Raw genomic sequence first — 72,089 nt, 5'->3', positions numbered from 1 at the left:
TTTCTTAAAATAAGCATACACAGATTCTTCGCAAGTATTTCAAGACATTAATCATTGGAAAATAGGGCATAAAGAAAGAAAAAAAGCAAAGCCTTCATAACAAGATACACAAACCTGCCATCGATCTGAGAATGTTAGGCAGGCCAGGGGAGAGTGGATCAGGCAAAGCTTCCAATAATGGTGTTAGAAGTTGCAAGTTTGACCTGCTGAACGAAGTAGCTGCCAAATTGGGTGGTGAAGGTGAGATCAAGTTTGTCCATCTTTACTACTTATACAACGGTGAATTAGTAGTTCATTGCGGCTACTAGAGATTCTATAAAGTTAAAATCATTCTTGAACTCATGTTTATGGTGCTGAAAAATAAAATCCAAGACAATAAACCTTATCTACGTAAATTAAAGCTACCTGGGTTTGCCAAAATTAGTACAAGATCAATATTAGGATTAAGAGCTGCAACAGCCAGCGCAACGCATGCTCCTAAAGATTCTCCAACAAGATATATGGGTCTGTTTGGTGACCGTTGATATTCAGACTTAACTGTTCTCTCAACTATTTTCACAATGTCTGCAAGGGGGGAGTATACAAAACATAAATTATAATACATCATTCAAAGAATTTCTAGAAACATAAGAAACATATTTTCAACACAACCAATATACTCTCAACCATCTTCGGAAAGTAGGACAGAAAGGGCAGAAACAGCAGAAAAAATTTATGGTTAGTGCCAGAGAGTTCAACTTGAGCACGAAATACTATAATGAGGTACAGAGGAAAAAGGTGTACCTGTAAATGATGTTCGATCCGCGACCGGAATATGAAAGCACCATATATCAAAAATCCTTCATTGAAGAAAAAGAAACGAAAAGAGTATTTCTTACATATCAATTAATGACCTTTTACTTCAAATTCATCTTATCACCTAAAAAGTGCATTCCTAAAATGACAATTTGGTGCGTGCAATTAGGCCTTAACATTAAATGAACACAAACCTTCCCAGCTTCTGATGATGTGAAATAAGTCCAAGTCCCACCCCATCGATCCCTGAAAAATTTGGAATGCAAATTATTTACACAAGTTTATGAGTAACCTTGTAAGAAATCATGACATGAACACATGGACCTCATTTATTGCGCCCCTATTTACATCATGATATGAAAACAATGTTTGAAATCATGACACTCTTCAATCCGAGAAATAAGAACTACAATTATAAATTATTAGATGTTATTTGATTGATAAAAATTAAAACATAAAACAGATTATTTCTTTTGAAGCAATAGTAGTGCAATCATTAAATAACTTCTAATATTAAGCACTCGCTTTTGTAACGCATCTTCACATTATGCGTGCACGATAGGTCCAATAAACTTTATTAAACTTTATTGGAATGATTCAAGATGTCGTTTGAGAGGTTAGTAGCTTATTTTCACAACCTCTACTATGGATGACATAAATTCCAATACAGTATTACACCCATAAAGACTTGAAGTGAAAATAAAAGAAACTGTGACATAAGGACTAGAACAAAAGATAATTACACAAGGAAAATAAGAGCTAAATTAGATGTAGAAGCATAGATTGAGAATTGAAAATAAGTTACAATTACTAAAAACCATTAAACTAATTTTTTAAAGTTTTATATTTTAAGTTGAATATAAAAAATGTTTTTGATTTTAGTAATATTTTTAAATATAAAATAGATAGTTCAATAACAATTTTCCAAAACAACTAAAACTTACTGAATAGCTTCATATTATTTTCATAAATTATTAACAGGAGTTTTATAAAAATATAGAAAAATTACATCCTTATATTTTTTTATTACAAGAGCTAATCCAAACTTTTTATACTATGCAAATTCAACTCCCATTTTGTTTCCCTTTTGTTAGAGAACATAGTGAAAAAAATTTGAATAATTTAAGAATAAAATAATTTATATAATTAAGATAAATGAGAAGTGTAATCTACATTTCAAATGACACAGTTAATCTTCCCTTATTATTTGAAAGGAAAAGTTGTAACCAGTATAACTGAAAGAAATCATGTTACAGCAGTAAATTTTATAATTTTGTTGACCACAAGACTTTCAATTAAAAAGAAATAGCCAAAATAAACTATTGGAGCAGACAAAAAAGACGACATGTCATGATTTGCAATCAGGTGGAGATCAAAAGCAGCGCCAGTTTACACAAAATCAGAAATAAATAAATAAACCAGGTCACATGTTGCATCTTCACAAGTATTTTTCATTCTATTTTCTTCTCTTTCATCCTTCCACCTCAGGAGATTTAGGCCTTAATGTGGTCATTTTAGTGAGATAAAAGTAGCTAAAGAGTAATGTCTTTTTACCTTGAAGACAGTTTTTCAAAACATTTAAATAAATTATAAATATAGGTAAGTTGAATTTTAAAACATGATTTTATAATTTTTCAAATATAAATGAGCTCCACCTATATTGTTAGCGGATTGATATGTTCTTTTACTATAAATTATACAGTGTTCTCTCATGTAATCTTTAATCTCTTGGTCAGATCATGTTACCTTTATTTTATATGAACCAGCTGGAATAGCAGCAGCTACTCACAAAAGTAAAACAGTATCACAAATTGAAAGGGGCTATGTTGTCGTTACACTATCTATAAAATGCTTTTTTTCTTTTTTATGGAAAGCAACTCTTGAGGTAAACTTAGTTTGTTTGATACCTATACAAGTTTTACCTGCATCCTCAAAAGATTTGGAATTCCAGTTTTACCCCTCCAATTCTTTTTAAAACGTCTTCCATGGAAGGCATTGTGTTGTGCCAGTGACTGAAAGTTGGAAGGGAATTCTTCCAGCTAGGGTGGTGGAACTTGTGATGATGTTTCGAAGCCACTGAGGTCAGCAGCGGATAGTGGAGCTCGTGGTGGTGTTTTGAAATGGTAAAGTTGAGGTAATAAATATACTTTGGGAAGGGTGTTTCAAAAAGTGTTGGAGGACCGTCCCGTGAAAGGAAAATCTAGAATGGTAGTAGGAAGTACGATCTGTGTTCCGATTCGTGTTTTCCAGGACTATTTTGTACAATAAAAAAAAAACATTTCGGTAGACTATGTTCAATTTGCCAATCTGGAAAAGTATATGTGCTTCAGTGGAAAACCAATCTGAAATACCCATTTCAGACGTTTTAGAAAAAGAAAAATCTTACTCACGGGTAAGAACATTGCGGGTAAGAACATTGCGGGTAAGAACATTGCGTCACAAAGGTTGTCTCTGATGGAGTGAAGGAGAGATAGAGTGAAGAAGGAACAAATAAAGAAGAATGCACCAACAGGAATAGAGGTAGATTGGTTAGTTTAATCCAACTTACACAGCTGATCACGGACCAGGTTATAAAAAGGTTAATTTAATCCGGCTCAGATTTTAATGAGTCAAAAATTTATTCATATTTTCTACCAGAGTCTCCTCTCTCTGTAAAAAAATAGTTAAACTTGCATGTTTTATAAAATCTAAAAACTAAACAATACATATATAATAACCTTAGCTGCACATTCAATCCAAAATCATAGAAATTACATCACAAAATTACATATATAATAACCTAAGAGAATTTCCACCCTCATTAATTGAAATTTAATTTATATAACATCACAAAATTAACTTGAAAAAGAAAATTTCAGAAAATTAAATGTGTATAAGATATACAATCCCAACTATCTAAGTCAACCTAAATATATTTTTATAAATTGGGATTATGAATTTCAAATGATTAAATTCTCATTTCAATTATATAATAAATATATAATATAAATTTTACTTATCAAATAATTTTACTATAAAAATGTCATAATTAATCGTATGAATACTATTAAACAACTTTATGAGTAAATAGTTCATTCTATAAATATTATTAAAGTAAATATTTTATTCTTTAGATGGTTTCTCCAACTTGGATTCAAATAAATTTATAATTATTGTTTTAATATCTAAATATTTTAAGAATTATTGTTTTATTTATATTTAAAAGATTGTACCTTATAAATATTGTAATTACTACAACTTTTGAGTATTTTAATTTTTTGTTAAAAACTAAAATGGTAACAATCTTAGTTTATTTACCCGTTACAAACATTCAACATATCTCCACCCAAATATAATTTAGTTAAATTACTTATAATTGAACTGAGCTCAAAATAAGGCTAGACTCAATCTAATACAATAGGGGAGGTAATTTTGTTTCTCAAATCTTTTTCAATTCATAAAAAGGCAACAATAATAACTTTATTCTTAGGCTTGTTAAAAAATTATATAAAAAATCCTGAGTTAAAGAATCTAAGTATATTTATTCACAGAAAGTTGCATTTCTTTAACTGGATAGAGAATACATAATTTATATTTTCATGAAATATAATATTTATCTTTATTATAGCATTTTCAATAAAATATTTTCATGGACTAAAAAAATATCATAATTTGTTAAATCCCGAGAGTATTCGACGGATATAAATACTAGTATATAATATAATGTATTTCTATCAATTGCATGTCCAAAAGACCGTGACAGTATCACAGGCGTGACAAAATGTGCTATTTAAAAAAGCAACCGTGTAAAGCAAAAGTGGAGCGCAACCAAAAGGTTGAGGGGGCAAAAGGCAAAACACATCTAATTAAACCAAACAGACAAGTAAAAACAATTCAAACACGCAAGAGAAAAAAAATACAAAAATGGAAAATAGTAAAATATTTAAGAGAGAGAAAAATACTGACCTGGCAAAAAGAGCAGAAGAGGAGAATTGTCCAACTGCGAAGCGCATTCCAAAGGCGAGAACCACCGTGGCGGTCCACCATCTGCTCCGATCAATTCCTTCGATTGCTCGAAATATTCGTTCCAACCGCTTATCCACCGCTTCTCCTTCTCTTTCAGAACTTTCTTATCTTTCTCTTTCTCTACCACACCGTGACTTTCTGCCGTGAATGTCAGAATCTGGTCTGCCGACACGGCGAGGCGCGGAGTCACAGTCGAGATCTGGTTAGAGTTGAGTTTTTCAACTGACCGACGACTGAAGAGCACAGTAGGAAAGAGACGGGCTCCGACGGCCGCCATCGTGGCAGGTGATTGCAACGCAGTCGAGGAAAGAGAAAAGACGAATCAGATGCGATGATTAATATTGTTTGGGGAAATGTTTAGGAGCCAATGACTGCAGAAATGAAAGTCTGAATCTGAAAGCCGAATATGCATTAACACACACTCTGGTATTTATAATAATAATACATATTAATAATAAATTAAGATTAAGAATTTTATTTTTATATTTCGGAACAGAGGGAAAAATCAACACTAATATATGGCAAGAGAAGTGAGGAATGGTGCTTACAGATTATGGAGGAAGAGTCTTCTGGATGTGAGACAGTACAGTGTGTGTCTCTCTGCTGCGTGTCAGCTTGTGGGTGACGCCTTATTGTGTTTTCCCAAATCTATGTTGTTTTTTAATAGTTTATTTTGTTTCGGCTTAAATATGCTCTACAATAAATTTTATTTTTTTATGAAAAAAAAACGAAAAAATTACACTTTCTTGGCAGCCAAATCTCAGTCTCGTTCTTTTCTAAATTTAAAATAAACATAAGTCTTTTATTTTTTTTAATAAAATGTATTTACAACCGTTACTGTACTTTATCTTTAACAAATAACAATCACTGTTTTATACTTTAATAAAGTAAAATTTATCTTTTTACTATGTTTAAAAATTAATATGATAAAAGTTCATTAAAAATGTAATATAAAAAATAAATTTTAAAATAAGAAATAAAATATTTTTCATAAACAAAAAAGCAAGTAACTTAACTACATATTAAAAATTTCTTAAAATTTGTTTCATATAAATATAAAATATTATAAATATATTAATTTAAGATAAAAAATATATAAAGATAAAAGTATACCGATTATTAATATATTTACCTATATTGTTAATATAAGTACAAATATAAATAAAAAGAAGTACAATTATTTTAGAATTATTGGAAAATATTAGAATATTTTTATTATAATTTTTTAAAAATTAAAGATTTTATATTTGGAATATTTTAACTTTTAATTTTCATTTTTTTTATTTAAGATTTAGTTATGGTAAGGATCGAGAAAAATAGGAAAGAGTGATGGTAATTTTAAAATCTGACTTTATATTAATTTATTATTTAAAACGTTATATAAATAGAAATTTTATTAATCAAGTTTCCTTTTTATAAAAATCACCATCTTTTGAAAATTGTTTTTTAATGCATTTCTCTGCCTTCTATTTAAATTTTTATCTCATTTTTTATATGTTTGAAGATCAAAGATCGAGGAGAGATCTTACAAAGAACTCTACACATCTAAGCGATAAGAATTCAAAGTAAAGTAAGTTCATTTTTGTTCCTTTTTGAGCTAATGTACTCTTTTGAGTTGCAATGACGGATTTTGACCAATATTGTTGGGGAATCAATACACTCAAAATTTATATATTTAATTACTGACACGAATAAAATAAAAATGAACACATACTTCAATATAACCTTTACTATAAAAGAAATTATACATATATAAAGGATTATCTTTCATTTCTTTAGACTTTTGAACTTATCAATAATTGAATAAAAAGTAAAATTTTCAACATTTGTTTTTAATATACATAATCATATTGTTGGTAAGAAATTCATCTTCCATTTTATTAATATGCATAGATTGATTCAACAAGTCCTCACAAATTACATCATTACGTGGTGAGCAACCATAATATTATGTTTTCATCCTCACAAGTAGCTTCCCTTTCATTCCTCATCAATATACCTAATTTAAAAAAAATTAAGACTAAAAAATAATTTATCACAATCTAAAAAAATGTAATTACTAAAAGAAAATTTTATGATAATTAAAACACAATTAAAAACTGGTTATGAAAAAAATATTTTAAGATGCCAAAATTTGTGTATAGATGTATAAAAAAATTTTGATTGCCCAATATAAAAAATATATTAAAACTATCTCAAAATTTTAAAAATACTAAATTATATACTAATTTATATATGTATATACCTAGTCTCCACTAAGCTTCATCATTGTACAATTGCATATGGCTCTCTGGTCCATGCATGTGACTCCAAATAACTTAAGGTGAATCGTTGTTTGTTTGTGATTATAAGAATGTGTTATGATCTTTGATAGGGGTTTCTTTGTGTAGTTAGAGCATCCTATAAGAATTTGAGTTTTAGGAGAAACCTTTGAGTTAGGGGCTTTAACTCAAGGTAAGGAAGCTAGATATTTAAAATTTATGTGATTGTTGAATGGAATTGATGATGTATTTCTAATTGTGAAGAATTGAATTGTGTGTGTGTTCCTATTTTTTCCTATGATTGATAGTTGTGAATGGTTAACTTTTAGTCGATCTTTAAGGTGAAAGATGTATGCTTGTGATTGATGATATGTATGAGTAAATATATGTTAGTTTGAATCAAGTGGCCTTTAATTAACCATTTTGAACTAATATTGATCTGATTTGGCTTGTGAAAAAGAAGAAAAGTACCTATTAAAGACAATTGGATAGATCGAAATACTTGTTGGGCTAGTGTTTCTCCCTGAACGACAACATAATTTATGAAGTCACAGAGGAAGGGAAGGGCTCACTCATTGGGCGAGTGATATCCTTGCTATGTAAGAGCATTTTAATGAAAGTCAAAGAATTAGGGGTGATCCCACTCATTGAGCAAAGTAAGTCTCGTTGGACAAATTATTAAAATTGCTCCTAATGGTCTTATTCGTTGAGTGAGTGAGAATTCGCAAAGCGAATGATTTTAATAAAGGTTTTCTTAATCCAAGGAAATCATGGTTCTTTGGGCAAGCTTGAGCGAGAAAGATAATGAATTTATTTAAACGAAAGATATGATATATATATATATATATATATATATATATATATATATATGTATGTATATATATATATATATATATATATATATATATAGGATAATGAATTTAAGTCAACTACCTATGTAGGTTTTTGCCACCTTAGGAAGCAAGGTAATGGTGTGATTGGCTCTCCTTTGGTGGAAAGTAATGGCCAAGTGTCCCCCTTCTAATGGAGAGGATTTCCTCGTAGTAGTGGCCATGTGTTCTTCTCCTAATGGAGAAGAGTTTTTCATAGTATTGGCCACATATCCTCCTCCTAATATAGAGGATTTTAGCCTTGTTATCCAAGTTAGTAAAATTGAGGTTTTCAGGGTTTTGCTTCTCCAAATTTAGAGATACTTTAGCCTATAAATAAAGGTGTCTCCACACATGCAAATTCACTTTGAGATTAATATTGCTCTGCTATCAAAATATTATGCCATCATACTTGTCTCTAAAGTCAAGGTTAGAGCATCACATGTGATCTCCTCAAGCCACATTTCTCTGGAGTTGACCTAACTTTTTTGAGAAAATCCTATCATATCAGCATCCAAACACCCAAAGAGAGAGTTATCTCCTCCATTTGCCCATTGCTTTCACACACATCCAACCACCTTCTTAACTTGAAGTGGAAGTCATCATAGGTATAAAATTGTTGTCATTTTATGGTAACAAATAGGGAAGGCCTATATTTAGTTTAAATATAAAAACAATGTTTTATAACTTTACACGATTTCTAAAAAAAATAAGTGTAACTTTTTGATGATCTTTTAAATTTTATAAAATTTAAAATTCTTACATTAACGGGTGTACATGCCTCCCGGTGTATGTGATTATTGTAGAATATGTATTAAAAATTATTAGTGTATGTGATTATTGTAGAATATGTATTAAAAATTATTACATATTAACTAAGAAAGGGCATATTATTAAAAATTGAATTAATGAAAGGGCATATTTTCTAAGAAACATAATCTAGAATATGTATTAAAAATTATTACATGTTGTATTTAGAAGTTGTTCTACTGTTACAAGTAGTTAGAGTAATAGTTATATCATAATGCATTTGATGAATTATATTTATACATGTTCTTATACCATTAATGATATAAAATAAAAATATAAATAAGTTTAAAAAAATGAAAAAATTAATTCCATAATAATAATAATAATTATTATAATTATTATAATTGTTAGAATTATATGTTTGTGGACATAATTTTATGATGATAGTATATTTTAATAAGTTAGAAATTAATATTTATATTAATTCACAAATTTAATACAATTATTTAAATATAATATTTGTATTCTAATTTTTATAGTAACTAACAATTTTTTATCACTATAATTGGTTGTTAATGAGATATTTTCTTGTAGTGATATGATTGTTTCTTTTGGGATGATTGTACTTATTTTGTATGTTAATTGTTGTGTTAATTGTTTTAGATTATTAAACCTGTATTGTCTCATTTTAGTGGTTTTATTCAATTAAAATGGGATGTTACATTTGCGAGCAATTCTCATGGTGGACGAGTGGAGGTTTCTAGCTCTGAGCCATCTCAGTAAAATTAAGATTCCCAGATTGTTAACCATCAGATCGCACTGAAATTTTAACTATCGATTCTAGACACATAGTGCTTTAGTTTTACCGTTTGGTCTTGAATTGAAGGTCTTTAGTAAGAGAAATTTTTCAGAAACCATATAATACTAATCTTTTTTGTAGTGCTTGAAAAGTGATTAGAAAGATCTGCGGTACCTTGAAGTGGGTGTTCCACGCACATGACTGATGATAAAGGAAAATTTGCATAATTAAGCTTAAAGAATGAAGGGTTTGTGACTTATGGAGATAACAACATAGGAGAATTCTTGGAATAGGAACCATAAGCAATGGATCTTCATTCAACATCAAAGATGTTCTCCTAGTTGAGGGTTTAAAGCACAATCTAATAAGTATAAGCCGATTGTGTGAACAAGGATATAAAGTAGTATTTGAACCTAATAATTGTCTCATATTTAATGCATCTAGTAGTTGTTTGATCTGCATCATTCATTAAATAACATACATTGTTTTACAAAGGAATATGATACATGGTTATGGCATAGAAGATTTTGTCAAATACACAAGCATAATTTAAAATAGCTAAATAGAAAACAATTGGTTGAAGACCTATCACAACTCAAGTTTGTAATGGACAAAGTATGTGAAGTATGTAAAATAGAAAAACATACTAGGTTTCTTTTAAGCATAAGAGTTGTGTTTCAACTAACAAACCTTTAGAACTACTTCACATGAACTTACTTAGGCCTTCATAAACTATGAGTCTTGGTGGCAACTTCTATGGATTAGTCATAGTAGACAATTTTTCTAGGTTCACATGGACACTATTTTTAGCATCCAAAAATGATATTTATCATGCTTTCAAAAGACCTGCCAAGGTCTTCGAAAATGAAAAATATTGTAAAATTGTTTTTATTTGAAGTGATCATGGACGAGAGTTTCAAAATGTAAAGTTTGAAAACTTTTGTGAAAAGCAATGCATAAAACACATATACTCCAAGGACTCCTCAAAAAAATAGTGTGATTGAGAGAAATGTTGGTACAAGTAACCTTGGTGCATGGATTTGATGAAGCAAGTGCATAAGATCATATGTGGTTCATGAAGAATTGATGAGATTCGTTGATGATAAAGCTTGTGGTCTGTTGCATCTAGAGTTATCATGAAGATCTCAAAGCTTGAAGTTTGTATTGTATTCATAAACTATATGGCATAGTTTAGATGTGTCTTGTCTTGCAGGTGTCCTTTTCAATAAGTTAAAAAAGGTTTTTAACAGGTTAAAAGGCTTGATGCATATAGTTTTGGTATGAATATTTTCAATCAATTTAATTGTTATTTAATCGATTGATTTCACTTAAGTCAAGTGAAATCAACAGATTGTACGGACAAATCAACTTGTTGAATTCACTTATGACCAAACTATATTAACTGGTTTTTCAAACAGTGGAGTAACAATTGAGATTTATGAGCGCAAAAACACTGGCATGAATTTGGAAAACTCTCTCTAGATTACATAATGTGCAGTTGGTGATTGAAGATCTTTGAATCTTGGAGCAAAGTTTTGCTTGTTTGAAGCATGGAAGAACGTGTTTTGTCAGTTAGGGAGAGCCTCCACCCAAGTTTGGTTGTTCTCTTGCTTTTCTGTGTTTCATGGTCTGATTATGAGTCTATAAGTGGGATTTTTGTAGTGTAGAGGTTAAGGTTCTAGTGGGATTCAAGAATCTTGGTGTTTTGCTTTATCCAAAAGTGTAATCTTTGAGGGATTTTGTAATTCTTTTGATATAGTGCATGATCAAGCCCATGTTGTCCTTATAAACTAGATGTAGCTTAGTTATTGAGTGAACCAGTTTAAAAATCGGTGTGTGATCCTTTCTCCCTCATCTTGTTCTTCCTTTAAATCTCAAGAAAACTCATTAAATCAATCTTTTTAAGGTCTGCATTTGGTTTAACGTAATATGGTAATACAACAAAATTGGATATATTGATTGGAACAAATCTTGAATGATAAAGTATATTTTTTCGAGTGAGTTTGGTGCTTTTCACGTTTCTGCATAACTTCCCAAAATATTGGTTGGTTGATTTTATTTTACAATCTTTTGAATCATACTATATGAAAAAATTAATTTGTTGTTTGTGTGTTCAATCAATTGAAATATGTGGTCCTACAACAATACAACTCTGATTTGTTGGTAAGTTGAATTTGAATTGATAGGGTTTTTAGAAGTTTTAATTGGCCATAATTTTTAGTGCTCAACCAATTCAACATCCTAAGAAAGACATTTTAAACCTAGAATTGGTATCAAAGCGGGTTCTTGAAAGGTATTCAAGTGCAATCCTAAACTATATTTTGAAAAATGGCTGAAAATAAACTTTCTTTGGTTGAAGGTGCTTATATACGTACGCCCCTTATGTTTAGTGGTATAAACTATCAATTTTGGAAAGTACATATGAAACCTTTAATTAATTCAATTGACAAAGGAATTTCGAATACAAATGTGAATGACCCATTCATCCTTAAACATGATGTTCATAATAAGTAGGTTGACAAGCCTTGAAATCTTTGGACAAAGGAAGAAAAGAAGAATGCTCAATATGACTACACAACAAAGAATATTGTAACATCTTCATTGAATATGGATAAAACAAGGAGAACTAAGAAACATGCTTTGATACATGAATATGAGCTATTCAAATGAAACAAGGAGAATCAATTGTTGAAGTACAAAAGAGATTCACACATATTGTTAACCACCTAATAGAATGGGGAAACGAATTTGATAAAGAAGTGTTAAATATCAAAGTGTTAAAGTGCCTTGATAGAAGTTGGCAACCCAAGGTAATTGGCATCTTAGAATTAAGGGATCTATGCACTATGACCACAACTGCAATGTTTGTTAAGTTAAAGGAGCATGAAATTGAGATGCATAGGCTAAATGAGCAAGAATCAAGTGAGAAAAAGGTGCAAACCATAGCCTTGAAGACTAGCACCAAAAAGAGTGATGAAATCGAGGAAAAAGTGGTTGAATCAGGAGACAGTGAGAACTTGAACTTACTAGTTAAAAGGTTTGGGAAGCATATAAAAAGGAAAGGTAACAAAGGTAATAAAAAGGAAAGGTAACAAAGGTAATAAAAACTAAACGCAATGCACTAGTGCAGTAAGGGCTTTTTGCCCCGGTTGTTTTCCTCATTTTGCCTCGGGTTTGGAACCGAGGCATATTGGGTCGAGGCCAAAAGGGGGTGCCTTTTGGCCTCGGTTGTTACCCAAGGCCATAGAGTCGCTTTTATGCCTCGGTTGTAAACAAACCAGATCCATAGGGTTTCTTTTCTGCCTCGGGTCAGCGAGAACCGAAGCCATAGGTTAAAAATAATATTTTTTAATTAAAATTTTCGCATAGTCTTTAGCCTCGGTTATGGTAAGAACCGAGGCCATATAGTTCCGTTTTGCTTCGGTCTTGGTAACAACCGAGGTCTATTCTATTATTTTTTTAAAATAAATTTTCTATTTTATTGTGATTCTCACATTTAAACCTGCATATTTTTTTCACAGAGCAGCACAAACGAGAACATAATATTTTCTCAAACATCCACAATCCAATAACATTTAAAAGATAATTGAAATATACACAATCCAAATACATATATCCTAATCAATACTATTGTACATTTGAATTATGAATTTTGCACATGCTATCCTACCAAACTTTATGGACTTCGCGGGAATTGGCAAAGGACTCTTGAATGTCAGCAAAATAAGACATTAAGTTAAGTTGGTATATAGAAAGACAACTTTAGTATACCAAACTTTAGTATATTGCAAAGTAATTGTTTTAATTCAAATATATATTACCGTTTCCCAATTAGTTATAATACGATCACGCATAATTGTTGTCATCCATTGCATTATATAGTAACCGCACTCATATGAGCTGGTTTGTCTATTACACTACATTATATCAACAACATTAAAGTTAATTAAGGAAGAAAATGAAATCAAAAAATTATAAATATATGGATAGAAATATCAAATCTGGAGGGAACACCATGCAAGACATTTTGCCTTAGTCGTTGATCTCCCTAACAACATGTTATGTCCAATAATTGAACTATGATAAAGGGAATAAGTTAGGATACTTTTATATAACATGTCATTTTCATAAGATTGAGATTGAGGTTTCTTACCAATCTATCACTTGTCTAAGATGGTTGGGGGGAAGGCGGTGCAAAGAGCAAAACCACACAATAAGGTTCTCCTTTAGGGAAACCACAAGTAATTGCCAATGACGTCTGAGAAGAAAATAAATTCATTGTTATGCATTAAAATGATAGATTATATTCATAAGTTAACAAAAATGACTTACCCAGCAACATAAGGGACAAAATAAATTTCTTTTCCGCGTTGAAAGCATCCGGTCACATATGATTGGATGTCATCAAACTTGTTACCTTCATGAGTGAGTTAGGGGTCTACAAACCCATATACATCATTCAGCCCCATAGTTTTAGTGACACCAGACAAATACCTAAACACAAAATTGATTTGATATAAGTAAATAGATAAATATATCAAATAACTATATATAATGACCAAAAGACTTATATCATCAATAACTGAATAATGGTAATATTTAGTTCCTCTTGTCCCCGTGCAAGCTCCAAGACATCTTGGGAATGCAAGTAAAGTGGGATGTTAATGTCTCTCCCAAAAATGTTAGCATCCCAAGGAACCTGCATCGACTTATCAGCAATGATTTCTGCAAGTTGGAGCAATGCACCTAGAGGATCGTCCAAAGAGAGAAAAATCTTCTTTGATTGAGGTTTTTCCTATATTGATGCAATTTCAGTTAAAATGGAATATAATTTAAGTTTGAATATAATGAACATGTAAACTTAAAAATGTAGTATTTTGGTGGGTTTAAGAGTCTGTACCGGGGGGTCAGTAACAACCAAATCTCTAGGCCAGGCGAGGAAACATTGGAATGCCTATGCCATAGTATATACCTCATCTGTTGGCACAGGAACTAAAGCAAACAACATGAGAACCTCCTCTACCGTGACTTTAACCTCATCCTCTGATAACTCCATGTCATGAAGAACTGTGGTTGCCTCAAATACTTTTCCACGAGCCACTAGTGTCTTCTCTGTACCATCCCAAATATATAGCTGACATGGATGAGTGTCATCCATGTCATCCCCAGGTGGAGCTGAACAATTCTCCTTTCCGCTTCTACCTGTTAGAGTCAACGATTTATTAATGTTATTCAATTACTTTATTAAATATCATTTATACAATTCATAACTTATAGAAAAAAAATTTACCCGTGGGAGGCACAAATTGGTCTAGTTCTGGCAGAGGATCCATTGGCGAACGAATGTCGTAATGCTCAAATTGGCGCATAAGTTCTTGTCTCACTTGTGTAGTGACCATTTCCTTCATTCTTTCTTCATAATCAGCACCATGGCTGCATGAAGACTGATGAGAGAAGGAACCAAAAAATTGGCGTATGTCGACTCCTGATCCAACACCACACACACGTCCAGGGTGCTCAGGTCGTCCAATTGCAGCAGCAAATGTGTCATGATGACCTTCTGGAGTGAATCCTCCTTGGGAGCTTTGCTCAACCAACGAATCCTGCAATGTAACATGAACGAGCTATTTAGATAAGAATTGTATCTTACAATTTTCTCAGAGATTTCTCGTGCAGATTCAGAAGTGTAGTTGCCCGATGTGCGTAGACGGGCTAACTTCCATTTTTGATGACGTGATGGTGGTGAAGGAGGCTCAGTATCTTCACCCTCAGAAGGTGGAGGCCTAGATTTTTTCTTTTCTGACATTATCTTCTCTTCAAGTTTTCTATACCCACCACGAGATAATATGTACGGGTTTTTATTTTGAGCACTTATGCTTTGAGCCTTTTTTCTCTTTACCTGTAACATATAAAACCTACTTTATGAATTAGTTAAAATTTTGCATAATTATCAATTGTGCAATTGATAATTTCAAATAAATATACCTGTCATCCCTCAGATGTTCGAAGCTCAAGAAACTGACGCCATGTGTCTTCATCAATCCAAGTGTATTTCAACAATGGATTTTCATCCTTTTTAGATCCAAAGACATACCTAGATGTCAACTTGGTCTTAAAACCACGAAATTTCTCAGCCACCGCTGACAAACATTTTTGTTTAACCGTCACAACATTTGGAATATCAAATGTTAGCTGCAATATAGAAAATGTCATCAATAATATTTATCATATTATCAACAAAATCAAAGTATAACGTTAATAACATTAATATTAGTTACCAATAAATCATGTCATATCATTTACCGATCAACTTTAGTGACATGATCAAAAGATGAAGTAAGGATTGATATTCTCTCTCGTGCCAACATTCCTAAATAGCTTTGAAGACATCTGCATAACGACCACTAGGCATTCCAGTGTCAACGTTAATATCAACATGTGTTCTCTGACCTTTAGCTCTTCTAATTAAGAGTTGTCTCAACCTAGTGGCTCCTCTGGTGGGTCTCGTAGTAGGTGCTTCATCCTCTAATGAAGTATGATGTTCAGCCATGTATCTGTGAAATGAAAACATAAAAAAAACATTAATAAGAAACATATAAAATAAAATATAAAACATTATTTAACAAAACACCTAAATTTTAACAAGAACATGAAATTCATACATAAAGTTATTGATTGGTCATATGTATATTCCTTCATCGTGATCTTCTTGAATTGCATGTACATCATCAACTAGATGGATTTCATCAACATTTATCGTTTTTCTAAATGGGTGGGTGACAATAATTTAACTATCAGCATTATCTATATAACTTTTGCTATGTTGGCTTCTTTGTAACGTCCCATTTAATCAATAATCCTAATTAAAGAGAACGTCACACACGATAACATAGTAACGCGATCTTGGAGCATAAATAATACTCCTTACAATATTCGAGGCACACCACGATGCCAAAAAAAATCAGGATTCAAGGTTCAACAGTAAATCAATTTAAATTTAAAGGATAAACCAATACATGGGCCATAGCCCTATAACATAGCCCAATACAGAAAAATCCAGCCCAGGTCATGGAATTACGTCTCGACCACTGAAGCACCACAATGAGGTCTCACCTAGAGGCTCATGGATTTACGTCCTGACAACATACCAATCATATTCAAAGAACCAAGTTATATTTCTCATGTATATAAACCTCATGCCAACCTCTGTAAACAAATCCTCATTCGTATCACATGTTGAATCCATACCAACTCATTCTTCCCAATCCATGAATATAGAATTTCATCTCATACCAATACCATGCCACCTTAATACCAACCATCTCATTTAAATCACATGCCAAGATAATACCAAATCTATCATTCACAACCCATGAACCAAATCACTCTATTGCTCTGGCGATATCAGGTACATAGCCTTGAGAAGATTGAGAGGTCCTACGATGGGGTGCCAAAATTCACTGGCACATAGAAAAACAAACCATAAGTTAGGCCTGATAAGATAGAGGACTTAACTAAAGACACTAGAAAGACACTACGAAAGCTAAGCGGACACCCAAGTCCACATACCTAAGGAATGACCGCTCTGATACCATAAATGTAACGTCCCATTTAATCAATAATCCTAATTAAAGGGAACGCCACATAGGATAACATAGTAAAGCAGTCTTGGAGCATAAACACTACTCCTTACAATATTCGAGGCACACCACGATGCCAAAACAAAACATGATTCAAGGTTCAACAGTAAATCAATTTAAATTTAAAGGATAAACCAATACAAGGGCCATAGCCCTATAACATAGCCCAATACAGAACAATCCAGCCCAGGTGGGCTACGCAGCGGAACCATCACCTCCCTGTTGACCACAAGTGTTTCTCGCATCTATTCACATTAATAAATTGATGATCATCGCAAAAGGAGAAGAACTACACACAAAGCAATCAAACAAGCAAAAGGGTAAGCTAAGTGTTACAATGTCTCAATCCCCTAACATAAGGTTAGCCCTTAATGAGTTTCAGGCCTCCTGCTACTCTTACCACAAGAGTCAGTCCGCTCTTTGTGAGACTAACTGACTCCTTAGAGTGTCAGGATGCAACCTTACCTTAAATCCTTACTAAATTATATCGATGGGGCACCACCATGAACTCCTACTAACAGGGGTCATGGAATTACGTCTCGCCCACTTAAGCACCACCATGAGGTCTCATCTAGAGGCTCATGGATTTACGTCCAGACCACATACCAATCATATTCAAACAACCAAGTTATATTTATCATGTATATAAACCTCATGCCAACCTTTGTAAATAAATCCTTATTCGTATCACATGTTGAATCCATACCAACTCATTCTTCCCAATCCATGAATATAGAATTTCATCTCATACCATTACCATGCCACATTAATACCAACCATCTCATTTAAATCACATGCCAAGATCATACCAAATTCATCATTCACAACCCATGAACCACATCACTCATGCATAATCATTCATCTCATGATTTTAACATAACAATTAAATTTAAGCAAGTGCTAACCATCCAAGAACAGAGAAACAACCAAAACAGTCAAGCACCCTTGCCCAGCCCCTCGCTCAGGCTGAAAGGCCTCGCTTAGGCGAGAGGGACTCTCGCTAAAGCGAGCTTCTTTCGCCTAGGCGAGAACACGACTTACAGGAATAGTGACCTTACACGCATTCTCGCTTAGGCAAGACCCCTCTCGCCTGAGCGAGACGTTCGCTCGCTCAAAAACAGAGTTGGTCGCCCGAGCGACTACTCGCGTAAAGTAGCTTAGGCGAGCCTCTATTAATCTCGCCTAGGCAAGACATGCTCACTTGGGCAAGAAAACCAGTGCTCACCATTGTTCTCTCATACAACAGTCACACAACAGGATCCAAGCAGTCCAATAATGCATCTCACAAGTTCACATCACCACACAAGGCATACCATAGTGACATAACATTGGCTCAAGCAGAAAAACATAATAAAAGCGTGACCCCTAGCTTCCCTTACCTGGAAATAAGCTAGCACAAGACTTCTAAACCAAAACTAGCGAGCACATCAACTCCGAGGTTAGCTTAGTGAACTTGAGATTAGTGGAACAGAGGGGAAATTGGATCAATAAGGGAAACTTCAGTTGAAACCAAGACAACAGAGCTAGAATAGAGGAAAAACAGTTGGGGGGTTAACTTACGTGGAACAACAGAGTCCTTCTAGATCAACGTAAAAGTGGAAGCCAAACCCTAGTAGAGGTTCGCAGCTGCTCAAGAGAGGAGTAGAGATCTGTTTTTCTGAAATGAGATGGATGAGTGGGGTTAGGTTACATTAGGATGTGTGGCTCCCTATAAGCCAGCCCTAGGCCTAACTCACATGGGGCAGCCCTTTTAGTTTAAGGTAGAATAAAATAGTGGGCTTTACATTCTCCCCAAAAACAAAATTTTCGACCTCGAAAATAAAGACTTACCAAGGAAATAGATATGGATGGGACTTCCTCATATCCTCCTCTAACTCCTAAGTAGAGTCACCTATCCTACAATCCCAGATGACCTTGACTAGACTGACGGATTTTCCTCTACATTCCTCAACTTTGCTATCCTCTAACGCCACTAGTGGTACCTCCATAGTGAGGTCCTCCCTGATCTGTTCATCATCTGCCTCCAACACATGAGACAGATCAAACACGTATTTCCTCAACTGCGACACATGGAATACCAAATGAAGATTTGCCAATTGGGGAGGCAAAGCTATCTCATAAGCCACCGGCCCAATCCTCCTCGAGATCTGATAGGGGCCAAGGACCTTAGGAGAGAGCTTCCTTGAGCGAAGAGCCTTTCCCACCCAAGTGGTTCGAGTGACCCTCAAGAACACATGATCACCAGCTGCAAACTCCAAAGGTCTCCTCTTGCGGTCCGCATAAGCCTTTTGCCTACTCTGAGAAGCCTGCATCCTATCTCTCACCATCCTCACTTTCTTAGTGGTATATTCCAACAACTCCGACCCAACCAACACTGCCTTCCCATCCTGATACCAGCATAAGGTGGTCCTACACTTCCTACCATAAAGAGCCTCATATGGCACCATGCCAATGCTCGCATGAAAACTGTTGTTGTAGGTGAACTCTATCAAAGGCAGTACTTCATCCCAAGCACCCAAATGATCCAGCACGCACGTCCTTAGCAAGTCCTCAAGCGACTGAATCGTCCTCTTAGACTGGCCATCAGTTTGGAGATGGTAGGCTGAACTCATCGTTAGCTTGCTACCTATAACACTCTACAAGATCTACCAAAACCAGGAAGTGAATCGTGGATCCCTATCAGAGACTATACTCGAGGGTACTCCATGCAACCTCACAATTTCCTTGAGGTACAACTAGGCCAACTTAGCCATAGACATCCTCAAGTTCATTGCCAAGAAATGAGCACTCTTGGTCAATCGGTCCACTATAACCCAAATGGTGTCATGCTGATGAGTCATTATTTTCTTCCATTCCACTAGCCTTTGTGTACCCATTAGACAGTTGTTCAGTGCTTAATTGTTCATCTTTAGAGTGTTTTTCATCTGTTGGGCTTTATTGGGCCACTATTCTGAATTTGGACTAATTTCACATTATTTGGCCTAATTTTTGTTTTTAATTATTTTTAGGTATTTGGGTGAAGCAATTTTGGAGCTTGGACATCAATATTTAGTTGAAGAGAGTCGCCACATCATTTCCACATCATTTCCATGTCAGCAGAGTGAATGGATCAACATTTGAGGCCTAGAGTGGCATTTTTGTAAATCTGAGTGGTAGAGTGACAATTTTGTAAATAATGAGTGGAAAAGTGAAATGACCACGAGAATTAGGTCTCATTCCATGCACCAGTCGCACACTTCATCTTCTACCTTTCTCCAAACTCCATTTTCGCTCTCCAAGCTTCCATGGAGGTGCCCCTTGCGGTTTTCCACATTTTTGGCTCATTTTTAACGTTTTTATGCACATTTGACAGCACCCATTGAGGGTTTTGCGTTTTGAATTCGTTTTGTACATTGGGCAGCTCGTTTTGTGATTTCATTGACTTGGAACAATACCTATTCATGGGGTTTTCGGATTTATATATCACAGCATCATTTTTGCATTCCATTGAAGCTTAAAATCTATCTTTTGCTCTTGCATTGCTTTTTTAGAATTCAAAAGTCAAGGTTTTTGGTTCTGTTTTTGTGATTCCATAATTGTGGTGTCTAATTGCTCATTTCCATGTCTAGCTAATTTCTTGTATTGACTCCTTGATGAAAAATGCAATCAAGCTTTGAGGTTGTGCTTGCTTATGAAATTTGCCATGTCTCTTTGTTCTAATTCGGGAATGCATTGTGATGAATCTGTTTGTGCTTAATTTACAGAGTAATTGTATGTGTTTGGGTTAAGTTATGTTCATGCTTAATTTATGTAACTTGGCTATCACAAATTTAAGGATATGTGCAAGGCTTAATTGCATAATGAAGCTAGATTGTAATTTTCGCTTAATGGATTATTATCTAGTGAATTGAGAGAAGGCAGAGGTGTTAATTTGGTGGCCTATGATAAGTGAAATTGTGTTTGAATCAAGGATGTCAAAACGGTTTTAATCACTCTTTGCATTCAATTTAATCTATTGATTAGCATTATGAATTTGTTTACCAAACCCCCCCTTTGTGTTATTGTTGTGTTCATATGAAAATTGTAGCTTTAAATGAAAATATTGGTCGTTGGGAGACGACTTGTTTCAACTTTCATATACTGCATTTAATATATTTTAATTTGGTGGGGTACGGCCTCTATCAAATTTGGCGCCGTTGCCGGGGACCAATCGTTTTGTTCAAAGTAAAATTTTCAGTGTGTTTGAGTTCCGTGTTTTGGTGTGTGTGTAGTTCAAGTGTGGTTGAGTTGGTATATGTTCATTGTGATGTTAATGTTTTGTTAAGTTAAGTGCATATTTCCATTCCTGTTTGTTTATGTGTAGTGTAGTAAATAGTGTCGCTGCGCGCATGAATAATGTCATTTGTAGTGAATAGTGCATGAATAGTGTCTGAATATGGCATTTAACTTCTGGATTTTTGTTCTGGTAGCTACGGTGTTTGTTTTGACTTGAAGTTTTTTTCCCCCACTTCTAAGACATTGAACTTGATGGGAAAAATAGCTGGAGCAGTTGGCATGGTCTGAGTTGAGAGATTCAAAAAAATTTTGGAATGATTTTTAGTGAAACTTCAGAGGACCATAACTTTTGCTCTGGTTATCAGAATCACTATTATTTTATATGCATTTGGGGTGGAATTTGATTTCCTACCTTATCAATACTTGCCTTGCAGGTTTGCAAACTCAGATTCTCCAGAAAATGCCATTTTCTACATTTCAGCAATGTTTTTTGTGATTTTTCTTCATTTGTTTTACATTTGAAAAAGTTTTAAAAATACTTGTGCTTTGTTTTTTCATCTGATTTTTTTTTTGTGCTTCTGTTTTACCACTCAAAGGAATATCCTACCAATTTTCAAGTCATTTGGAGTTCGTTTGAGTATACTTGTAGTTATACCCTATGTTATGCCAATATCACTAGAATTAATGTTTTTTGGTGCATGACTAGGGGAAACCCAAGTGAATTACAACCATTTGACCCTGAGATTGATAGGACATTCCACATAGTACGTAAGCATCTTAGGAATCCATCTTTGCATGCTGAATATTCAGTGACTTTTCCTGACTCTTCTGATTCTTATCACATTCCCGACACTCCTCATTCTTTGCATTCTCAGCATACTATTTTTTTTAGCATTTTAATTTTCATACTGATAACATGGCTCAACCTCCTCCACCTCATGAGAGAACCATGAGTGAGCTCACTGCACCAGAGTTCACTTATAATAGTTTATGCATTCAATACCCTGAGGAGGAAGTTCCATTTGTGCTAAAAACTGGTTTAATACACTTGTTGCCAAAGTTTCATGGTCTTGCAGGTCAGGACCCGTGCAAACACTTGAAGCAGTTTCATGTAGTCTGTTCCACCATGAAGCCTGCAAATGTCCAGGAGGTCCATGTATACTTGAAGGCTTTCCCTCATTCATTGGAGGGGAATGCGAAAGACTAGATGTACTACCTTGCACCCAGGTCCATCACCAGTTGGGATGACCTGAAGAGATTGTTAAGTTCTTCCCTGCAACAACCATAAGGAAGGAAATTTTTGGCATCAAGCAGCAATCTAGGGAGACCCTCTATGAGTACTGGGAGAGGTTCAAGAATCTCCTTTCAAGCTGCCCACACCATCAGATCTCTGAACATCTCCTTCTGCAGTATTTTTATGAAGGCATGCACCATATGGATCAAAATATGATTGATGCCGCAAGTGGTGGTGCTCTTGGTAACATAACCCCAACTGCAGCCAAACAACTAATAGAGAACATGGCTTCAAATTCTCTACAATTTGGCACAAGGAGTGATGCCATAGTTGTTAAAGGTGTTCATGATGTAGGGGCAGCCGAGTACACGAAGAAGTTGGAAAGTAAGATTGATGCTCTTACCTCACTGGTCAATCAACTTGCTTCCAATTAGAGAGCTCCAGCTGCAAGAGTTTGTGGCCTTTGTACATCTGTTGATCATTTTACAGACTCTTGCCTAGCATTGCAACAACAGGTTGCTGCTTCTTCTTCTACACGAGTGGATACCCCTCAGGCCTATGCAACTAATATTTTCAACAACAATAGGCCCCAACATCAATAACAAAACCACCATGATTTGTCAACAAACAGATATAATCCAGGATGGAGGAATCACCCTAATTTGAGATGGGGAAACCATGGCAACCAGCAGCAGCAAAACCAACCATTTCAAAATGTGCAGCCACCTCCACAACAAAGAGTTGCACTTGCACAAGCTGCTCCTGTTCCACCTGTACCCACACCAGCTCCTGCTGCAGCACCTACACCTTCTTCTTCTAGTTCATTGGAGGAGTTAGTCAGGATGATGACCCTTCAAAATATGCAATTCTAGCAAGAGACTAGGGCCTCAATCCAGAGTTTGACAAATTAAATGGGGCAGATGGCCACTCAGTTAAACCAAGCACAGGCTCAGAATTCTGACAAGCTTCCATCATAGACGGTGGAGAACCCAAGAAACGTGAGTGCCATCACATTGAGGTTTGGGAAGAACATTGAAGTTCCCACTCCTGAGACTACACCTCCAAAGGAAGTTGACCCTTGATATCGCTGTCGTTAGGTGATCAAATTACCACTACTTTAGCAACTTCAGTATTGCCAATTTGTAATGAAGAAAATAGTTAGGGTTAAGATAACCCTGAGTCGTCTCACAACGAATACGGAATTGATCTCAAATATTTGATTCTTAAAAATGCAATTAAAACTAGCAACTATAAAAATAGGAGGATTTTGATATGCAAAGAAAATGACACGGAAGATTGTAAACACAGTAATAGTAAATAGGTCAATTCCACTGCTTTTTCTAAATAAGATTCTTCATTGGTTATCTAGAGATTATTGTTAAATTAATTATTGTTGTTGATTTACAAATCAATCAATGTAAAGACTCAATTAATTTGTTGGCGTTCTCACTTTTAACCAAAGTACAGTCTCAATTAAAAGTGAGAACTTTTAGATTATCCATAGTAAATTCAATCAAAGTACAGTCTCAATTAATTTTACTATGCCTAATCATGTCTATTCCTTTGTTTCTTTACCAAATAGAAAACTTAATTAATCAAAGTAAAGTCTTGACTAATTTTAGTTAAAGTAATTACCTCTAATCAAATTAAAGTCTCAATTATTGGCAAAAAACTTATTTAATCAAATGAAAGTTTCTAAACAAAATCAAAGTAAAGTCTCAATTTAATTTAAAAACCTTTTAACTCATATGATTAGCATGCATGTAGATTTAAAATCATTATTTTCTATTCAATTAAGAAGCAAAGGACATAGATAAACAAAAACCACAACAATAATCAAAATAACAAAACATATAAATTCATCTAACCTCAGAATCCATTTAAGAAATTACAGTGGAATCAACCCTAAAAGCTTAGCCCTCCATGGCTTTGATGGAATACATGATGATATGAAGGAAAGAAAATAAAGAAAGAATGAGAGATGTGGTGGAGATGGTATCTACCAAAACCAGAGAGTTCTAAGTGTCTAAGCTGTCAGCTGTAAATTGTCAGTCCCCCGTTTCTGCTCCCTTAAGTCTCTTTATATAGGCTTCCACTGGACTTTGGGCTTTATCTGTCAATTGCTAAAATCTTTTATTTTTATTTAATTAATTAGCAACTTAATTCCTGTCCAGTTTCCAATTCTGCCCCTCTCATTTAGCCATATTTGCAGTTTTGACCAGAGTTGACTGCATACTTTGACCAGTTGACCAGTTGACCAGAGTTGACCAGTTTGACTGTCCTATCAGATGCTGACACGTGGCAGTGCAGATTCTCTCTCCAGAATTAGGGTTTCTACAGATGCAATGGAGATGGAGATGGCAATGACGGCTGACGGCGCGGTGGTTCATGGTGGTCCGACGGTGCGGTGCGTTTCCGGCGAGTTGCTTGCGCAGAATAGTTCGTGATTCCTGTAGGTGCAGGCGCTGGTGGCTCGCGAGAAGAAGATGGTGGCGCGCAGACGTCTCCATGGTTGTGCGCGAGGAAGAAGAACTCGCGGTGGCCGTGGTGGTGGATCGTGTGCGCTGCGCAGGTTCGCGCGACGGAGCTGTGGTGGTGTTGCGCGTGAAGTGGCTGAACGACGTAGCTCTTCCGCTGCTGCAGCGGTGCAGATGGCGCGAGAAGATGAAGAATTCGCGGTGGCCGTGAATGGAGGAAGATGGTGGTGGCGCGCGGAGCTACTGGACGCGAGAAGAAGATGGCGTTGCTGTTCGTGGTGGCCGGAAGACGGAGGCGCGGTTGGCGGCGGCGGCTGCCATGGTGGTGGAAGGAGAGAAGAAAATTAGGGTTAGGTTTTTGGGAGATGAAGATGATGACGTGGCAGAATCTGAGTGGTCAATTTGGTGAGTGGAGGATTATGACACGTGGCGGCTTATGGTTGGCTAATTTTAAAAGGTGGGGATTGCCACATGGCATGATCTGGTTGAATGGAGTTTAAGTGGTAGGAGGGGTGCAACTTAGTGAAAACTGGGGGTGCAGAACAGGTTTTTTTGTGGTCCACTTGAGCAAGGAGTGTGCAAATAAAAACTGGGGGTGCATTTAGCTCCTGATTTATTCTTTTTCAGAATTTCTTGATTTTGGACTTATTTTGTAACTTTGAATACTTCAAAAATCACACTATTAATTGACCAAAAATAAATTCCAGCTGCATTAACAAACGTTAGAATATCCAATAATATTTTATGCAACTAAAATCAATTTTTACGCCACTTTTACCAAACTTACTCAATAAATCCAATAATCACAAATCCTAATTAAATCAATCTTTAAGCACAGAAAATTCAATTAAATCCCCAAATTTAAATATTAAATGAGGGCAAAAATTTGAACTCATCAACCCTGTTGCTACACTTCAGAGAAAGCGTGATGCTCATGCAGCTGGTCCTTCCACATCTGGTGTGACTTCTACGCCTTCCACCTCTACTGCTGCACCTTCCATACCTCTTCCTTTCCCTCCAAGAGCCATTCCAAGCAAAAAGATGGAAGTGGTTGACAGGGAGATCTTAGAAACATTCAAGAAGGTGGAGGTGAACATACCTCTATTGGATGCCATTAAACATATTCCCAGATATGCAAAGTTCTTAAAGTATCTATGCACGCACAAGAGGAGGCTAAAGGGAAACGAAAAGATCAGCATGGGGAGAAATATGTCAGCATTGATAGGTAAATCTGTTCCTCAGATTCCTGAGAAGTGCAAGGACCCAGGTACATTTTGTGTACCTTGCATCATAGGTAATGCAATGCTTGATCTTGGTGCTTCCATAAATGTAATGTCTCTGTCTATTTTTAAATCTCTTTCTCTTGGACCCCTACAACCTACGAGTGTGGTGATTCAGTTGGCAAATAGAAGTGTTGCCCACCCCGCAGGTTTGGTTGATGATGTTTTGGTTCGTGTTGGTGAATTGATTTTCCCTACTGATTTTTACATTCTTGATATGGAAGAGGGATTTTCACATGGTCATGCACCAATCATTTTAGGCAGACCATTTTTGAAAACTGCACGAACCAAGATTGATGTACATGCATGTACTTTATCCATGGAGTTTGATGATATTGTTGTGCGATTTAACATTCTGGATGCCATGAAACATCCTTCTGAGGATCACTCTATTTTTCATGTTGATATTATTGATGATGCTGTTGATGGAATTATTTCTGATTTCCACTCTTTGCATGCATTAAAACATTCATCTGTGTTTGAGTTATTTGAATTTGCATGCATTGATGTTCTTGATTCCGATTCTGATTCTGATGATGCTGAATATGATGTGGATAATGTTGAATCTACTGAGTTTGACTCTATGGATGTTGTACCTATTGACTTTGATGTTAGACAATCAGATTGCACTAACCATGTTGTAGGAAGTACATATGCATCTGATTATTATGCTGAGGTACAGGTTGTGGAACCCATTTCTCCCTCCCCTCTGGTTCCTGATATTCAGCCAGCATCCAGTACTCTAGAGTTGAAACTCCTGCCAGAAAACCTCAAGTACGTCTACTTAGAGGAGGAGGAAAAACTGCTATCATCATTTCCACCTCCCTCACTGCTGAACAAGAGCAGAGGTTATTGCATGTTCTCAAAAAGCATAAGAAGGCAATTAGATGGACATTGGCTGACATCCCTGGTATTAGCCCATCAACATGCATGCACAAGATATTGTTGGAAGATGGAGCAAAGCCAGTGAGACAGCCACAGAGGCGACTCAACCCTGTCATCTCAAATGTTGTCAAGAAGGAAGTGACCAAGCTTCTACAAGTTGGGATCATCTACCCCATTTCTGAAAGTCATGGGGTCAGCCCCATCCATGTTGTCCCCAAAAAGACAGGCCTCATTGTAGTCAAGAATGAGAAAGAAGAGCTGATTCCAACAAGAGTGCAAAACAGTTGGAGGGTTTACATTGACTACAGAAGGTTAAATCAAAAAATTAGGAAAGACCACTTCCCCCTGCCTTTTATTGATCATATGCTTGAGCGCTTGGCAGGTAAGTCTCACTATTGCTTCCTTGATGGTTTTTCTGGTTACTTTCAAATTCACATTGCACCTGAGGACCAAGAGAAAACCACATTCACCTACCCCTTTGGCACTTTTGCCTATAGGAGGATGCCGTTTGGCCTATGCAATGCCCCTAGCACATTCCAGCGGTGCATGCTTAGCATTTTTAGTGATTTTCTTAAAAAATGCATAGAGGTGTTTATGGACGACTTTACTGTGTATGGGTCCTCTTTTGATGCATGTTTGGATAGTTTGGACAGAGTTTTAAAAAGGTGCATCCAATCTAACCTTGTTCTCAATTTTGAGAAATGCCATTTCATGGTAGAACAAGGCATAGTATTGGGGCACATAATTTTAAAAAAGAGCATTGAAGTTGACCCTACCAAGATTTCAATTATTTCACAATTGCCTTAACCCTCTTTTGTGCGAGAGGTTCGTTCTTTTCTTCGCCATGTAGGATTTTACAGGCGCCTCATTCAAGACTTCAGTAAGAAGGCCCTCCCACTGTCTAACCTACTACAAAAGGATGTTGACTTCATCTTTGATGAAGGATGCAAAGAGGCTTTTAATTGCCTCAAGAAGGCCCTGACCACAACTCCAATCATTCAGGCGCCCGACTGGACAACCCCATTTGAGCTTATGTGTGATGCATCCAATTATGCATTGGGGGCTATCCTAGCTCAAAGAATTGACAAGCAGCCGAGGGTAATCTATTACGCCTCCAGGACACTAGATGCTGCCCAAGCAAACTACACCACAACAAAAAAGGAGCTCCTTGCGGTAGTTTTTGCACTTGAAAAGTTTTGATCTTATCTGCTTGGTTCTCCTGTTATTGTGTTTATTGACCATGTAGCTCTTAAGTACCTGTTGAAGAAGGCAAAATCAAAACCTTGGCTGATAAGATGGATGCTCTAGCTCCAAGAATTCGATTTGGAGATCCGTGATAGGAGCGGAGCACAAAACCTGGTTGCAGACCACCTAAGCAGGATTGAGAGGTCTACTGATGATGCTTCACCAATCCGGGATGACTTTCCCAATGAAAGTTTGTTGACACTCTCTACTTCATCCTCACCTTGGTTTGCTAACATCGTTAATTATCTTGCTGCTTCTGTTTTTCCTCCCCTAGCATCCAGAGCTCAATGTGATAAACTCAAGAGCGATGCTAGGTATTACATTTGGGATGACCCCTATCTGTGGAAAATGTGCAATGATCAGGTTACCAGGAGATGCATTCCAGACCATGAGATTGACTCAGTCCTCAAATTTTGTCATTCATCTGCACCTGGTGGTCACCTTGGCACACAGAGGACAACTTGCAAGGTGCTAGATTATGGATTTTATTGTCCCACCATCTTCAAAGATGCGTGGAGGATATGTAGCACATGTGAGGAATGCCAACGAGCAGGAGGAGCCATTTATTGGAGACAACAGATGCCTCAACAACCCATGCTATTTTGTGAGGTATTTGATGTCTGGGGTATAGATTTCATAGGCTTTTTCCCTATCTCTTTTGGTTTCACTTACATCTTACTTGCTGTTGATTATGTTTCAAAATGGGTGGAAGCCAAAGCCACTAGAACTAATGATGCTCGAGTTGTTGTGGACTTTGTTAGGTCTCACACATTTTGTAGGTTTGGAGTTCCTCGAGCTATTGTTAGTGACCAGGGCACCCATTTTTGCAACAGATCCATGGGGGTTTTGCTTCAAAAGTACGGGGTTGTGCACAAACTTTCTACACCATATCACCTCCAAACTAATGGGCAAGCTGAGATCTCAAACAGAGAAATCAAGAGGATCTTGGAGAAGATTGTGCAACCCAACAGAAAGGATTGGAGCAATAGACTTGAAGATGCTCTATGGGCTCATAGGACTGCTTACAAGGCACCTATAGGGATGTCTCCTTATCGAGTTGTCTTTGGTAAGCCATGCCACCTTCCAGTGGAGATAGAGCACCAAGCCTATTGGGCTGTCAAGTCATGCAACTTCTCTCTTGATCAAGCTGGAGAGGAAAGGAAGCTGCAGCTGAACGAGTTAGACGAGATCCATCTGGAGGCATATCAGAACTCTATATTCTACAAGGAGAAGACCAAGAGATTTCATGATAACTCCATAGCTAGAAAGGAGTTTGTTGTTAGTCAACAAGTTTTACTATATAACTCCAGACTTGGACTCATGGGGGTAAGTTGCGATCAAAGTGGATTGGTCCTTTTGTTGTCACTAATGTTTATCCTTATGGTGCAGTTGAAATCAAAAGCCAGTCCACCGATAAGAGCTTCAAAGTGAATGGGCATCGTCTAAAGCCATTCCTCTGCAATCATGCCTTGGTGGATACTGTTGTAGAGGAGACTTCCCTGCATGACCCCACTGTTGTTTCACCATGATTCAGGGAGTTTTTTTTCCCCTTCTTTACTTTTATTGCACTTGTCCAGGTCTGTCTATCTGTTGTTGTTTCCTTTTATTTGTTTCCTTTTTGTTAATTTGTGTTAGTTAGTGTTATGTTTTATTTTTCTGTTTGGAACACTCACTTCACTCTTGGAGGATGAGTTGTTGGTTATTCTGTGAACTGATATCCTTGCTTTGTCTTTGCATGTCAAGTTGCTTTTGTAATTATTTTACCCTGTGTGAGAATTTGAGCCACTCTCTGTTCTTTGATTGTGTGATATTTGCCTCTTGAATGCTTGCACAATGGCCTTGGCTTGACTCTTTCTGATGCTTTTCTGATTCACATGCACGTTGGGATATGATTTAGGCAATTCTGTTCTGTGAGCCTATAGCCAGATGAGCCTACCTTGAACTGTTTCCGTTGATACCCCTTTTTGAGCCTGCATACCCTTTCATTGTTCTACAGCTCATTGCAAGCCCTTAGCCTGAAAAACCATGATTATTCCTACCTTAGGAAATTTTGAAGTTTTAGAATTGTTTTGAGAATGGGTGCTCAATTAAGTGTGGTCGTGCACAACAAGTGTGGTTGTGCGCACACAACAAGTGTGGTTGTTCGCGCACTTGTTATTGGTTCTTGGAATTGCTCATTGGTATACCCAGGTGGGATTTCAAAATTGTTCTTTCTCTGCATGTTCTTTGTATAGAAAAACAAAAAGAAAAAAAAAGAGAAAAGAAAAAGAAAAGAAAAGAAAACAAAGAAAAGAAATAAAAAGAGTTTGGATTTGATGCATTGTGTGAGAACCGAAGTTGGAAATGTTGGTGTTTGGGATTACTTTCATGCTTGATTGAGACTTATTCCCCATTGCTCCTCTATTTCCTTGGTTGCTTAGCTACTTATCCATATGTTCCACACCTTGTCCTCAACCCCATTACAACCTTGAAAACTCCTTCTGATCTTGACCTGCATGTGTTTTTGGTTTGGTTGTTGGTTCTAGAGGCTTGCCAAGTCTATTTGATGTTTAATTTTCAGGGGTGCTTTGAGAGTAAATAGTAGCCTAGAGATTTGAGTGATAAAGTGCATATTTTGTGAGGTTATGTTGCTTTTAATTCTCTCTTTTAGCTAAACTGAGTACTTGACATGTTTTAAACTGTTTGGATGATGTTCATGGATACCTTGCAGCTTTGAATCCTTTTGTGTTGTATGTGTTTCCCTTTGTCTGTGTTCAGTCTGTTTGTCGTGTGTCTTTTTGTCTCTCTTGTTATGTTTGTGATGTCCTTGCTTTGCTTTACTCTTTAATTTTGCCCAGGAGTGCAAAAGGGTAAGTGTGGTCGATTTTGATGAGTCATTATTTTCTTCCATTCCACTAGCCTTTGTGTACCTATTAGACAGTTGTTCAGTGCTTAATTATTCATCTTTAGAGTGTTTTTCATCTGTTAGGCTTTATTGGGCCACTGTTCCGAATTTGGACTAATTTCACATTATTTGGCCTAATTGTTGTTTTTAATTATTTTTAGGTATTTGGGAGAAGATATTTTGGAGTTTGGACATCAATATTCAGTTGAAAAGAGTCGCCACATCATTTCCATGTCAGCAGAGTGAATGGGTCAACATTTGAGGCCTATAGTGGCATTTTTGTAAATATGAGTGGTAGAGTGGCAATTTTGTAAATAATGAGTGGAAGAGTGAAATGACCACGAGAATTAGGTCTCATTCCATGCACCAGCCGCACACTTCATCTTCTACCTTTCTCCAAACTCCATTTTCGCTCTCCAAGCTTCCATGGAGGTGCCCCTTGCGGTTTTCCACGTTTTTGGCTCATTTTTAACGTTTTTATGCACATTTGACAGCACCCATTGAGGGTTTTGCGTTTTGAATTCGTTTTGTACATTGGGCAGCTCGTTTTGTGATTTCATTGACTTGGAACAATACCTATTCATGGGGTTTTCGGATTTATATATCACAGCATCATTTTTGCATTCCATTGAAGCTTAAAATCTATCTTTTGCTCTTGCTTTGCATTTTTAGAATTCAAAAGTCAGGGTTTTTGGTTCTGTTTTTGTGATTCCAAAATTGTGGTGTCTAATTGCTCATTTCCATGTCTAGCTAATTTTGTGTATTGACTCCTTGATGAAAAATGCAATCAAGCTTTGAGGTTGTGCTTGCTTGTGAAATTTGCCATGTCTCTTTGTTCTAATTCGGGAATGCATTGTGATGAATCTGTTTGTGCTTAATTTACAGAGTAATTGTATGTGTTTAGGTTAAGTTATGCTCATGCTTAATTTATGTAACTTGGCTGTCACAAATTTAAGGATATGTGCATTGCTTAATTGCATAATGAAGCTAGATTGTAATTTTCGCTTAGTGGATTATTATCTAGTGGATTGAGAGAAGGCAGAGGTGTTAATTTGGTGGCCTATGATAAGTGAAATTGTGTTTGAATCAAGGATATCAATATGGTTTTAATCACTCTTTGCATTCAATTTAATGTGTTGATTAGCATTCTGAATTTGTCTGCCAAAGCCTCCCATTTTGTGTTATTGTTGTGTTCATCTGAAAATTGAAGCTTTGAATGAAAATATTGGTCGTTGGGAGACGACTTGGTTCAACTTTCATATACTGCATTTAATATGTTTTAATTTGGTGGGGTACGGCCTCTATCACATGCCCCCGAAAAGTTTGTGGCAAATGGGTCACAAAATCCATGGAGATGCTATCCTATTTCCACACCGATATCTCTAGAGGTTGTAAGATTCCACCGGGCCTCTGATGCTCCACCTTTGCCTTCTAGCATGTTAGAAAGGCTGATACAAACTAAGCTACATCTTTCTTCATACCCTACCACCAGAAGTTCTCCTTGAGATCTTAGTACATCTTAGTCATGCCAGGATGCAAGCTAAGACGGCTTTTGTGCCCTTCCTCAAGGATTAACCTTTTCACTTCTGCGTCATCTGGTACAAACACACACTCTGCCTTGAAATCTCAATATACCATCATTACCCAAGGTAAAATCCCTCGCTTCATCTTATCCGAGTTGTTCTCGCACCTTGTTCAAACTGGCATCTAACAATTGCCTCTCTCAGATTGAGTCCAAGAAGTCACTAGATATAGTCAGAGTACTACACCTAATGAACTCGGATCCCAACTCCAAATGTAGCTTCATGTCTCTAAATTTCTGTAGTATTTCCACCTCCTTGATCATGAGGTGTGCAGTATGTACCGTCTTTCTACTCAAGGCATCAACCACCACATTTGCCTTCCTTGGATGGTATAAGAGCTCGAAGTCATAGTCCTTCAGAAATTCCATCCACCTTCTCTGCCTTATGTTTAGCTCCTTCTGATCAAACATATACTTAAGACTTTTGTGGTCGCTGAACACACGAAACTAGGCACCGTAGAGGTAGTGCCTCCAGATCTTCAAGGCAAACACAATAGCCGCCAACTCCAAGTCATGAGTGGGGTAGTTTCTCTCATGCACTTTGAGTTACCTCGAAGCATAGGCCACCGCCTTCTTTTCTTGCATCAAAACACAGCCGAGTCCAAGGTGAGAGGCATCACAATAAACCTCAAATGGTTTACCAACATCAGGGATAACCAATATGGGAGCACTCGTCAGCCTCCGCTTTAGCTCTTGAAAAATGTCCTCACACTTATCTATCCAAGTGAAGGGTTGATCCTTCCGGGTAAGCTGTGTTAGAGGTGCCACTATCTTGGAGAATCCTTCTATGAATCTCCTGTAGTAGCCAGCTAATCCCACAAAGCTCCTGATCTCGGTTGCTGACTTGGGAGTTTCCCACTTTACCACTGCCTCTACCTTTGCTGGGTCCACTACAATGCCCTGTGCAGATATCACATGTCCCAAAAATTGGACTTCATCCAACCAGAACTTGCACTTGGACAACTTGGCATATAGTTGCTTCTCTCTCAAGACACCAAGCACCAACCTCAAGTGTTCCGCATGTTCCTCCTGAGTCTTGGAATAGATAAGTATGTCGTCTATGAAGACTACTACAAACCTATCCAAGAATAGTCTGAAAATCTTGTTCATATAGTCCATGAACACCGTCGGAGCATTGGTCACACCAAAAGGCATAACCACGTACTCATAGTGCCCATATCGGGACCGGAAGGCTGTCTTCTGCACATCATCCGCCTTCACTAAAATTTGATGGTATCCCGACCGCAAATCAATCTTCGAGAACATGGATGATCCATGCAATTGATCCATCAAGTCATCGATTCTCGGGAGAGGATACTTGTTCTTGATCGTCATCTTGTTCAGTTGCATGTAGTCCGCACATAGGTGCGAACTTCCATCCTTTTTCTTCACCAACAGCACTGGTGTGCCCAAAGGCGAAGTACTGGGTCTTATGAATTGTTTCCCCAATAATTCCTCAATCTGACTCTTTAGCTCTACCAGTTCTGTTGGAGCCATACAGTTTGGGGCCATAGACACTAGACCGGTTCTTGGTACCAAGTCGATAGAGAACTCTACTTCTCTATTCGGAGGCAGCCTTGGCACTTCATCTGGAAACACGTCTTCAAACTCATGCACCACCGGTATGACCGATGTTCCTTCCTTCTCCTCTACCTCCATACGAGTGAAAATTATGAAGCACTGTGCGCCACTCTGAATCTCCTTCATAACTCTCTAAGAAGATACTAACTCAGGCTCCTCTAAGTCGAGAAATAACAACCTCTTCTCTTGGCAATCTATAAGAATGTGATTGGTAGAGAGCCAATCCATCCCTAAGATCACCTCCAACTCTTGTAGAGGTAGGCAAATTAGGTTCCCTTTATACCTGCGTCCTTTTACCTCCATCGGTAAGCTAAAACATAAGGACGACATCCTGACCAAAACTGACGCCGGAGTAGATACCACCAGCTCACACTGTAGCTCACACACCGGCAGGCTTAGACATTTCACACAAGCATCTGACACAAAGAAGTGTGTCGCTCTAGAATCATACAACACACAACATTTCATCCCAGCTATTACACAATAACCCATAACCAGGTTACTTGAGCCTGCAGCCTCTGTTCCCGTCATAGTGTAGATTATGCCCGTCGCTTGAGGCCTGTTGCCTCTGTTTCTCTACTGGTGCTGGGTTAGAGTCTAAACTGGAGGTCGCACTACTGCCCTTGCAAGGGTGGGACAGTCTTTCCCACAGTGGCCCTCCTTGCCATAATTGTTGCATTTGCGATAACCCTCCATGCATGGGCAAACGTTCCTCAGATGAGGGCCTCCACATATGAAGCATTGCACTCGACCTTGCTGGGGAGGAAAGTTCCTAGACCTTTGGGACTGATGGTGGGGTCTATCATATGGTCTCCTCTGCTCTTCCTATCTCGGTTTGGACCCAGATGGTCTACCAATCCATTGTTGTTGTTGTGGCCGCTGGCCTTCTACTTCATGCTTCATCTTCTCCATTACTCTGGCCTTCTCCACCAGAGCAGCAAAATCCTTGATGGACAATGGGGCTACCATCAGTCAGATATCTTCCCGAAGGTCGTTCTTGAATTTCCGGCATCTCCACTCCTCATTGAGTGGCAAGCTGTATAAGCGGCTGAGATGCTTGAACTTCTCAGCATATTCCGTCACTGATTTTCCTCCCTGGGCCAATTGGAGGAATTCCACCTCCTTGGCATATCTCACACTGTCTGGAAAGTATTCAGAGAGGAATTTCCCCCTGAATGCCTCCCAAGTCATTGGATCCTCCCGCTCCTTCATGATGGATTTCATGTTGATCCACCAATGCTCAGCTTCTCTGATGAGCATGTATACTGTGAAGTCCAATCTGTTCTCCGCGGGGCACATTTTTGCATCAAAGATCCTTTCAAGGTTTTTCAGCCATTGGTCTGTTGCATCTGGACTAGTCTTTCCGTTGAATTTCATTGAGTGGTGCTTCAAAAAGTCTTCCAAGCTCCACTCCCTAACTGTAGGTCATGGCTCGGGACCAAATACAGGGGCAGCTACCCTATTCTCCTCCAGCTACCAGAGAGCTTCCATATGTTGCCTGTGGGCATCCTCCACAGCTACCCTAGCAACCTCCATCTACTGCATCACTAACTACTACTACTAAAGCGATGCTACCTGTCGCTGCATTGATGCTTCATGTTGTTGTATCATCGTCGTACTCTGTTGTGTCATAGCAGCCACCATTGCTTCTATTGCTCTAGCGATATTAGGTACATCGCCTTGAGAAGATTGAGAGGTCCTACGATGGGGTGCCATAATTGACTGGCACACAGAAAAAAAAACCATAAGTTAGGCCTGATAAGATAGAGGACTTAACTAAAGACACTAGAAAGACACTACGAAAGCTAAGCGGACGCCCAAGTCCACAAACCTAAGGAATGCCCGCTCTGATACCATAAATGTAACGTCCCATTTAATCAATAATCCTAATTAAAGGGAACGTCACATAGGATAACATAGTAACGCGGTCTTGGAGCATAAACACTACTCCTTATAATTTTCGAGGCACACCACGATGCCAAAACAAAACATGATTCAAGGTTCAATAGTAAATCAATTTAAATTTAAAGGATAAATCAATACATAGGCCATAGCCCTATAACATAGCCCAATACAGAAGAATCGAGCCCAGGTGGGCTACGCAGCGGAACTATCACCTCCCTGTTGACCACGGGTGTTTCTCGCATCTGCTCACATCAATAAATTGATGATCATCGCAAAAGGAGAAGAAACACACACAAAGCAATCAAACAAGCAAAAGGGTAAGCTAGAGGCAAAAATAGTTTTATCATGCAATCATATATATGTTCACAGTCAATTATACATACGTCACCCAAGCATGTTGTGACCTTCCAAACAATACACTAAGACCCGACACGACTCATCCGGATACGTATAATTTAGTCAGATTCAGCGGATGTTTGCACTTGTGGTGGATTTTCCTGCTCACCCCCGAGCTGCCCACCCCCGAGCTAAGTGTTACAATGTCTCAATCCCCCACACACAAGGTTAGCCCTTAATGAGTTTCAGGCCTCCTGCTACTCTCACCACAAGAGTCAGTTCGCTCTGTGTGAGACTAACTGACTCCTTAGAGTGTCAGGATGCAACCTTACCTTGAATCCTTACTAAATTATATCGATGGGGCACCACCATGAACTCCCACTAACAGGGGTCATGGAATTACGTCTCGACCACTTAAGCACCACCATGAGGTCTCATCTAGAGGCTCATGGATTTACGTCCTGACTATATATCAATCATATTCAAACAACCAAGTTATATTTATCATGTATATAAACCTCATGCCAACCTCTGTGAACAAATCCTTATTCGTATCACATGTTGAATCCATACCAACTCATTCTTCTCAATCCATGAATATAGAATTTCATCTCATACCAGTACCATGCCACCTTAATACCAACCATCTCATTTAAATCACATGCCAAGATCATACCAAATCCATCATTCACAACCCATGAACCACATCACTCATGCATAATAATTCATCTCATGATTTTAACATAACAATTAAATTCAAGCAAGTGCCAACCATCCAAGAACAGAGAAACAACCAAAATAGTCAAGCACCCTTGCCCAGCTCCTCGCTTAGGCTGAAAGGCCTCGCTCAAGCGAGAGGGACTCTCGCTCAAGCGAGAGGGACTCTCGCTCAGATGAGCTCCTTTCGTCTAGGCGAGAACTCGACTTACAGGAACAGTGACCTTACGCGCATTCTCGCTTAGGCGAGATCCCTCTTACCTGAGCGAGACGTTCGCTCACTCAAAATTAGAGTTGGTCGCCTGAGCAACTAATTGCGTAAAGTAGCTTGGGCGAGCCTTTGTTAATCTCGCCTTGGCGAGACATGCTCGCTTGGGCGAGAAACCAGTGCTCACCACTGTTCTCTCGTGCAACAGTCACACAACAGGATCCAAGCAGTCCAATAGTGTATCTCACAAGTTCACATCAACATACAAGGCATACCATAATGAGATAACAGTGGCTCAAGCAGAAAAACATAATAAAAGCGTGAACCCTAGCTTCCCTTACTTGGAAATAAGCTAGCACAAGACTTCTAAACCAAAACTAGCGAGCACAACAATTCTGAGGTTAGCTCAGTGAACTGGAGATTAGTGGAACAGAGGGGAAATTGGATCAATAAGGGAAACTTCAGTTGAAACCAAGACAACAGAGCTAGAATGGGGGAAAAACAGTTGGGGGGTTAACTTACGTGGAACAACGAAGTCCTTCTAGCTCAACGTAAAAGTGGAAGCAAAACCCTAGCAGAGGTTTGCAGCTGCTCAAGAAAGGAGTAGGGAGATCTGTTTTTCTGAAATGAGATGGATGAGTGGGGTTAGGTCAGATTAGGGTGTTTGGCTCCCTATGGGCCAGCCCTAGGCCCAACTCACATGGGGTAGCCCTTTTAGTTTAAGACAGAATAAATTAGTGGGCTTTACATTCTTGACACGTCTCCTAATATCTCTAAGACTATTTACAATTAATGATATATAGGAATAGTTTAAACATATTAGTTTATTACTAATAAAAATATTAATAATACTAATAATAATATTAATAAGGCTAATTCTAATTTCAATATTGATAATAATAACAACAATAATCATAATATATTAATAATAATAATAATAAAATATAAATATTGATTATAGTAATAATAAAATATAAATATTGATTAAATGCGTACAAAAATGCCAAATATAATTTTTGTAGTGAACAAAACGACATTGGTGTAGGAAAATCTTGTAAAGTAGATACCTATAATAATCACAATTGAACTGCAATAATCACAATTGAAGAGAGTAAAAATACAAGAAACTTTACTCCATACACATGTTACAAACCAAACATCATAAAATAAATGACAATCAAGATAAGGAAAACAAATATTTAACTAATATGAGACCAATATGGTTGCAACCATAATATAATATAGGCAAAACACATTTTTTCCATTCTTTTTTTCTTGCAACCGCTACAACAATTCAAATAAAGGCAGAAAATATTATTATGTTAGTACAATTATTGAAGATCTAAAATCTCACCAATTTCTTCAAATAAAGGCAAAAAATATTATCATATCTATAAAATTATTGAAGATCGATGATCTTAACACTAATAAAGTATCGTAGGATGCATCAATTTTTTTCTAAAAGACGAATTAGATGATCTTGGTTACTGGATGGAGCTGAATAATATACCATAAAATAAATTAACCAAACAAAATCTCAAACACTAAAAACTTACCTTTTCAGATTTGTGTTTGATGAATAGAACCACACACTGCAAAACAAAAAATTGTAAATATAATTTTTGTAAAAAAAATCCCTAAAACCCAAAAAACAAAGATATACAAAATCAGACATTATTACATTTTCTTCATCCCAAGAATAGGTTTACGAAACACTTAAGAAACCTAAAAAGATTTATGAAAATGAACCCGAAACAATAAAATAAACCTTCAAACAACAACATGGATAACAATACATATGCAAAAAAGAAGAACAAACCAAAAAATACTCGAAAGTTATTACTTTTCTTCAAGGTTAATTAAAAAAAACAAAAAAAAAATGCAAGAAAAGAGTTCTGGAAGTCGTTTTGGAACAAAAATGTTGATATAAAGGAGTGTTTTTAAGGATTGAAAATTTTCGGGTTGAAAATGGAGAAGATCGGAAAAGGGTTGTAATGATTTTTTTTTTTTTTGAATGGGATGTTGATGGGTGAGTAATTATAGAGATGGAAGAGTTGAATGGATGAATGCAGAGGCGAGAGACGCAAAAATAATAATGGACAGCTTTTGATTCAAAAAGCAGCTTTTGATTCCCGTGTTTTTGATTCAAAAAGCAATGAAGGGTATAATAGTAGTATGAAGAATAAAAGCAAAAAGACATAAAAACCTCAATAATTGATAACTGTCAAAATACTAAATTGGGGTATTTGGGGAAATTTCTTAGTAGTTTGTTTTCAATATTTAAGTAGATAACCATGGACTGTTGAAAGCAAAAGCCTCAAATTTTTAAGCGGACTCATTGAATACCAGGAGGGCTTTGATTTTGCTAAGTATATTGAGGTTGTCGGCCTAAACCGGCTACTTTCCTTGGTGGTTTGTGTTGCTCATGTGCTGTCTTAGGTAGGTTGTTCCTCTAGATGTTTAGGTTACCAGTTTAGGCCGGTTAAGCTTAGGTCAGCCCAGCCTAGGCCGGTTACTTGAATGTTTTGGTATATAGGTATGATGATCGTTTTATTATTATTTTGTTAAGTTGGCTTGGTGTGATACACCAGTCCCCCAACCTTGACCGACATAGGTGTCGGTCAAGGATGATATGTATTGATATGCTAGCGGGACCGGCTAGGTGTGGTACAAGCAGTAAACGGAAACCTATGTAGAAAGAATAATAATAATGAGAATTTAGAAAGGTATGAGAAAGTATACTCAGGCAGAATGGTAGAAAAAAGAAAAATTATTATTGAAATAAAAATGTATAACAGGTATATATGAAATCAAAATGTACAGTGGTTCCACATCAGAAGTACAATAAAAAGTGCCTAGACAATATTTCTGAGTGAAATGGTGGATGGATTACGGGTAATCCTCAATCACAAGTCGAATGTCGTGTTGAAAACTTGAATCTTTAACAGTCATTCCTCTGATAGAAGCAACTACGCATCAACTCAATAATATTAAATTGGATATATAAGTTAAATGATAGTTATCATGATGAAAAATTTAGCCAAAAGCTAATAATAGTTTAAGTTTTAAGTTCTTTGAGTGGATGAATAAGCCTTCAAATTTTACTACTACATATGCTTTAGCTAACTGCTAGATGGAATCACACCTTCATTTGCAAGGAGTGTAAACCTTACGACACCATATTGGTCTCCTTCAGAATGTGCAAACTTAACTCAATAGCCAATGACTTTAAAGTTCCATCATACGTCACTATATAACTGGAGTTTATATCCTCCTCAGGTATGGTATTAGTGCATTATGGTGATCTAATATGAATTACTTTTTGTGTCTAGTAGCCTACTGAACCAAATATGAAAGTAACAACAAAATGATACCATCAAAATAAACCGAGAATTAAAAGTTTAACTTTAAATTCTATAGCTTACTTGAAAACTACCTCATCTATTGTGAGCCCATCCATCTAGCTTACTTGTAGGTGGAAATTCCTACGATTTATTTTGGATAATTGTGAGGAAAAACATAATTATCAATTAAGTTTACGAAAATATATATGATAAATTGGAAAAACGTACAATTTTATTTTTTTTAATTCAATACATAATAGCTAAAATCACTGGCTCATAATTAGAGGCGGCGAATAATAACAAGATTTACATCAGGAAATAATAACACTATAATGACTTAAAAAGTTGATTAATTAATGTGATTGTTAAACTGAATTATCTAAAGAAAATAGTACCACAATAACATTGTGTATTCCCTGGTGCCACAAATTTTGGACTAGCTTTCCAATCTGATTGAACTGCATAGTGTTTGGAGCACTTCTCACACTTCCATTTCTTCTCTCCATGGTTCTTGAAAAAGTGCTTCTTGATTCCAGTGAGGTCCCCAAGTGCCCTTGAAGGGTCATGGTGAACATATGTTGCCTCTAGACAAACATACACTTTCTTTCTCACCTCTTTCTTCTTCTTCTTCTTTACCTTCCATGATAGATTGTGCCTTGTTCTACAAAGCCACATATTTTGATCTATTTGAAAACCTTTCTAAGAAATAAATTTTATCATATAAATTCTTTGAATTTTAAGAGCTACAGAAATAAAACAACAATTATTGAAAGCAGTAGAAGAAGAGTGTGATAGTGATATATGGTTTTGCTATGTTCCTTCTCAGATTGATTTTCAATTGTAACATAAACAGAAAGTAGTCAATTGTCTCAACTATGCTAATAATAAGTAGTCAATTGTAACAGAAACAGAAATTAGATACATTTAATGCTTTGAATGTACCATAGCCACTTCCAAAGAGTTCATGGACAATAACCATTCAATATAAATATTAATTGATTGAAGCAGATCTTTATGACATAGACATTGAACTATATTTCTTCTCAAGAAAGAACAGATTCTCTTGAATCAGAGTAGTAAATGTTGAGGCAAATTTTTTGGGGCATTAGTTGGAGTAATTGTAGCAAATGTCACCAGTTAGAACGTCTAGATTGTACTGGTAAACATGTAACTACAAAGAAGATGTTAATCTCTGGACTCATAAACTACCAACCTCTTCTGATAAGATAATCGTATAACAACAAAGTAATAAACAAATTTAAATTGCTCCTTCACAGGGAAAATGTTCTTACAACTCAAGTTTCATATACTCTAAGATAAAATATCAATAATCCATTATAGGAAAAAAGTTTGAATAACGTGAGGCATCAAAAGGGTATAATCTATTCATAGTCCAAAAATAATAAAATCATGCATAAATTTTGATCAAATATAAAAATGTAGATAAATACTAATTAAACATAAAATCTCTAAAAATAGTGAAAGATCTTTAAAATAATAGGAAAACTAAATTCTATGATAATATAATGTTCCCATAAATGTTATAGTCTTTCAATATGCTTATTCCATTCTACATCAGAAGGAGACTCTCAATAAGAGATTAGCCTTTATTATTTTAAGATAACAAAATACTTCCCAAAACATATTAAGTTATCAACAAAGTTTAAGATTTGAAGTAGAATTCAACTTCTGGAGTGATGTTGCAAAAATTCATGGATATCATGATAGTGGAAGGTGGAAGTAATACTTACTACATAACTTAAGAAAGAGAGAAGAAAAAAATTGCTCTAGTCAAACAACATATGACTCCCAAGGAAACAACCAACTTCAAAGAGAATATCAAGTTCTGATATTACAGTACTTGAAATGAATATGTGTTACATTGTTATCCAATTTAAATTCCGCATAAGCAACCAATTCAAAGAGCACAAAATGTTTTAAGGAATTAGAAGGAAACTTTCTTAAGTCATTGTTATCTTCAACTTGTATCCTACTTAAGCAAGTACTAAAAATAGCTAAGAAAATGCTACTTATCCAAAAAGTTTGATAGCAGGGTAACTTCTTTCAGTTCATCTGCTCATATATCAAAATCTCCAATAGTTGAGCTTTAACTGGTGAGTGCCTTGCTTTGTAGTTTCAAACACATGATAATTTCAATCATTCCCTGCATAATTAAATTTATCACAATAACTTTGTAAAAAAATCAGAACAACTTATTGTTAATGATTATTTATCTAGTTACAGAGTGAATAAAAACTATTGACTTAGATGAAGAAGTTTTACTTTTGGTACCTAAATCAAAGTTGTTGACTTCACTCTTGCTAAGAATATGGAACTTCTTTTGTAACCACCTAGCAATGTGCTTGTCATTGCTGATCAAACACCAAGAAGATACTACATGGCTGCACATGCATATCTAACAACACAAATTCCAAAAGTCATTCATGTGCATATCCAATCACAACAAAAATCAAATAAAGTTAACTGCTAAAAACCTTGCCTCTTCTTTTAGCAAAAAGCTTCTTTGAACATTAGTTAGTTCCTCAATTTCATTGAGCAATCTATGTTCTTCATCACCTTCTGCTCATTTTCTGTCTGTTTTGTAGTGGTGGGATCATGCTTTTGAGTTGGTATTGGATAACAACATCAAACCCTTCACATAACATGAAACAATAGTATTGGATCATTTTTATAAATTCAATCAAATATCATAATGAAATTCAAATCATGTACTTACTTTAGAATATACTTGAAATCTTGCATCCCAAATACCTAAAATCATTGTATAGAGATTTGACCTTCAAAACAATTGCATTAAAAGCATTAAACTTAACAATATTGATTTCGTCTAATTCTCCAATGATTACCAATTAACATAATTGTGTGTTAATGGTGACCTTTGCTACAATTTAAAATCTATGATCAGGCTTTTCCAATTAAGATCACCAGATTTAAATTAACTCAATAAAAAATCAATTCTCCCAACCTTGAAACAAACAAACTCCATGTTATTGATTGTTTAAGTTATCCTCATCATTCTATCACTGTCATTCTATCCTTCTCTGCACTTTTTGACTCCTGTAAACCCAAACTTTTATTCCTTAGCCCGATAACTTCTCTTCTTCCAGTCGCTCTGTTTACAAAAAAAATAAAAGAAAATGTATAATTAAACAAAGCTCCCAATAAAAATGTTTACAAAATTTTTTGTTTAACTGGTGTTTGGAACCATAGAATACCAAAACCTAAAATTTTTGCATTCGGTCCTACACCATAAAAAATCCTCATCAGAAGAATAGAAAACCTCGTAAAAGCATAAGTTCAAGAAGAATGAAAAAATCCTAAAAATTGAAGAACAACGTATTAAACCATAAATAAGTCAACTATAAAGAAAATAAAAATAAAAAAAATGTTACATTTTGTTAAACCTACCATAATAATTCGTAAAACTAAACTTTGGAGAAGACCATAGTTGTAGATCATTGCATAGATCAATCTGGAGTACCCAAACGATGCTTCCATAACACAAAAACACGAAAAGAACAAATATTAGAGGAGAAAGGAAAAAAGAATAACGAATGAAAAGGAAGAAAGAAGAACCTAGAGTAGTCAGAGTGTCATAAAAGAAGCTTGAATAATGGAAAAGTGCACTCGTTGAAATCCAAAACCATGTTAACCTAAAGAATAAAACCCTGCCTCATTTATGGTTGGTAAAAAAAAAGTGTGTTTTAGGGTGAAAGATAATGGTCTAGGAGGAGGAAGAGAAATTTAAGAAAGAGAGTGAAGGTTACAGATAAAAAAAAAAAGGGTGAAAGAAACACATCCTTCTGAAAGAGTTTAAAATTCAAAATTTTGGGCACATGTCACTCATATTAGTAGGCCACGTTCTTGCATTTTAGATGGCCACGACACTCCTAAAATTTCCTCTTTTAGTAAAAAAAAACAGATGCTTTTTGTGGTTGTTTAACTTTCTTACACTTTGTGCTACCTTGAATTGTATTATAAATATATATATATATATATATATATATATATATATATATATATATATATATATATATATATATATATATATATATATAAAGAGATTCCTCTTGTGTTTATATTTCAAAATACCAATTTTATCCTTTAAAATATAATTATTTATTAAATTTTTAAAAATTAACTGTTATTCTTAAAAACATTTTTATAAAATCGTCTATTTCTGTTGTTCTCTTTTTTCTATTTATCAACAGTTATTCTTTCATCTTTTTTAATATATTTCACTTTATTTTTAAGAAATATAATTTTATTTTATATATTAACTTAATAACATTATATTATCATCACTTACTAATATAATATCACGTACATTTAAAAATGCAAATACACACAAACACGATAATACATGTATGTATGCTACTTAATATATATATATATATATATATATATATATATATACATATATATATATATGTATATATATATATATATATATACATATATATATATATATGTATATATATATATATATATATATATATATATATATGTATATATATATATATATATATATATATATATGTATATGTACATATATATATATATATATATATATATATATAATATGCTTAGAATTTTTCTTGAACTCCATATTTGTTGCTGGTATAGAATAGTTGGAATGATAGTTTAAAGATCTAACTAATATTATGATATTTATTCTTTGTTCTCTTTTTAAATAAGTTTTGCTGATATTTTTTGTATGTTTAATATATTTTTAAAATAAAGGATTGAAAAGTTTGTTGAAAATTAAATAGTTATTTGATTTGTTAAATTTAAGTCATCACATGATAGAATATTAAATTACTTTAATATAATATTGACTGGAATAATTAAAAATTTTATTTAATAAAAACTTGTAGAATAATTTTCTCTAATCTTACTTTATTGAAATAATTTTGATATTAAAAATTTTATTTAGAAAAAGTTCATAAAAAATGAAAAAGTTTTATCCAATGTTATTTGACAATTTCTAATAACACACAAAAACAAAATTAGGTGTTTCTAAATTGTCTCGTATGCACTAAGTACAACAGAGACTAAGAACAGAAGTAGTAGAACACGCTACGGAAACTTTATTAGTCATAGTTCATGGATCTCGACATCAATTTCAGAAACTAAACTACACCTCCATCCGGTGAACTCAAATCCATTCAACAAAATATATTATTTTTATTCTTTTTAGCAAAATATTCTTCCAACCATACTTTCAAATATATGGGTATGTACCAAAATAAAAAGATAAGTACAAAAAAATTCGGTACTTATCTTCACTTTCTCCACAGTTGCATTTGAAAAAAAAAATGTAAACTATTTTGTCATTAAATACGTTTTTAAGTACAATTCAATTGTAAATAAAAAATTATTATATCATTAAGATATTTTATCATATATTTATTAAAATATAGGGTTAAAAATGTTTTCGGTCCTTAAACTTTGTTATGTTTTAAACTTTGATACATTTGGTTTTCAAATCTTGACAACGAATGAATCTAGTCTTTTTAACCTAATTATATTAATTTTGAGTTTTTTAATCGGAGTTCTCGACTGATATTGAAGTGACAAACTGTCAAATGGTGTAAACTACTTAACTGTCAGCTTGAAACACATTTGACAAGTAAAATACTTTAATATAATTGACTTAAAACTCTATTAATTTTTAAAGCTTGGACTAAAATATATCAAATTTAGAATACGAAAAATTTCAATTTCGCGTCAAAGTGTTGTAGAAAACAAAGAAATATAGGAAGAGGGGGATTGTATATTATTGAGTGTGTATAAAATGTTATAAGAGGTGTGATATATATACACACAAAGCTAATCCTAAGAGCCAAAAGTAAATGGTCTTGTAAGACCCGCGAAATTTAATTAATTAAATAATTAATTAATTAATAAATGTGGTTGGTAGGAGCCTTTATAGCATTAAATATTGGTTGTTATGATGTGAAAAAGGTACTAGCTCAAATGATTGAAAGAATTTAATTGTGTTGAAAGGACTTAGCTTCAAGTTTTATGTATGCCAATTGTTAGTTATTTTAATTGTGTATTGTTTTAAATAAATATGTTGATTGTGGTGTGTGATATTATATTCTTAAATGAGTAAGAATTATCACAAAACATGAATTGGTTAAATGGTTATGCATTGACTTGACATTTGCATGGTTATGAGTTTGAACCTTAGTACATACAAGTTAAGCTTTCTTTTTGCCAAAATTTCCTTTAGGCATGAATGTGAAAGGATCAAGAAACCCTAGCTGCAAGAGGAGCAGATGGAAAGGCTGGACAACCATTTCATAATGGTTTATGAATGACAATTAAAGTCATTTCAATACCAATCTCGTTTTTTTGCCATAAACTACAATTAAGTCTTAGTAAAGTGCCCAATTATGAGTGAGAGAGACTAGGTTTGAGTCTACCATTGTTGAGCATTGTGAGGAGTGAGATTTCAGAGAAAAACCGCGAGTATAGAGTGTAGTAGAGGAACTGAATTGGGGGAGAGCTAAAGGGAGGTCGTTTGTGATCAAGGAGGAACTCTCATATTTCCAATTTTAAGCAAGGAATTCAGGTTAAGGGAGTTGAAACTTAATGTTGTTTCGATATATTGCATTGGTGTATGTTATAAAATCTCATGTTTCCCTCTGAATGAACTCATAATTTTGGGTTTTTGGAAATTTTTCAAAAATCACCTGGCGGGTCTTCAAAGCCACTAGATGATTCATATGTTTTACAATGTAGTTTGGGGTTCCTGTGAGGAATCGCCTATTGGCGTAATCGTACCACCACGCGACGCAAGCGGCGTAACCTAGATTTTAGTTTCCTTATGAACGGTCTGGCAGTGATGAACACCCGCCAGGCGACGCGAGTCAAATTGACTCAATTTTGGTGTTTTAAGGTTTTTGGGATGATTCTGATTGGGAGAAAAGGAAGTTCTAACTGTTTGTGAATGATTAGGTGTTATACATCGTTGAATTATGTGTGTTTGGAGGTTAAATTGGATGAAATAGTATGAACATTGATTTAGGGTCTGAGAATTTGGGGATTTTAGATTCTGGATAAAATTAATGGGGGAATTAATAGGATTTCCGTGTGTTGGAAGTTTATTTATTGAACTATGAGCATAACCATGGGAATGTAGCCTATTAAGTTGAAAAGTTAGAAAAGCTGGAATTCGGGACTTGATGGGGTTTGCAGAGGCAGGGAAAATACTGGGTTTCCCCAGAACTGCATGAATCGCCTAGCGGCACCATAACTATCGCCAAGCGCCAGACTAGAACAGTGGGCAATGTGTGTTTTCACGCGCAGTGCGGGTTGGGAAGTTTAATCTAATTTTATTGGAATATTATAAAGAGATTGAAAAAAAATGCTATATATGGGGTTAAAAAAGGATAAGTAATTCATAAGGTGGGTCAATGAGAAAATGTTAGGTTATGATTTGGTGTACCGATTTGGATGTTATAATAGCTCACAAGTTAATTACACCGGGATTTTGGGTGATGATGAAGGAGAAGATAGTTTTAGGAGTTGGGGACATTAGGTGGATTCGCTTAAGTTGAAAGTGAGGTGTAAATGTTAGTTAAGGTATAATGGTTATGTTATATGAAATAGAGTGGAGGATGAGGTGGTACTACGGATATAAGAGGTATAAATTTAACAGTGGCATATTGTGACTTAGCAATGTTGAACTTAAGCAAGTCTCATTATTGGTAATCTTGGGTCATGAACCTAAATGGTAATAAGAATATTGGTAACCAGTTAAACACATGAGAGTTAATTAATTAACTTGGTGAAGTTCACTGCGGGTTTTTGGTGCCTAGTTAGAGTGTGCAATCAGTTCTGTGGTTCCTAAACCAGTACAATTCGTTGTACTGATGTAGCGTCTGGCAGTGGTGATTGACCCGCCAAGCAATAGCTATGAAAACAGAGGAAACCTGGAATGCGTGGCGCTTGGCGGTAAGGGTTGCCTCGCTAGGCGATACTTGCAGAAACAGTGGCAACAAAGGTGCTTGGCGCCTAACGGCACGTGTCCCCCGCCAGGCGATCTGGAAGTGTGTTTCGCCTAGCGGCTCAAGAGCAGCGCCAATATATGATGAATTATTTCCAATAAAGTGTCATATAGTTTAAGAAAACATGGTTAATGTTACACATTTTCTGTCATGCTATTCAACAAAATACAAATAAAAAACTACACATTTTTGTCATGCTTGTCATGCTAATTAGAAATTTTTTTATAAGATGGTTGCTTAGGTAATTGACTATAAAGATTATAGTTAAAGATTAAAGTATCAATTTATATAACTTGATAATCAAATTAAATGAACATTCAAACTATTCAAATATTATTGAACAACATTCTAGCATTTAAAAATATGAAATTGCGAACATATATAATTAGGAGTAGTAAATAATTATTAAAAAAATGTAAAAAATGTTGGTGGGTTAAGTGGGTTAACCCACCTTTAACCCGACTAAAATGCGTTTAACCTGTGGGTTAAGTGAGTCAAGTTGAGTTCAACCTACTTTTGAAAAAACTAATTTTTTCTCAACCCAACCCCGCTCGAACCCGTGGTGAGCCGGGTTGGCTCACAAGTTGAAACTCATTTTGACAACTCTAACCTTAAAGGTGGTCTTGCTAGAGTGTTCCTTGAGTTATGGCTCAGAACATATCCCTTCAATTGTGGCTTGGGATAGGGGTTAAACACATGGCATTCCTTAAGTTGTGACTTAGAATGACATCTCTTGAGTTGTGGCTTAGGATGACGGATGAATACGAGAAACTCTTGAGTTGTGGCTCGGGTTGGTGAGTGTTGCTAGTGTGAGTGTGCAAGTTGTGGCTCGTACGGATGGGTCCAGATAGATTGCCCTCCTTAGTATTTAGCTAACGAGTTTGGTAGTCTTGGGACGTTACGAACTATGTTCGTATTGAGAACTCCACTTGGCGTTATAGAGTGTGGTCCATAGCAAGTTTCATGCACGTGTTCTACAAGTTGTGGCTTGTAGGTGTGGCAGCAAGACATCTTGAGGTATTCATCTAAAGACGTAGATCATGGAGACATGTTGGTGGCCATATGGTGTGGAATCAAAGGATAGGAGTTCCTTTGATGTGTGTGCATATATTTGAATTGTATGTATATATATGTTTTATACTGTTAGCTCACCCTATCTACTTGTGTTTGGCAATGATCGTGTACTGCGTTACATGTGAGAAAATGATGTTACAGGTAGATCTGGTGAGGCATAGAGCCGCAGCGGGGCTAGACTGGGAGAAAAGTTTTATTAGAGTTTTTATTTACTTATAGTTTGGAATAATTTTGTAAACCTTTGTGTTACCAGACTTTAACATTATATTTGAGTTTTATAAAGGATGGATTTTGGACCATTTTTCGATGAAATAAATGATTTAAATTTCCTGCGCTTTTGGGAAATGGAATTATAATAAATGAAGTTTTATTCTTATTTCTTTATTTATTTATTTAAATTAGTAATATCCGACCGGGATGTTACGGTAAACATTAGCCAAAGACAAAAATGGTGTGGTAATGGTACCAATACCAGATAATGGAAATGAATCACCGTTTGCACTTGCAATTGACATGGATGAGTTAGGTGATAACAAAACAAAAGAAGGAAGATGATGTGACATAAGATTAATGGCATCTGAGTCAATAATCCATTTGGTGTCAATCAGTTTTGCCTTAGCACCTGAAATATAAACCCACATGGACTTTTGACGAAGAAATTTTTTCATAACATAACTTCAGTGGATATAATTTTTACCATCAAAGTGCACACTATTAGACAAAAGATAATCATCTTTAAAAGTCACCATAACAAATTGAATACAAAACAGAAGTGCGAACCATATAGCGGAAGCAACGAACAAAACATAATGCAAACCCGATATTAGAGGATTGTAAATACCTTAAAATGGAATAAAGAACATGGTGCAAAACCTCCAAAAAACGCCTCAAAGAAGAAAACAAAATTGCAATAAGGTGAAACTTGAAAAATTGCGAAAGAGGCTTAAGTCTTAGAGCTTAGAGCTTCGGGCTTAGGAAAGTGGAACTACTGCAAGAATCTCTTCTCAATCATAAAATTTGCTAAATAGGCTTAGGGCTTAGTGCTTAGGGCTTAGGAAAGAGAAACTACTACAAGAATCCATTATCAATCATGGATCGTTTAGGCTCTTGATACCATGTAGAAAACAAAGAAATATAGGAAGAAAGGGATTGTATATTATTGGGTGTGTATAAAAAGTTATAAGATGTGTGATATATATATATATATATATATATATATATATATATATATATACACACACACAAAGCTAAACATAAGATTCAAAAGTAAATGGACCTAAAACATGGGCCTATGCTAACAAGTTCAACACTAAAAACATATTTAATTTAAAAATTTATGTATGAGAGGTAAATTATGTTGGTGATATAGCGTTTGTAGTTTTTGAGTGGTTGAAATGTTAGAACAAATGATGCAGTTGTGCTTCCCCTTTTTCGGTAACAATGCAAAGTCCACGCGGTGTAGTTTTTATCTCCAAAACATTTCCTAGCTTTTTTCGCATGGTGCATACCTCTTCCACAAGGCAAGGTGGACGTTGGGCAGGTGCACTTTTGTTTCTATGTGAGACTACCATCCCTTCTCTATATATAAATACTGGTTTATGCTTCATCCCAAACACAAATCTTCACCCTTTCATTCTTCTCCTTTCTCTCTTTTCCTTTTCTCTCTTATATTTTCTTTAATAATATCCTGGGTATGTTTACTCCTTTTAAGAGTTATCTTACTAGTATCTGAAATCCTCAGAAAATTTTGAGAAGGTCCTATTGTACCCTAGAGGGCTTACGAAACACATTGCGGATAAGTCCTTAAGGATAATGGATCTATACGCCTTAGGAAGTCTATCAAGGTTGTGTTTTTGTCAATTTTACAACAATCTTGAGGATTTAATGGTTGACGATATGGACACCAACAACAACTCTATTACGGAGGAGAAGTCAAACAATGTTTCTGGAACGCAGCCAATCTTTGCGAAACCTTTCCTAGATATTTCAAAAGTCGAAGATACCTCTAAGGAGTGTGTTGCAAGGGCTAGGAAATTATCTGCTAAAGCTCTAAAACTCTATGAGGAAAATCTTGATCACAATAATAAAGTTAATTTTAAAAATTCCCATCCTAACACTTTTGACCCCACTTTTTAAGAAAAATAGAGTAATGAATGACAATCCTCCTTTAACAAATATAGCCTATGGAGAAGATACAATTATTGCGGTCGGTTCCGGAGTGAGCAAGTGGGTGGTAGACTCTGGTGCTACCAAGTGCATATGTGTAAACAGAAATGCCTTTACCTCTTACACTAGTGTGGGAGATGGAGAAAAACATCTATATCTTAGTGATTCCGGGATAACTCTAGTTTTGGGAAAAGGGAAAGTTCTACTAAATCTCACTTCTTGAGTGGTGTGCAACATGTGCCATAAATCAGAGGTAATTTAATCTTTGTTGCCTTGTTGTTGGGGTTAAAGTGTCGTTTGAGTACGATGAAATCACTATGACAAAAAATAATGTTTTTGTGAGGAGGGGATATATTTATCAAGGTCTCTTTATACTTAATATTTCTTAAATTATTAATGAATATTGTCCTTCTACCTATATTATTGATTCATACGATCTATGTCATGCTAGATTAGGACATGTTAATTCCTTATATGTTATGAAATTGTCGCGACTGGGATTAATTAATATGCATGATAAGCATAGTAAAAAGTGTGATATATGTGTGGAATCTAAAATAACAAAGAAATCTTGTCATTTGGTAGAACGTCAAACTGAATTGTTAGGGTTAATCCATACTGATTTAGTTGATTTAAAATAGATTATGCCTAAAGGTGGTAAAAATTATTTTGTAACCTTTATAGATTATTATTCTAGATACACCAAAGTGTACTTAATCAAGCATAAAGATGAAGCTTTTTCTAACATCCCAATTGAAAATTACTTTAATAAAATAAATAATATATAAATAAAACTCAATAGTCATAAAATACCCTTCCCAAAATGCGGGAATCTTTAAAATTTGTTTTACATGCTTAAATTCAAATGAACATAACTATGAATTTTGTTACAAGTTCCGAAAACCAACTGAAGATAAATCAAATAACTATAAACAATTCATAATAAAACTCCCAAAATAGTCTTCTCTTCGTCTCTATGCGTCCCTAGCATCACCTAGAACATCATCTGCTCTCATGTGACAAGTCACATGATCATCGCTAAACACACATAGAAAGGATGAGCTCATAACAATACAAATATATAATAAATAAAATAGAGATTCACCCCAAACTACTTTATTTCATCTAAATTTCTTAATCTTAACACTCGATACCCAAGAATTTCAGATCATCCTCTCATTATACAAATGAAAATACTAATCCATTTACCTATACAATTACTTGACCATGGACCCAGGATATATCATGCTTCAACGAACCTGTCCGCTCGTGATCCAACCTATATGAACCTCCCCGCCCGTAGTCCAACACATGTGATCCATCCAACTATGAACCTCCCCGTTCGTAGTAGCCCTAAAGTGTGAGCACGAAACATACAAATCTCCCCGCTTGTACCTTACATGAGAGCATCATTAATATGAACCTCCTCGCTCATATTAATCACGGGTTCACCACTAATCATGAACCTACCCGCTTATGACCTTGTCAAGCATCTCCTGGTTCAAGTCCACATCTCAACACATCAAACAAAATTAAGAAAAACACACTACCCTATACAAGATACACACTCAAGCTTGTATTAGGGATGCTAATGCTTCCACGAACTTGCTCGCTCGTGGTCCAACTCTACGAACCTCCCTGCTCGTAGTCCAACTCTATGGACCTCCTTGCCCGTAGTCCAACACGCGTGATCCATCTAGCTACGAACCTCCCCGCTCGCAGCAACTCTCAAATGTGAGCACGGAACATACGAACCTCCTCACTCGTATCCTCACACTAAAGTATCATTAATATGAACCTCTCCACTCATATTAACCACGCATTCCATCACCAATCACAAACCTATCCGTTCATGATATGATCAAGCATATCCCAAACCAGGACCAACACAACAAGCCATGCGAAATGCAATAACAAATCCCTGCGCTATCGCCTAACGCTATCTAAGCGCCGTCAGACGACATTCTCATTCTTCTCCTTTCTCTCTTTTCCTTTTCTCTCTTATATTTTCTTCTATAATATCCTGGGTATATTTACTCCTTTTAAGAGTTATCTTACTAGTTTCTAAAATTCTCGAAAAATGAAAATTTTTGAAGAAGGTCATGTTTATCTTGGGAGGCTTACGGGACACACTGTGAACAAGTATTTAAGAGCAGTGAATCTACACGTCTCAAAATATCTATAAAGTTTATGTTTTCGTCAGTTTCACAACAAATTATATATATTTTTTGAAAAGTTATTGACATTATGTATAATGCATTTAAATATCAAGTTAATCATTTAGGTGAAAATTAATTCAAGTTGACGATTTTTTTTTCCACACACATGGTAATAAAGTATCCCCATTTCACTTTCGGGAAAATGTCAAATTAAGAGAGTTTGATTTATCGGTAGAAGTTGAGTAAACTCTTAGAAACTCGGTTCCAATTGATTATTAAAAGGTGACTTTATTTTTTAAGTGTCTTCAAAGTTCTTATTCTATAACTTTCAAAAATTCAGAGATAAGTTCTCTTTATGACCGGAATAAAATATGAGATATGAAAATGATAAAAAAATTTAAGAAGGTATAAAAGATATTATGCATCTTAAAAAAAAAATAAAACTTCATACAAATAAATCAATGAAGCGTATTATAAAGTTTATTCGAAAAAGTTTGATCGTTTAGAAGAAAGGTTGACTCGAGAAATTAAATAAAAAATATTGAGAAAGTGACTCTGAAATAAGTAAATCTAGAATGTAATTTTTCGATTGAAAAAGAAATCGTGTCACACGTTGGTCGTACTTAAGCAACGGCAACGCAAAGTAAGCGTGATGGAAGTTTTCTATTATTGAAACGTTAACTATCATTTAACACTATAAAATAAATAAATACTACATCATGATTCATAATAGACACTTTATGAATTAAGATTACGTCTGGCAAACAATCACTTTTCGTAAAAGCACATTGAAAGCAATTACTATTAGTCGAGAGATTTCGCTTACATTTAACATGGAATGAATATAGTGAATCTTCATTTCTATTACAATTTTTTTCTTGTAGGGTTTTCTATGAGACAAGAAGGAGATGCAAATAAAAGTGCATTTTGAAGTTCACAATTGAGAAGAGACAATTGTCTGATAAATTCTTAGTTGTTGATCGAAGTAGAAGAAATCAAAAAAAGGGATCATAATTATTCAATCACGATTTTAATCGTTGATCAAAGTAAAAAAAAAAATTAACAATAGACGATCATAAGTTATAACAAGTATTTTGTCAGATTTGGCAAGAAAAAATTAAATAAATTATCATCAATGAATTTATTGACGAAATTATCACAACAAAATTTAAAAGATACAATTACCAACAAATTATAAAAATTCAATTACCGACAAATATTCCAATGCATTTTCAAAAAATTCAATTACCGACAAATTAACAAGGCATGGTCAAAGCCTAAAGCATGAATTTGGCATCCATTTTATCGATGAAACTTTCAAACAAAAACATATGTCAGTAATAACAATTACAAATTATTGATGTATTTCATCAACGGATCCATTACTAATGGATATTTTGTCACTAATTAAAATCTTAAAATTTGTTGGTAAAATTCGTTAATAAATTATGTTTCACTAACGGATTTTTTTGTTAGTAAATGTTATTTTATCAAAGGATTTTTTTTTCATCAGTAGAATTCTATCGATAATGTGAAATTTTTTTTTTGTAGTGTTAAGCGTTGATCAAAAGTAAAAGAAATTGATAAGAGGTGATCATAATCGTCCAATCATGATTGTAATCAATGATCCAAAATGTTATCATAATAGTCTGATAATGATCTTAATTGTTGACCGAAATAGAAGAAATTAAAGAGACGATCATAATTGCGAGGGCAAGGAGAGTTGTCGTCCCCACAAATGACGCCACACAAGTCTGGTAGCACATCTTTTTCATCATAATATCATATATATTTAAATGTTGACATTTTATTTTAATGCTTATTTCGTAGGGATCTCATACTCGAATCCTAATGCTTATTAGACCATTTTGGACCTGACAATAATAATGATTTGAGCCGGGTAGATACAATTATAATAATAATAATAATTATTATTATTATTATAATTATAATTATAATAAAAGTTAAATGCGTTTTTAGTCCTTAAACTTAGACAAAAAATTAGAATTAGTATTTGTGTTAAACTTTGATAAATTTTGGTTCTCAAATTTTAAAAATAAATTAATATAGTCTTTTTAACGTGTTGACATTAATTCTTTTGTACTTCTTAAATGATATTTTAACTTAACATTTGAGTTGAAATGTCTCAAAATAATATTAACTATATGACGCATCTAAAATTTTAATACAATTGATTTAAAGGACTATATTTATTATTTTTAAAGTTTGAAACTAAAATATATAAAATTTAAAACATAAATAAATTAAATTCAAGTTTATGAATTAAAATCATATTCAACTTTTATTATAATAATAATAATTATTATTATAATAATAATAATAATTATTATTATTATTATAATAATAATAATAATTATTATTATTATTATTATTATTATTATTATTACAATGACAATAATAATAAAAGTTCCACGTTTTTTCTGCCAAAATGTCTACCTCTGTCATGGTTAAGATACGGACATTTAATGTAAAAAACCCTACCGTCTATCTATCCAATTTGGTCTAAAATCATACAAAATAATTTCATTTGTATTCTTCATATTTTGCACTTTTAGTCAAATACACAACTCTTCCAATATCACATCCACCCAGCAAGAGGAATTTTTCCTATGGTTTTGTTATGAAAAATAGATTCTTAATCAACGACTGGCCGTTTAAAAACTTTTAACTGTTATGTATGTCAACATGGTTTAACTGTTATTTACGTGTATTATGATTTTCTTTTAGTCTTTGAGGTCAGCATACCTCAACGTAGGCTTATCTATTCTTACTCAAATAAACTTTCGATTACATAAAATTATTTATTACTTTTTATAATTTAGTTTTAATATTTATATTATTATAATTTTTTGTTTAAATGTTGACACTAAAAAAGTACAGATTCTTGACATTTCCTTTTTAATAATATGTTTCTTACTGTAATTTATTTTTATAAAAAAATTATTTAATCAACGTTTAAAGCAGACAAAAATGTGATACACAAATCTCATATCAAAGATGGAAATAATTTTTAATTTAGAAATAAAGATAAATATAATTAAATTTGGTGTCACCGTTTCCAATTTCCCGACAGCCACCAAACTCGGGTAAATTTGGTAGAAATGAATTCACTTGTGTAAATGAATTTTCTAATGATAGATAATACTCCATAGTTTTCTTCAAATGTAAAATAACTTAAGATGAATCGATGAGAAAAATAGAAAATATTATTTTTTAATTGGTTTTGGATTGGTGTAGAAAAAATGCAGAGGCATATGTAAAACGTTTTCTTTTTTTAAATTTGTAGATAATAGTGGGGAGATTATACTAAGAAAGAAGGGTTCCTTGCTGGTGGTGTCAATTATTCAACAGTTTCATGGTAGTGTAATTTAATAAATTTGACTTCCTTTTTTCAGATTATCGTTCTCTATATATAAATAATAGAGTCCTCATTTGTTGTTAGACTCACCAACTATTCATTTTCTAATTTGCTTTTCAGTTACCTTAGTTACTTCCTCCAACCTTCTCATATATATATTTCGAATCTTCCACCGGCATGGCAGCCACCACAGCCTTTCTCTTTCCCGCCGCGCCCTTCCGCTGTCATCCGCCGTCGCCGGTCGGAAAACTGAACTCTTACCGAACTTCAGTTATGACTACGCGGGTCGCGACGACGGCTGAGATGAAGCGCGCAGAAGAGAAGAAAGAGAAGGAAAAGGTATGGACGAATGGTTGGAAGGAATATTTGGAGCAATCGAAGGAGTTGATCGTACCGGACGGTGGACCGCCGCGGTGGTTTTCGCCGTTGGAGTGCGCTTGGCGTTTGGATAATTCTCCTCTACTGCTCTTTTTGCCGGGTCAGTATTTTCTTCCTTATCATTTTATTTGCCTTTTAGTTAATTTATGTATTTAAATAAATTGATTAATTTAATTAATTGACATTAAATTTATGTATAAATTTATATTTTAGTATAAAATTTAATTATTTCCTTTTTTGCTATTTCCATTTAATTGCGCTAATTATGTAAAAAGTAATAATTAAATAATTTGTAATTATCTTTTATTTTGTTCTATTTTTTTTTGGTTATTTATATGGATGATAAAAATTATTGATGTATTGTTTAACTATCATTCAATGCTGCATAAAAAGAAAAGCTATTATGGAGTACACATAAGCTCAAATAATACCGTTAAGGAATACACAAGCTCAAATGGTAACGGGTGTTTTTTTCCAGAAGTGTCGCGCACTCGGACGGAAAACAAATTGAAAGACTGAAAACGAAATTTAATACAGGAGAATAAAGTTCGTAATTCAGTTTTCCACCCTCCATAGAAAAAGATTTTAAAAAAAGTATAATAATCAATAATAATTTTAGTGTTAAGTAAATAATAATAATAAAATATGTATGAGTCATAGTAATAATAATAATAATAAATATTTTTTTTTGCTAATTATATATACATACACACACACATATATATATATATATATATAACAAAGTAATAAATAAAAAATAAATCAAACTAAATTAATTTAATATTTTATTAATATATTATTTTATATTATAAAAATAATTAATTAAAAAGCAATAAATGTTATTTTAAAGTAAAAAATTACTTAATTTATTTTTTTTAAACTAATTAATATAGTGTGGTATTAAAATAAATAATCAAGACAAAAATATTAAATATTAAATAAAATCAATTAGTTAATTAATTTAAATTTTGATATTTTTTAAAGTAATTTATTTCAAATATTATTATTTTGAAATATAAATTTATTATTTACTCAAATTTGATAATAATTTTTAATTTTGAATATATTTTAACTTTGATTAATATTTTAAAAGTTAATTTTCTATCAAAGTAGTTTTGATGATTTATTTTATATATTATTTTATGAATATATATTAAAATGTTTATTTTATTACATCAAATACTGAATTTTACTAGTTTTATTTTATTTCTAATTTTTTTCAGTGTAAACAATCTCATTTTCCCTGTAATATAAAAATCGCTAAATGTTTGAAATGGTAGTTGCTTACTAGTAATTTATGGAAATAAAATTCTATACAATTCATAATTTATTACTATTAAAAATTTATTAAAAGTTTACTAAACTAGTGGTATTTTATATGCATGTCATCTATTTTTTCTATGTCTTAACTATTTTTTGTTTTGATAAAATTTAGAATATTCTTTTACGCGTATAATGCAAATACCTGACGCAAATATAATAGCTTGAAAAACCTACATTTTGTAAGATACTTTATTAAAACTAAATTTAAAACTTAAGTTAATATATAATTACAAAAGCGAAGATTTTCTAAAAAAATATGTAAATATTTCAAAAATAATGTAGCACAATAAAATTGACATAAAATAAAATAAATTTTCATAAATGATCCTGTATTGGAAACCTTAAGTTTAGATATTGTTTGTCGTTTGACTTTTGTGAAATACTGATATCCTTAATCTCTTTTTCATTTCGATTCCTTTCTTTGTTTTGTTCTTCTTATCTTTCATTTATCAAACCTTTCAATTACTCTTTCCTTTACTAAAAATAGCAATACAGCCAATTTATCATTACTCTATTTTCAAGAACTCATTTTTGGCATTTTCCTAAGAGAGAGCGTGACCCCTTATATTATTTTCACATAATTTTTTGTGCTCTTTTGAGAAATTCTATTATAATGTAATAATGTATTACTTATCATTTAAATATTCTTAATTAATTAAAATATTTTACTAAAAAATAATAAATACTCCAAATTAATAACATTAAATTTAATCTTAATCCCATTTGAAAATATAAATATTAAGAAATATTAAAACTCCTCATATGCTACCCTAGTCAATCCCTTCCTCTTCTTCCATCCAACTTACGCTGGCATACAACTCACACCTAATTCGTTCTTCAATAATAGATTATTTGATGTCTTCAGAAGAAAGGAAAGATCCCTTTCTCAAACAAATAAAAAAGAATTTTTCGTTCTGGATATTTTAAAAATTTTCACAGTAACAAATAAAAGTTTTCCTTAATTATTACGTGAGATATTAAGTTAGAAAGACATTTTAGGATGGGTTCCGAACATTTTAAACAAAATTTTATTTGTCCTTTTAGTTTTCTGTAAACAAATGGAATATAGAAGATTGAATGAAAAATAATCAGTGAAGGAAAAAAGAAATAACACAAAGGTTGGCTGTCTCTGACGGGGAGTAGTGAGCCCATGTTACTCACATGAATTGTTAAAATGATTAAGTTCAATTTGATTTAGTTTTTTATAAACTGAAAATTTTGTAACTTGATTCAATCTATATCACATGTTCACTAGTAAAAAAATATTTTACAACAATAATTACATCAGTTATAAATGAAAATACAGTGAAATAAATGGATAAATATTACATTTGGACTGAGAATTTTGTGATTTTTTTAAAATAAATTTTAAAGCTTACAACCATCTTTAATGGTAGAATTAGGAATGGATACAAATGTATCAACTTATTTCTTGTGATTGATCGCTCAAAAATGGACTGAAACATAAAAGCGTCCTTATCTACATTGAAAAAGAATGTTGAAATTCTCACTTTGTCTTATAACTTCTTACATTCCGTACAATTCTTCTACCTCTATTTATTTCATAAAGAGATCTCTGAAATGAAAAATTACATTAAGTTCATTCTAAACTGAATAGAAAGAGACAAAATATTTGATGGGATATGGGCAGTAACACCTGTATTCTATCTATTTATGCTCGTGAATTAATTTTAAAAGAGTTACTTCTTCATCTATTTTTTTTTATTTTAATTTAACTGTTCAAAAACAACTTACTTTTATGGTTAGATTAAAAAATAAAATAAATTTTTAGGACGAAAGTTAAATCTTTCAAAATTGTTTTAGATTTTTTTTTATAATTACTAATTTGGTATCGTAAGTTTTTTGTTAAGTTCAATTTGATCCCCATATTTTTTGTTGGTTCAATTTAGTACCTCAATTATTTAAAAGGATTTAATTTAGTCATCTCCGTTAAGGTAGAGTTAACACCGTGTTCGTACAGGATATGTGTCAAGTCGTGAAACTTTTTACTTTTTTTAATATTTCTTTAGTTTTTAATTTTATTTTTTCTAAAAAATTATAATCTGTCACGTGTCATGTAACTGTCGTGCCACATGGCAATTTACAGTCATCATGACATGTGGCAGTGATAAAACTTGTTTTTAGTTTAGTCCTCTATTTTAAATTTTTGGTTTAATTTAGTACCCTATTTTAAAAATGATCCAATTTTATTCTTTTCAATTTGAATTTGAGATTAAATTAGTAAATAAACTTAATTACAATTTATATACATGTTACAATAATTTTTTTTAATATCATCAAACCACTTTACCTAAATATTCAAATTATTTTATTTTTTATATTTTTACCTTTATAATTTTTTACACATAAAAATAAAATAATTTGAATATTTAGGTGTAGTGATTTGATGCATAAATTCAAAACAGTAATTTGAATATGTATATATAAGTTATAATTAAACTTATTTACTAATTTGGTGTCAAATTTTGAAAGGAAAAAATTGGATCATTTTAAAAAAAATTAAGTACTAAATTGAACAAAAAATTTTATTAGAGGACAAAATTCAAAACAAATTTTACTACTGTCATGTATCATGACGGTAAATTGTCACGTGGCACGACAATAACCTGACACATGGCAGATTATAAATTTTTAGAAAAAATTTAAATTAAAAAAAAATAAAAAGAATTAAAATTATAAAATTTCATAACTTGATATGTGTCTGATGTTAACTCTAACTTAATATAGAAACCAAATTGAAGCATTTTAAATAATTGAGGTACTAAATTGAATCAATCAAAAATTACAAGTACCAAATTAAACTAAACTAAAAAATTAGAGAATCAAATAAGTAATTATATTTTTTTATGCAAATTTAGGATGAAAGGAACTTCCCTTTTTCTGTTTTTCATATAATTTGGGTAAGTTTGTCTCGCTATAAAGTGACATCATGTTCACGTTCATTTTCATGACATGGACCAATGCGAGGGACAAAAGAAAAGAAAGATATACTTTCGAGAATGAAATATGTCATTACCGCAGCTTGCATCTATCTCCTATAAATTGATAATCGTGATTTTTTAAATTTATTTTATTAATTCTAAAAATTTGAGTGATAGTGCATAATATTTTCAGGATTCAATTTATCGTTTACTCATTACATTAAGAAGTGAAATGAAGTAAACTAACGATTTCATTTCAAATCTATTTATATTAGATAAATAATTTGATCATGGTATTATTTAAATTTTCCTAATATTGGTCTCTCTATCAAAGAGGTAGAAAATCGAAAGAAAAAACTGCATAATATACAAAGTTTGGGTTAGGTTTTTTTTTTTCTTAATAAATATTACAGTGATGCAATTTTTTTATAAGCTAGTCAATTGAAACTTTATTTTCAATTAATTCGGATTTCAGGTGTAGGATATTTATTTCAAATTTGGATTGTTTTTAAAACTTTTGGTACTATCTTCTTCCGAGCTTTCCAAATACACCAAAAACAGTATTGATTTTGATGTTTTAAAATGTATTAAAAAAATTTAATACATCAATTTTAATATATTTTGAAAATTTAATAGAAGGACATCATAAAAAAAAGTCGGTAAAGAATATTAAGTCATTTATTACCTATAATTGTAGTCCTGTTTTTTCTTGAATTTTAGGCCTTAAGTTTATATTTATTTTGTCACGTTTCCTTTTTTGTTTGTTTTCACAACGTACTTTCGTTGACTCATTCCCTGTGTTTTCAATTCTGTTCGTAGCTATAATGTGTGTTTGGTAGCAAGTTTTCAGTCTTTTAAATGTGCATTCAACTCAAAAGATACAAAGGATTATGCTTATCACTCTCACCGACGAATTTCCAAAACATAGCAACAGACTTTGATATCTATGTGTTGATTTTTTTGTTACACGTCTATGCGTGATATCTATGTCACGTTTATATATCTTAACTCTTTCGACCTCTTAGTTTGATAGCTCTGCCTAAACATTTTATAAATTTTTCGTTCTAAATTTTACAGGGATCGATGGCGTGGGACTTGGACTTATTTTGCAACATCAGAAACTGGGGAGGTTTGTGTTCATTTAATGTGAAGGCCAAATTACAATATTTTAAAAATGCACTTTTTAGGCAACGAAATGAATTTGAAAGCAAAAGTTATCTTCGTATTGATTTTGTGAGAAATACTATTTTTGTTGTTTTTTTCTTGAATGAAGGATTTTTGATACGTGGTGCTTGCATATCCCAGTAGCAGACCGGACACCATTTCCAGGTACTTTTTCCCCCTGCACCTAGTTACACTATTCCATGCTCATGTTAAACTCTGTCACCAACCATTAATTTATTTTGTTGTTTTTCCTCTGCTACCTTTTCAGAAAATTTATGTAATCTTTCAATGATGTATTCCAGCATAATTTATTAATTGGTATATTTCCCTCTCGCAGACCTTGTGAAAATAGTCGAGGTATGATAGGTTATATTTTTTCATATAGGTTATGGTTATAGACATGGGCATGGTTATGGCATGGGCATTGGGAGATTGTGATTCCATATGGTTATATGACATTAGTCTTACACATATAAGACCTTAGACACCACTTTTACACCAAAACCTTAAGGCAATGTTGTTATGGGTCTTTATTCTTATATAGTGTTTAACTTTGTCTTTTCTATCCAATGTGGGACTTTTTGACTCACACTTGGACTATTCCCAACATCTCCCCTCAAGGGTGAGTCCCTTGTTTTTTTTTTTTCTTTTTTCATATGATATATTTCCCTTCAGGTGTATGAGTGACCCCTTTTTTGGTTATGGTCATGCGGTCAGTCACTTCGGATCCTTTTTTGGTTATGGTCATGCGGTCAGTCACTTCGGATATATTTCCCTTCAGGTGTATGAGTGACCCCTTTTTTGGTTATGGTCATGCGGTCAGTCACTTCGGTGACCCCTTTTTTATGGTGGTTATGGTTATGCGGTCAGTCACTCCGAACCATCGGCTCTGATACCACTGATAGGTTATATTTTTTCATATAGGTTATGGTTATAGACATGGGCATGGTTATGGCATGGGCATTGGGAGATTGTGATTCCATATGGTTATATGACATTAGTCTTACACATATAAGACCTTAGACACCACTTTTACACCAAAACCTTAAGGCAATGTTGTTATGGGTCTTTATTCTTATATAGTGTTTAACTTTGTCTTTTCTATCCAATGTGGGACTTTTTGACTCACACTTGGACTATTCCCAACAAGGTAACAGTAAGGTCGGAATATCAACGTTCACGAAACAGGCCCATATATCTTGTTGGAGAATCTTTAGGAGCATGCCTTGCACTCGCTGTTGCAGCACTTAACCCTGATATTGATTTTGTATTAATTTTGGCAAACCCAGGTAACCTTTAGTAATGTAGATAACATTTATTCTCTTCGTTGTTCCAGAAATTCAGCACCATAAAAATGACTGAAAGTAAGAGTTTAGCTTCACAGAATTTCCAGTAGCCACTGGGCACTACCATTTCACTGTTATATATGTATACTGATGAAATGGACCACACATCAAGTAGAAGTCAAGATTTAATATATATATTCTTGGTTTGACCTTGACTTTAGGAAATGAGTTCCTTGGTTAGAGCTTTGAATGACATGTAGTATACAATATTCAAGTTGATTCTCTGTAACTGCATATGATTTAAAGATGGACAAAACCTGATGTCACCTTCCTCCCCACCCAATTTGGCAGCTACTTCGTTCAGCAGGTCCCACTTGCAGCTTCTAACACCATTATTGGAAGCTTTGCCTCATTCACTCTCTCCTGGTTTGCATGACATTCTCAAATTGACCGAAGGTTTGTGTATCTTGCTCTGAAGTGAAGGCTAAGCTTTTTTTTTTCCTTTTTCTAAGAACTTGTTTCTAATAAAGATCCATAGCATATATCTTTGGGTTTATATTCCACCTTAAGAGCTCTTTGGTGTCTTGAATTACTTTTTCATGATTATTCAAGCCAAAATAAACTATTTGTGTTTGGTTCATCTTATTTTATTATTCAAATGATACCTTATTTTTTGCAGCTGAACTTTTGTAAAATAAGCTACTGTTCCCTCTGATGAAAACTCTCGTAACCTGCGCTGTGTATAAGGGATTAGATACTTTAAATAAAAGGGCCACTCTTGAAACGTAAAACCTGATACTGGGTAGACTTTTATACCAAATGTCAGTCTCATTAGTGAGTGACGGTTGCTTAGTCAATTGTAGGTTTCTGGTTTTTTCAGTTTTTTAAATCATGGACATGTATTCCTTTCTTTTAATTCATTAATTTGAAATGTTTATAGATGTCATATAGTTTACAAATCGTTCATTTGATTATGAGTTGTTATATAAATGTCTTGTGGATATATCTCATTTTCTTCCTTGACAACATAAATGTTTCACACCTTTGCTGGATAGTATATGATTCTTTTTGTCATTTAAAAGGTGACTAGTGAAACAAGAGTCTCCATTTTTTGTTGTTTTTGCTTATCTACAACTGAATATTCATGAAGTATAAATTTTTTTTAGTTAATTAGAATATTAGATCAGCAGGTACTTTAACTTCAATGTTATAGGGGCTTATGCTAAATTTTCTGCTTCAAGGGCTGGCGTTGGATAGTGTGGTGCAAGGGCTGCCCCTACAAACTACAGCTAGAGTGCTAGTAAAGGATTTTACAACTTTCTTATTATCTCTGCCGGTAAGGTTCAATTATCACTTCAGTTAAAAAAATGGAGACATTTATATTGGAACAATAGTGTGTGATCTTTTCTTCATGATTTTTAATATGTGAAGCATTTTGTATGAAAATTAATGATAATGCAAGGGCATTTTCCAGAAGAATAAATTGAAAATTGGATACCGTATTTTCTCTTCTTTCTTGTAACCAAAACTTCATAAAAGTGAGAATATGCTGGAATTTGAAGTAAATTGATTGACTTGACTGAAGTTTGTTTACTTTGGACTTTTTATTTTTAGTTTGAGCTTTATCCCTAATTTACTTTCAATATTGAAAATGTAATCTTTATTCAACTCTCAGATTCTTGCCGAGATATTACCAAAAGAAACACTTCTGTGGAAACTAAAGATGCTTAAGTCAGCTTCTGCTTATGCCAATTCACGACTTTATTCAATCCAAGCTCAGACTTTGATACTTTGCAGGTTCATTTCTTTGACATTGTACATCTTATTATGTTAAAATACTGAATCATAAGTTCTTTGTTAAATTTTAGCTTTCTGCTAGAAGTGAAGTATCTTACACTTAGACTTTGTTGGAAAATTATTATTGAATCTTTCCGGTATATTACAGTATAGTTCTGCATCAAAAATCTTTCTCACAATATTTACACAAGTGTATCTCGTTATGATCAACACTAGGACAAGTAAGAAGTACTTATAGTTTGAAATGTTTCCATTCAAGAAAATGTACCAATACGAAAGGAATCACACTCCAGGGAGAAATTGTTGTAAATCCAACTTAGTCAAAGTTTCACGTCTAATAAAGATGAAAAAATTGAGTAAGTTATAAGAAAAAAGATCTATTGATTCATTGTTTAAAGTTTTTGGTTGGAGGTAATCTCACTTCTTAATGCAAATTAGACTCATATCTTATTAGTACCGTGTAATTCAATAAATTCGCTTGAAAATATACAAACGGAAATAAAATCTTAATTGGTAGTAGAAGTACTTGCATTTTAACCGAAAACAAAATTATATAATGATGAAACTAGTGGAATTTCCCATTCCTGACAGCAATTCCTTTTATGTTGTACATTAACTTAAAAATTTTATAATGAATTCCCAGCGTGGATTGTAAGTAAATCCCATTGCATACTTTTCAATTGTATGAAGTGAAACTTACTTTGTTATTTGCCCTTGTAGTGGAAAGGATGAGCTACTACCTAGTCAGCAGGAAGGTGAAAGACTACTCAAGTTACTGCCTAACTCTAAATGCGAGCTTCGTAAATTTGATGGCAGTGGCCATTTCCTATTCTTGGTATGTCATTCTCCATTTCAACCTTTTTGAATGGATCCCTGGCATTGTGTTTGAATTCAGGCATGGATCATCAATTGGAAGAAAAAACCCTAATATGGTGCCTCTATCCACAAGTAGCAGGAAGGAAGCATTGACCTGGTAACCATAATCAAGGGAACTTCACACTACCGCCGTGGCAAACATCACGATTATTTATCTGATTTTATTCCCCCAACGCCTGATGAGGTGAGAAAAGTAATAGAATCATTCAGGTAAATACAATTGGGTTAATTTGATCATATATATATTGATAAACTGATACTAGTTATACCAATGACACCTTTTTCACTTGTAATGGTCACAGTTTGTATAACCTTGTGGCAAGTGTGATGCTCTCAACAATGGAGGATGGGACGGTTGTAAAAGGCCTTGCTGGAATTCCTTCAGAGGGGCCTGTTTTGTTTGTTGGCGACCACATGCTGTTGGGATTAGACACAATTCCCCTGTTGTGTAGACTTTTTTCTGAAAGAAATATCATTGTTAGAGCGATGGCACATCCCTTGTTTTTTGTGAGATCTAAAAAAGGAAAATTGCCAGATATATCTTATTTTGATCATCTCAGAATCATGGGTGCTGTCCCTGTAGGACCAACCAACATCTTCAAGCTTTTTTCTTCCAACTCTCATGTCCTGCTATATCCTGGAGGAATACGCGAGGCTTTTCATAGGAAGGTAAATCCAAATCACTATTGCATACTATGATTTATGAACTTCATACTAAACTTATATTGCATATTCTCCATAACCTCACTTTATCTGTCTCTGTGTTTATGCTCTGAAATATCTTGCATTTTTTGAAAGAGTGTCATTATATTTTTTGGACTTACTTACAGTCTTCAGCATTGTAATAATATCAGGGTGAAGAGTACAAATTGTTCTGGCCCGAACAATCCGAGTTTGTAAGGATGGCAGCAAGATTTGGAGCCAAAATTGTTCCTTTTGGTGTAGTTGGAGAAGATGACCTTGGTAAAGTAAGTTTTGGTGTTTTTCTGAATCAATCATTTCCTTTATGAATTCATTGTACCTTTTTATCGAAAGCATTAATTCTATTAAACTTATAATTTTTACATACTTTTGTCTATGAACTTTGGGGTTTAATTTTGGTTCGCTGATTGAAATGCTTGAAGCCTTTTTTTTTTCTTCACTACTTTTGAAGCCTTTGGACCTCTTTAATTAATCCTTATACATTTGTAATTTGGTTTCCACACATAAACTTATTAAATCAATTTCTACATTTGAAAACAAGTTTAGCTTTTGTTGTCATGGCTAGTTTTTAACAATTTTATGTTGACAGTTAAAAGTTTAAACATTTTTAAGTTAGATGTAGGGTATATTTAATTCAGTTACGATTCTTCATTTAGTCTCTTAGAATAAAAAATGTACATGAATAAAAACTAAATTAAGGGTATTTTACACATTAAGGACTAAACTAAAAATTCATCATATTTGTATAGAATAAACCAGGAATGTATTATATGAATAGAGATCAAATTAAAATGCTTAAAAGGTTAACATAGGATTGTTAGCATGATGATGTCATGATAATAAAGACTAAAATAAAAATGCTTAAACGGTTAATCGTCAACATAGGATTGCTATAGATAATGTTATGACAACAGAGAAAAAATATAACGTTTGTACATGTAAAAAAGGACTTAAAAAGGTTTACATTAAGAAACCAAAACACGTATAAAGATTAAATTATGTGTTTAAGCAAAAACTATTGAATTGTTCTAATATTTATAAATTGCGTGCTTTCATATTTTCTGTAGATGTTATATAGAGGTTACTTATGACTCTAAATCCCTCTTATATATTTTCTTAATATATGAAAACGTCCATAATTGAATTTAATTGTCCCATGATATGTAGATGCTCGATTTAGATTTAGAATAACAGATTATATCACATTGGTCTTTTCAGGTTGTTTTTGATTATGATGACTTGGTGAAGATTCCTTACTTTAGGTCTGAAATAGAAAGCCTCACAGAAGAGGCTCCACAATTGAGGTATATCTTGTGTTTTTTATTTTAAACCAAATTATGAAATATATCACATTTTTATTGTTTATTGAGTTTTTTTATTATTTATTTGTTAGGACTTCGAAATACATTAATTGAATATTTTATAATATATTAAATATTGTTTGAGATATCTTGTAGGTTAGAATAAATACAATTTATTTTATTAAGTCAATTTGTAGGTTTGAATTAAGTTTAAACATGGTATCTTAATATATTAATATTAGAACTATAAAAGTCTATTTTTGTTGAGATTTAAGTTTATCATGTCACTAGCTATCAAATTCCTTTATTCTTAAACTTATTATGGTATATAAGTAAGAACAAATCTCATCTTATTAAATCAATTTTGTAATGTTAAATTAAGTTTAAACTTATTTTAATAATTATTAACATAAAATACTTTAAAAAATAAAAGTAAAACAACTCAACTTTTTAAGATTGGATTATACTTAAATCTACTACCTTAATAAATATTAAAATAAAAATATTTTCAAAGGACAACAGATAGAAAAACACAAAATCCTTGATAAATATTAAAATAAATAGATTTAAAAACAACACAGAAAAATTGAGCAAAAATTCATATTTTATGTATATTTTGTATATTTGTGCATATGCATGATTATATTGGAAATGTAGGAGTGGTGTTAGTGGTGAGGTGGGAAATCAACAAGTGCATTTGCCTTTGATTTTGCCGAAAGTTCCAGGCCGGTTCTACTATTATTTTGGAAAACCATTGGAAACGAAAGGTATATGCCCAATTTGGAATGCACATAAAATGTGGTGTTAGATTACTATTTTTCCTTTAATAGAGATATTTTTTGACAGGAAGGGAACAAGAACTGCAAAAGAAGGAGAAATCTCAAGAGTTTTATTTGCATGTGAAGTCTGAGGTTGAGAGATGTATTGCTTACTTAAAAGAAAAAAGGGAAATGGACCCCTACAGAGCCCTAGGGCATCGACTATTATACCAGGCCACTAATGGTTTTCATTCCAAAATTCCAACATTTGAAATTTGATTTTTTACACACAAAACAAGCTAATTTATTATTCATATTATAGCTGAAATTTGATTTTGTCAAAGAAATTTAATTCAGTGGCTTTTGATCAAGAACTTGCAAGGAAACTTGGAAGCAGTTAAATTCTTTGTTTTAATTGAAGAATTGGAAATTGGTTGAAGTATATCTACACGTGGCAGCAGGGTGATGATTTGGCACCAAAATTCCTTTGTTTAATTGATTTGATGTAATCCAAGCAAATCCACACGTGTTTATTTGATGTTCGTTGTTTTGAATTTTGATTCAAGCAGCTGATTCATACACGGAAGCAAGCACGAGGCAACATTCTATTCAACCACCACTCTATCAATGCCTTTGAATTAAATCAAAGCCACCATTGAATTTCTAAGTGGGACACACATAATAAATACTTAAATTTGAAGTTTATTTTAGTAAATAACTTTGGTATAAAAACGTTATATTTTGAATTGAACATTTTACTATATTTTTTTTTATCTTTGATCTTTTTATACTTTATCTTTTTAATTGTTCACTAAAAAATTGTTAAAAATGGTTAAGTCGTTTTTAATCTTTCGGTAAGTCTTCATCAATTATTCACTTTAAGTCGTTTTTAACCTTTACCAATGTGTGTGATAGTGATATGAGTTATAACGATTATAAAATAACTTAATTTATAAGCGTGGATAAGATAAGTACAATTAGTACGAAGAATTGATCGTTACGCGATTTCAACCATCATGCAGTCACGGTGACGAGGACGTGCTTAGTTATACATATAAGAAAACAACCTTCCGGAAAGGAAATATATTTCAGTTTCTAGAAAAGTTTATAACTATATAAAAATAATTCCCTTTTTTCACATATTTATTTTTTAATATATCTTTTCACTTATATATGTAAACTTCTTTATTTATTTTCTTTTGTCTTATCTTATTATCACAAGAGAAATTAGTTTAAAAAATATTTAATATAGAAATGTGCATAAAAGACTGAAATAGTCTAAACTATAATATATGTATAGAGAAAAACATTATATATTGATGATTTCACAAGAATAATGTTACTGTAAAACCTAAACTAACGAAGTGGTTTTTAAAACATACGATGTATATTGAAAAATACAATCATATATACGATAACATATATTTTAGAGAAGTCTCTTGGAGAAAGAAAATCAAGAATTGATGTAGTTTGACAAACTTTGAAGAGATCTTAACAACTATTAAAGGTTGATGATTTAGTTGAAATCCAAAATGTTCAATGAAGTGGTAACACTTTCAGAACTCCCATTCAACCTAAGGCGTGTGATACTATTGAGAGGGAGTTGACTATGTTCAAGCAAGAAGATAATTATATTATTCCTATCGGTAGAGAATATTTACGCTATAACTTAATTTGAAATAAAGAAGTTATGA

The 72,089-nt window shown here is 33.8% G+C and overlaps 4 protein-coding genes and 1 non-coding gene across 9 annotated transcripts in view; 1 reads left to right on the top strand and 4 right to left on the bottom strand.

The window, feature by feature from the left end:
- LOC114162532 (acyltransferase-like protein At3g26840, chloroplastic) overlaps positions 1-5,459 on the bottom strand; it is a 10,253-nt gene extending 4,794 nt beyond the window's left edge. Inside the window, exons 1-6 of one of the 3 annotated variants that reach the window (XM_028046458.1) lie at positions 5,349-5,459; positions 4,741-5,193; positions 990-1,041; positions 784-839; positions 406-564; positions 115-219 (exon numbers count right to left, since the gene is read on the bottom strand). In XM_028046458.1, the coding sequence (XP_027902259.1) occupies positions 115-219; positions 406-564; positions 784-839; positions 990-1,041; positions 4,741-5,077 (709 nt within the window). In that variant the 5' untranslated portion in view covers positions 5,078-5,193; positions 5,349-5,459. Of the gene's footprint in view, positions 1-114; positions 220-405; positions 565-783; positions 840-989; positions 1,042-4,740; positions 5,194-5,348 lie in introns of those variants that run through there. The other 2 variants (XM_028046460.1, XM_028046464.1) reach the window with 2 other exon arrangements.
- A 17,195-nt stretch (positions 5,460-22,654) lies between these two features.
- Positions 22,655-22,761, bottom strand: LOC114165614. Its single transcript, XR_003599741.1, has one exon. It is a non-coding gene; the product is annotated as a small nucleolar RNA R71 (small nucleolar RNA).
- An 11,912-nt stretch (positions 22,762-34,673) lies between these two features.
- LOC114189540 lies at positions 34,674-35,072 on the bottom strand. The gene has a single exon (XM_028078132.1). It carries the CDS (start codon positions 35,070-35,072, stop codon positions 34,674-34,676), a length of 399 nt encoding a protein of 132 aa, XP_027933933.1.
- Positions 35,073-35,513: 441 nt separating this feature from the next.
- LOC114189530 lies at positions 35,514-35,918 on the bottom strand. Its single transcript, XM_028078122.1, has one exon. The coding sequence runs from the start codon at positions 35,916-35,918 to the stop codon at positions 35,514-35,516; it is 405 nt and encodes a 134-aa protein (XP_027933923.1).
- Positions 35,919-57,961: 22,043 nt separating this feature from the next.
- On the top strand, positions 57,962-70,933 carry LOC114175879 (acyltransferase-like protein At3g26840, chloroplastic). 3 transcript variants are annotated; one of them, XM_028060731.1, is made up of 15 exons: positions 57,962-58,346; positions 63,589-63,640; positions 63,785-63,840; positions 64,013-64,032; positions 64,826-64,964; positions 65,313-65,417; positions 66,203-66,297; positions 66,637-66,758; positions 67,479-67,593; positions 67,714-67,844; positions 67,937-68,303; positions 68,489-68,602; positions 69,555-69,640; positions 70,295-70,404; positions 70,484-70,933. In XM_028060731.1, the coding sequence occupies exons 1-15, from the start codon at positions 58,046-58,048 to the stop codon at positions 70,672-70,674; spliced, it is 2,004 nt and encodes a 667-aa protein (XP_027916532.1). In that variant the 5' UTR covers positions 57,962-58,045; the 3' UTR covers positions 70,675-70,933. The 3 variants fall into 3 exon arrangements, with proteins under 3 accessions (XP_027916532.1, XP_027916525.1, XP_027916541.1); XM_028060724.1 differs by having other exon boundaries at positions 67,711-67,844; XM_028060740.1 differs by lacking the exons at positions 64,013-64,032; positions 64,826-64,964 and having other exon boundaries at positions 67,711-67,844.
- Positions 70,934-72,089: the final 1,156 nt, after the last annotated feature.

The sequence above is a fragment of the Vigna unguiculata genome, chromosome 1, assembly GCF_004118075.2.
Source record: "Vigna unguiculata cultivar IT97K-499-35 chromosome 1, ASM411807v1, whole genome shotgun sequence".
Classification (NCBI taxonomy): domain Eukaryota; kingdom Viridiplantae; phylum Streptophyta; class Magnoliopsida; order Fabales; family Fabaceae; genus Vigna; species Vigna unguiculata.
The sequence above is the reverse complement of the archived record's forward strand: the minus strand, read 5'-3'. Positions and strand labels throughout refer to the sequence as shown.

Excerpts from the sequence above, each read along its gene's own strand:
- LOC114175879 (XM_028060724.1), top strand. The coding sequence starts at position 58,046 with ATGGCAGCCACCACAGCCTTTCTCTTTCCCGCCGCGCCCTTCCGCTGT. Across the intron at positions 64,033-64,825 it reads ACCTTGTGAAAATAGTCGAG|GTAACAGTAAGGTCGGAATA; the intron begins GTATGATAGGTT and ends ATTCCCAACAAG. Across the intron at positions 67,845-67,936 it reads AAAGTAATAGAATCATTCAG|TTTGTATAACCTTGTGGCAA; the intron begins GTAAATACAATT and ends TAATGGTCACAG.
- LOC114189540 (XM_028078132.1), bottom strand. The coding sequence starts at position 35,072 with ATGACGGGAACAGAGGCTGCAGGCTCAAGTAACCTGGTTATGGGTTAT.
- LOC114189530 (XM_028078122.1), bottom strand. The coding sequence starts at position 35,918 with ATGAAATTCAACGGAAAGACTAGTCCAGATGCAACAGACCAATGGCTG.